The sequence below is a fragment of the Miniopterus natalensis genome, chromosome 12 (assembly GCF_054644295.1).
Source record: "Miniopterus natalensis isolate mMinNat1 chromosome 12, mMinNat1.hap1, whole genome shotgun sequence".
Taxonomy (NCBI): Eukaryota; Metazoa; Chordata; class Mammalia; order Chiroptera; family Miniopteridae; genus Miniopterus; species Miniopterus natalensis.
Window position 1 is genome coordinate 60,229,415 of NC_142092.1, and position 72,089 is coordinate 60,301,503.

The window sequence follows — 72,089 nt, forward strand, 5'->3', positions numbered from 1 at the left end:
GCTCCATGCTGAGAACTTAAACCTTCACAAAAATCCATGGTCAGTATTATTATTCCCATTGGCAGACAAGCAGACTGTACCCTTCAAGAGAGGAATGTAAGAAAGCCTCCTGAGGACAGGCGGCAAATAAATGGGAAAGTTGGGATTTGAGCACAAATCTGTCTGGGGCTCAAGTCTTTCCTTTTAGCCACTGTGTCCTTAACTAGTCACTTCCCCTCAGGGCCTCAGTTTCCTCATAGAGGAATAAAGAAGTTGAGCTGCATAGTCTTAATGTTTCTTACAAAACTTAAATGGACTTGAATTCAGAAGACCTGGTCTTGAGATCCAGAGTCCTTTATAGGTTTTGTAGCCTTAGGCAAGTCGTTCAATCCTTCTGAGCCTCAGTTTCTGTATCTATGAAATGGGGGTAAATTCCTTAACTAGAGCCCAAATTAAATAATGAAGATAAGAGCGTTGTGCATATGCATGGGATAATTTTTCTTTATTAAAGACGGATGCAAGAGGACCTAACCTGAAAAGATTATGATGATAATTATGTGGTAGCTAGCTTGAAAATATCTATCTTTCTACCTCTCTACCTACCTGCCTACCTGTCTTCTTCCATATATATCTAAGACACAGCCATTGGCAGAGGAGTATTGCAGAGCAATTAAAAGCAAAGGCTTTAAAATCAGACAGACCTATCTGTTCTGTCATGTACTAGTGACATCGTCTCAGGCAAGTGGCTAAACCTCTCTAAGGCTTGGTGTCCTCTGTGAATGCGAATCTTAGTGGGGCAGCCCCATGTGGTTGATGTGAGAATTATGTGTGATAATAATACCTGTAAGGCCTTCAGCCCAGTGCCTGGTACATAGTGTTGACACTCAGAGAAAACATCCAGGTTGATGGCCTATGGAGCAGCCTGCCCTGCAACTCAGAAAACCTGGCAGCTCTGCTCATTCTTTCGATGATTTTCTTTATGAAATTAAATAATCCATTTAGCCTTCCAGGGCCCTTTGATCTTGTGGGCCTATCCTCCCTGTCCCCGCAGCTGGCAGCAGTGTTAAACCTGTATGAGTTGAATCTTTCTGCAGGGAGCAAGCAGGACGGGACAGCTGGATTGGACAGATAGCAGGAATGATTTAAATTTCAAACTCAGAGATAATTCGTCACTAATTAATCCTTAGCTTCATCCAGTCCTATGCTCTATACCATGTTCTTTCAGGTGCATAATTTTGTTTGTCTGTAGAGAACCCTGTGAGTCACAGGACTGGCAGTCTGGACACCGTTTGAGAGGCCAGAAGGTGAGACTCAGGGGAGGAAGAATGACTTACCCAAGAGAACAGGTCATCAGTATTGGAACCAGGGTGAAAATCCAAGCATTCAACTGTGTGTATGTATGCACATGCATGTATATTTACACACACGTACAGAGTTATGTATTTATATACATAATTATATCTAGACATACAGTTATGTATGTGTATACACCCATATATGTATATATAATCCAAGTATTCAACTGCACACATATACATAAATATATGTGTATATAGGTAATATATGTGTATACGTGTATATATGATGTGCAAAAACATAATACATGTGTGTGTGAGTGTGTGTATATACAAAATTTCACTTTTCCCCTGTTTGCTTGCCATTGCATGATGTCCCCTCTCACTTTTAAAAGAGGGTTATTTGTCATTAGGGGACTACCATGTAAGAAATGCTTGGAACTTGTGAAAGAGACTCTCTGGAAAAGTACCTGGAATCTCTAGCACACAGAAGGTATACCACTAAAATACATACAGATGCTTTCCTTTCCATCTTTATTGTTTCCATTCTGTAGTGGGTAGAACAGTCGCCCTCCCCCTTAAAGTTGTCTGTGGAACGTGAGAATGTGTTGCCCTAGGTGGCCAAAGGATCTTTTCGGGTGTGATTAAGTTAAAGACCTTGAGATGGGAGATTACCCCGGATTCTCCATGTGGGCTCCGTGTATGACAAGTTCTTATAAGAGGGAGGTGGGTGGGCCAGAGTCTGAGAGAGACATAAAGATGCCGCACTACTGGCTTTGAGAATGGAGGAAGGGGCCATAAGCCAAGGACTGCAGGTGATCTCTAGAAACTGGAAAAGGGGAAGGAAATGGACTCTCTTCTAAAGCTTGCAGAAGGAATGCAGCCTGACTGATACCTTGATTTTAGCCAGTAAGACCTGTATTGGACTTCCGATAACCAGAGCTATAAGATGCAAATTTGTCTTGTTTTAAGCCACTAAGTTTGTGGTAATTTGTTGCAGCATCACTGGTAACTGACTAATACACCATCACCATCTCTTGTCCGGATCAAGAGACGCCTGGAATCCCTGCTTCCACTCTATGCAGCCCCCACCCACACAGGCGGTTCTCCATGCAGCAGCCAGAGGGATCTTTCAAACCTGGACCTGCTGATGTGCCTTGTGTGCTTAGAATCCTCAACAGCTTCCTGTCACATTTGGAATAAAATCCAGACCCTTTATCGTGGCCTCATTTTTCCAGCTGAATCCTGAAGGATAATAGCCTTGGCCAGTCAATCCTGGGAAGTGAGGGGGGAGAGCTGAGTTTAGAACGCCAAGATCTGGCCTAAGTTCTCCTAATCTGAGATACATAAGCACATTCTTTGATCTGGAACCATCTCCCCAAGAGGAAGGAAGAGCTTTACCAAAGAAATGTCAGGGCAGTTGCCACATTGTCTGAGGTTTTTAGAAGGAAGACTGGAAGAAACTGGAAAACATCTTTTGGAACCTTCTCCTTCCTGCTCTCAGAATTTCCTGCACTCAGAGGTACACAAAGTGCTGCAAAATCAATGACCTTGGGGAATTCTCCAGGAAAAACAAGTACCATTTTAACAAACTGCTTGCTCCCTAATGCATAAATAGTAAATAAATAATAACAGTAAACTATATAGTTATTTATATAGGGTTATAAATGCAAATGCATGCAGGACCAGACTGGAAACATATGGGCGGGAACTCAGGCCAAGTGTTGCTAGATCTTCTGATTTCAACAGAAAATAGAAATCTGGAATTTTATGTGAAAAATTCCCAGTTTTTTAAGTACATGAAGTGGATTACAACAGTTCTTTTAACCATGTGAAGACCAAACAGAACATTTCTGTGGGTTGGATAGGGCCCAGGGCTACCTGCCTGCGATGCCAGTGCATCTCCAAGTGCCAGTTGCCTCTCCTATACTGCAGTTGTGTGGTTGGATGTGGCCTCACTCCACTTCAGTGTCTTTCTGCCCTTTGTGCTTCAGTTGGAAAATGGGAATCGAGCAGAGCAGTCTAGAGTTGGGTGAGAGGGATGTGAGAACACAGCCTGGAAGGGACATGTCCCTGAGTCGGTTCATGTCTGAGGAATGTGTCACACCCATACTGGGTACCGAGAGGACAATGATGGTAAGAGCCATGCTCTTTCCTCCATTTAGTTCACTTTCTAAATTATCCGATGGGCCTTCTAATGCTCTAGGATCTAATAAGAGGCTCAGTTACCATGTTGAAAAGATAGGAGGTTTGCATGCAATGAATTCATGGTTGGGCTGCAGGGTGTTTGAGAGACCCACAGGTAACCTTTAGAATTTGGTCCTTGTTGACTCTAGGTTTATAAAAATTAAATAAATCTAAAAGTACGTAGCCCTACCTTAAAGGGCTGGTAATCCAGGTAGACTTCTTAGAGTAGGTGACTTGAGATGAGTCTTTAAAAAATTTTTTAAATTGAGAGATAATTGACATACATTATATTACTTTTAGGTACACAGCATAATGGTATGATATTTGCAGATATGTGATAGGAAATGGTAACTGCTATAAATCTAGTTAACATCCATGAGTCCTAAAAGATGATAGAGTGAGTTTTTTGCAAAGTAAAAGTGGATAAGTGTGTTCCACAAAGAGGGAGCCTCTTGAGCAAAGGCCTTTGCTCTAAGTACCATGGGTATGTAATCGAATTAGGAAGAATGAATGTACATTTGAGGAAATGATAAGATAAGAGAATAAGATATGTTGAAATAGACAAGATAAGATATGATGCCATCGGAGTAGGGCAGAGAAAATATACAAAAGATACAAGGTGGTGTTGCAAAATAAGGGGCCGCAGGCTAATTGTCTAGGCTTTGCGCTGATCTTGCTGAAAGTCTTTGGAAGTTCTCAAGAATTAGTAGGAAGCCAAATATGGGTTGACTGTAGGGGGTTATGTTGAGTAGATTAATTCACTTAACAAAAAGCTATTGAGAATCTTCCATGTACTATACATCATCCTATTTCTGGAGATCGGAGATGGATAAGACGTACTCATAGAGGATGTCTGACATTCAGAGGGCAGGTGGATTGTACGCTGCATGAAGGCAGACCTCAGACACACAAGGACTCAATCCATATGTTTAATTTTGTCAGTAATTTAATTATCAACAGCCTACTATGTGCAAACAGGAGCAAGTCACTTCATTTCTCTGACCGCTGCTTCATTGCCTGATAACAGGAAAATGTCCACAGCTCAGAGTTGACAAGAACATGTGACAAGATCCTATTTGGACAAAGATCCTATTTGGAACATTTTTGGTGGATAATACCTATTAATGCCCATCTCTCGGCTTTTAAAAATTCCCTGCTGGAGGATGGCGTGTCCACTGAAACTAATGACCCCCCCTGCCCCGCTTTCCTCTGGGATCCTGACCATTTTACTCCAAACCCTTTTGAGTTTCATGCAGTCTTTCTGCAGAGGGGCAGCTGGATGGAAATACCTCCTCGCCTCCTGCGGGTGATTGGTTTACACCAAATCACAAAATCTGATTGTAAGTTTGTAAATGTCTTTGCTTGCAGAAAGAGACCCATATTATTAATGGTCTTAAAATTAAATAACCTGGTGCACTTCTATTCTGAGGGAAGAACACATCCACGTTCACCAGTCAGCCTGTAGAACGCAGACGTATAAACAGAAACGGGGGGAGAACCCCCACCATGTTATTTATTCAGTTCCAAAACATTTGCCACACACCATATGGCAGGATTTTTTTTTTTCCCTTCTCAAGCCTTTTTCGCAGATGTAATTATAATTCTTTTCACCTTCCCCAGAGAGATCATCTTGCGTATTGTAAAGAATGTGTGAAACCTGAGACCTTACAGGGAACTTTATCCCTGTGGCTCGCAGTCTCCCTCTCCTTTGCCAAGTTCAGTCCCTGGCTCAGGGACAGGTGCTCTGCAGAGCAGTGGCCCGAGGTTTCCCCGGGGGACTGTCAGTGATGGGTGAAGGTTAACCGTGATCACCATTTTCGCCCGCACATCACCTTCTTGCGGGGAGGGATGCAGTTCAGCTGGACCAGGGGGCTACAGTATCAGCCTTCAGCTGGCCCAGTGCTCGCATCCCCTGGCTCTGTCATCACCTTGGAGGCATCTTCCATTTCACTGGAATGCAGACCTTAGCGACATTCCCACACAGCATTCTTAGCATGAGGGACCTTGGTATCTATGTCTCGTTTATGTCACACGTAACCAAGCAAGGGATTGAATGTGAGCCAGGCATCTGCTAAACACTTAACTTTAATTTTCCTGGATAGAGGAGTATTAATAAGGCCAGGCCAGAAACTCTATGCAGGTATGGCCTGGCATTCCTGAGACAGCAAGGACCGCCCCTCCCCTATTTATGAAACACTCACACCGTGTTAGCCTTTGGACTAAGTGCATTCTGCACATGCTCTCATTCATGTTTATAATAACCCCTTGAGGTAGAGATTCTCGTATTTTTGCAGAGATGAAAACTGAGGCTCTGCATCCTTAAGTGCCGAGGTCAAGGTCATATGTGTTTTCTCCACCACGTTATAAGAATAACAATAGCCACAGCGACCTAGTGTCACATTCTCTTTATGTACACATATCCCCTCACAATGACCCCCAAAACTCCTACCAAAAAGTCATTCTTAGGGTCCCCCCCTTTTAAAATGAGGAGCTGGGGCTCAGGAAGCATAAGGAATTTATGCGTCAGTCCTCACCACTAGCAAATGTGCCCTCACCTAGTTCTTACCCCGTTCATGATGCAAAATACAGTGTGTCACACACCCTCTGAGTTTTAAAACATGAAAAACTAACCTCCATTTATATCCTTGTTTCTGTGGGGCGATGCATCGCAAACTCCGAACATCTGAGTTAGGAAGGAGCTTTTGGCAGTGGAGCCTGTTTATGTGTCGAAGGCTGTCTGTATCTCCCATATTGATAGGGCGCGTCTGGCAAGAACAAAAATCGTCTTGTGATTTACCAGATGGCAATTCCGTTTTCCAGCTGGATTGGGAATCCCAGAGGACCCAGCTCTTCCTGCAGGATTCCAGCAGCACCACCTCTGTGCTGTGGCTTCAACCATGAGACACAGGTCATCCTGGATCCCTGCTGGGGTCGCATGGCTCCAACTGAACAAAGAGGTAACCCAGGTTTGTAAGGTACTGCACTGGACGTGCTCCCCAGGAATCGCCTACATGGGCATTCTCTGCATCAGAATATCAGGGCTGCCCGGTCAGGCGTGGCTCAGCGGTTAGCGTTGTCCTGGGATCCAGGCGATCGGGGTTCGATTCCCGGTCAGGGCACATGCCCAGGTTGTGGGCTCGATCAATGACTCTCTCATCATTGATGTTTCTATCTCTCTCTCTCCCTCTCCTTTCCTCTCTCTGAAATCAATAAAGATATATTTTTAAAAAATTAAAAAAATAAACACTTCATTAAAAAAAAGAATATCAGGGCTACATGCATCTTCCCATAGGTGTAGGGTGGGCAACCAGGCCAGCTCTCCAGCCCCATCGTGCCTTGTGATTCCAGTGTTTTCCCATCTCCTTGCCTTTGCTCAGGCGGTTCTTCCCACCCAGCACACCATCCCTTCTTTTTCCAATATTGAACTCCTTCCCATCCTAATGTCTTTCTGTGATGCCTACGAGGATCCCAGTAGCAGATACTTCATGGTACCTGGCATCTCTTGGGGGGGGGGGGGCATTTGTCACTCTCTACCTGTGTCAGAGATTAGTATGTAAAAATCATTCTCTCCTTCTAATATGTAAGCTCCTTAAGGGTCAGAAGCCGAGTCTGAGTTATCTTTGTGTCTTTCTGGGCATAGCAGAGTGTTCTGCTTGTGCGTATAAGGCACCAAAATGTGTGTCGAGTGAATAGATGAGTGAAAACATAGATGAGCGTGTGTGTGGGTGAATGTTATGAGACTGCTTAGTATCACCAGGATAAATCACTGAGGATGTATTTACAAGCATGAGTGTGTATGATTGGGTGCTCATGATTATTTCCTGGGGAGTGTATGCCAACTACTGAGGTCCCGCCACTAGAAATACTGTGTAAATTGGTCTGGGCTGGGACCTGAGGGATGCACACATGTACCATTGTCTCTCAGTGATTCTAGTGGCAGCCATGGTTCAGGGCCACTGCCGTTAGCTTCTTGATTAACAGGGAGACGGTACCTGAAAGTGCTTAGTAGAGTAGCTGGCCCTGGGTGGTGCTCTTAAGTACATATAAACACTCTCTCCTCCTTCCTCTTGAGGGTTGGGACTTTATATTATGCCTCTTTCCACTGCACAGGGAGCTGGCTCCAAGGGACGAGTTAAAGGGAGGGCAGCAGGTGTTTCAGGGGGAGTTCGGTCTGGTCTCCAGGGAGCCAGTCCAGGGAGCGAGCATGCTGAGCGCTCGCAGAACCCGGGCAGGATCGGAGACTTGGACATTCGGGAGAAACTTCGTGAACAGGGTTAGCTTGGAGTCAGGCGTCAGTGAGTGGGAAACTCGGGCAAGTTGGCAGAAAGCAAGCTGGAGAACATTCTAGAAAAGGAACACAGCACTATCAAAGACAGGAAGATGGGGAAGACTCTTATGTGCCGGGCACGGTGCCCTATACTTTATGTGCATGGCTTATTTAAGGCTCACAGGAACTATTACCGTCCCCACTTTCCACATGAAGGAAGAAGATTGTGAGAGGGCAGGCAATGAGCCCGAGGTCACATAGATAGTAAGGGGTGGTGCTGAGATTTAAAAGGGGTTTGTCTGGGATATTGCAGGCTGAAAAGTGGTGGGGGAGCCCCTTGTGCAGGCAAGCCTACCCGAGTCGGTGGACTTGGAGAGGGAGGAAGAGGCAGCTAGGTGAGAAAGACATGTCTGGGCTAGAGTGTGGACCCCAGTGTACCTCCAGGGTTTGAACTTTACCTTGGGCGCTACGGGGAGATGTAGATTTTTGAGTGACACAATGAATATAAAAGCACAGAGAATCAAGAGTTAGCGGGGTTGACAGGAGCCTTGGGGTAAGTTATTTAATCCACACTGGCCTAATGAGAAAATTGATTTTACCTTCCCTAAATTATTCTTGCTGGGGGATCAAACGCAACAATTCAACCCTTCCTAGAAAAAGAGATTTGTAAGCATCGGCATGAGCCGGTTTAGCAATCTCATTTCAGTGTTTTTCTTTAGGGGGCATCCAGCACAGACTTTTTTACTGAACACCTACTACGTCCCAGACTCCGTGCTGTGAGCCGTAGACACAGCGCTAAAACAGACTCAGTCCCTTCCCCTTTCCCTCCCATTGGTGATGCCCTCGGGGACCAAGCTGAATTGACTCATCAGATGCTTTCCATTATCTCTCAGCCATCTTTTCACTGAGCTGAAAATGTACAAGAATTACCTTAACATTCCCAACTGAGCCTTATTTTCCAAGCCGCTTTCATCTGTTGTCTTGCTTTCCTTTGAACTACATCCAATTTATTACTTCTTTTTTTCTTTCTGGAAACATGATGCTCAGAATTGAACACAGCCGTCCAATTAAGTCTTAACCACAGACAACTAGGGCATAGTAATTGTCTAGCTTGTTTTACATGGTGAAATCTTATTAATAGGTAGCCGAGGAGGGGCCGCGGGCGTCCTGGGGCCCCTGGGGCGTGTTCAGCAGCGCAGGAGGAACTGGACGGTGGAAACTAAGACGCTGGCCGCTGCCTTACAACAAAACTCTTAATTTTTTCGGCGTGTTTTATTTGGGAGGGTTTTATATTCACTTATTCGATTACCTTGATATTTTTTATAACCCGGGTAACAATTTTTTTTTTTTTTTTTAATAAGTTAAGCTTTTACTTAGGTACAGTGGGAAGCTGTTCTCGAGACGAAAGCTGTTATCTGATTCAGAGCTTAATGTTGAAAAGTTCTCAAGCTGGTGAATCTAAAGACATTTCCTGCATAATTGTGTACTTAGAATTCAGTGGCAGCGCAACAGAGAGAGCGCTTCATGTTCTGTCTGGAATTACGAAAAAAGACAATTTATTTTTAAGTGAACTGGGGGTGCGGGGGGAAGGCTGGGGTGGAAGATGTTTAGCTGAGTTACTGCAATACCATCTGGAGGCTTGGCCGGGAAGAGAAGTGGCCGTGAAAAGGGACACCCAAGCAAGCCGAGGGGGACAACCGGGGATGTGAAATCGTACAGTGGGGTCGGGGACGGGGAGCCCGTTTGCCCCTTGGATGCGACGGCAACAATTATTTAAATTAAAAAAAAATCATGGTATAGTATAAGTAACAAAATTTGCCATCTTAACCATCATAAGGGTACAGTTCGGTGGCATTAAGTACATTTGCATCACGTAACCAGCACAACATCCACCTCCAGGGCTTCCTTCATCCTCCCGACTGAAGCTCTGCACCCATCAAACAGCAGCTCCTGTCATCCCTCTTGCTGGTCCCTGGCAGCTGCACGCTGCAGAAGGCGTGTAGGTTATCAAAGTATAGTTTACGTACAGTGGCATTGTTGTTGTTGGGTTTTTTTTAAGGAAAAGTAGGTTCTTTTGGGCCTCGATTAATCACACCAATTTTATGAAGCATTCTCAGACGGCTCCAGCTTCACCACTTCTCTCCAGCCTCGGTCGCGTCCTGTCTCTACGGTGGCTGCACTTCACAGCCCTGTCCTGTGTGTCCACCCGACGGTGACTCCAGGAGGGCAGAAGCCCCAGGGGCACCGCCCTCTGCAGCGCTCAGGGCCGGGTGAGCCCAGGGCCGGGCGGTAACGGCTCAGTACGGTTTGCCGTCTGCCTGGCACCGTGACCGATACTTTCTGTCTTTGCCTCTCAGATCCTCACAGCAATCCTGCAGAGGAGATCATGCTAAACCCGTCTCAACAGATGAAGAGACCGAGCCCAGGGCAGTTTAAGTAATTTGTTTTCAAGGGCAAGTGGAAGAAACAGGGTTTCAGTATAAGCCAGTCTCTTTACCGTTTTCCAATACTTTTTCTTCCCCAAAGTGGTCTTCATCAGCATCTTCTACGGGAAGAGGGGACTTTCAGACACAGGTGCCCCTGGGTAGTAGAAATCCATTTCCTTGTCTAACGTGGGCTGACCTGCTTCCCTCGCTCTCTCTGCGTCTTGTCCAGTGAGCTGGGTGTGGAGCGATGAGGCTTTGGGGGGATGTTTAACGCTTCTATCAGTTGCATTTCTGCTTGGTCCAGGTCGAAGCAGTCTGACCTGAAAGCCCACCGCTGCGGCTGATGCTCAGGAAATTACCAGAAAGGAATCCAAGCTATGTATTTGAAGGTATTCTAGAACACTGTCTTCCAGGACACTAGTTATATAGGATGGCATGGTAGTATTTCTTAAAACTGAACAAAGTTGGGGAAGGGGTGGCGCTGTTTCTGTATGCTCTAAGTTCGATTCAAACAGTTTAACAGAACTTTCCTCATAGAACTTCTCTGAGGCTTTATTATTCATACAGTTTGCAAACTAAATTTTCCTCTTTTTATGACAACTTTGTGAATCTGGTGCTCTATCAGAAAACAATGGCAAATGCCAGGGGTGACATTCAAAATATGTAACGCCTCTTACAGCGTGGACATTGGCCAATCGGACTGGATAGTGGCCCAAATAGAAAGAACAGGAGCCAGTGCCTATGTGCCCTGACGGGACGCGCTGTCTGCAGGCCATCAGGACTCACCCCAACCAGTCAAGGCCCTTGGAAGGCGGGCAGTTCTGGGAGTGAGCAACCAAGCAGGCCAACTGTCTGGGGAAAGAAGCAGGCCCGCTTCCCGGGGAATGCTTCTTGGAGGCGTCCAGGATGCTCGGATTGGGCTTCTGCCTGTCTGATGTACCCACTGCCTAAACCTGCAAGTGCGAAGTTGGGAGTCCTCGAGCCTCCCAGCGATGGCCGTCTGCTAGGCTCCATTTTATTTTGAGTGGAGGAGCACTGGGTAGGAGCCCGAGGCGCTGGGCTCTGCCTGATGCCTAGAGGCCAGTTTGCAGTCCCTGAGGGGCCTCAGCTGCCTGCCTTTGTAGTGCGGAGAGTGGGCCAGGTTATCAAATTCTCTTCCTGCTCTAACATCTTACAACTCCATCTTCTGGGCAGCTCTTAGATTTGCTGATTTTCATTTTTAGTAAGTAACTATATTCCCCCCCCCCCCCCGCCCCCTGCATCGAGTAAAGACAATAGATGTTTTCTTGTTACCTGTCGGATGCTGCTACTATAAAGATTTGCCCCTGACTTCCAAATTCTATGTCTGTCTGATTCTCCCCCACGCTTGGTGCACCGCCAGGAGTGGAGAGGGGAATGCATCTTTAATATTTATTAAAGGGCTCCAGATCTCTGTAATCTTCCCTCTTTGATCCTGTTAAATATTCTACACTCCTTTTTTATTTAAACATGTTTGACTGGTCTAACCGTGGGCTGACCTGCTTCCCTCGCTCTCTCTGCGTCTTGTCCAGTGAGCTGGGTGTGGAGCGATGAGGCTTTGGGGGGATGTTTAACGCTCCTGTCAGTTGCATTTCTGCTTGGTCCAGGCCGAAGCAGTCTGACCTGAAAGCCTACCGCTGCGGCTGATGCTCAGGAAATTACCACAAAGGAACCCAAGCTATTTATTTGAAGGTATTCGTTGCCATGTTATTTATAAGGGTGCAACAGCAGAGATACACTTACTATGTAACACAAAGAACATGTTTTAGTTATACTAGAATGAGCATCTTATGCAAGTATTGAAACTTTAGTTCTGACCATGACATAGAATTTAAGGGAAACTCTACGGCTATATTTACATAAATCCCTAGCTGCCCAGGCACAGGATTGACGGGGAATTGTGGACAGGCAAGCACGGCTGGTTTGCTAGGGTAGTGGGATTATGGGATTATGGACCACATTGGTTTTTTTATCTGTCAGTTTTGATTATTTAGTTGCAACATTGTTTATACAATATAGAAGGCATGGGAGATCGTGTTATATGTAGTGGAATAAGCATTTATAATCGGACAAATCCATAGTCAGATCCAGAGTTTTGTTACTTCTCTATGTAGGATTTTTTTTGGCCAGATCTCTTCTTCTCACAAGGGCTGATGTGTGGAAAGCAAGTTCTTTCCTTCTTCTAAAGTCAAATCAAATCAAATTAAATGAAGCGACTATATTATTGTAAAAACATTTAGTGTTATAATAAGCCCCAGAATCTGACCTTTGCACTTTCCTGACGATCTATACAGGTTGAGGCAAAAGTAGGTTTACAATTGTGAGTATGTGAAACAGTCTTGTGTTAGTATTTATCAATTATCGTATTCTTTTTCCTATGAACAACTGTAAGCCTACTTTTGCCTCCCCCTGCATTTTAAATTTATCATGTTCTAGAATAGTTAAAAAATACTAGAGCATCCTAGTTGTAGGTTGGAACCCCAGCTCCTCCATGTCTGACCTCTGTGACCTTGGGCGAGGGACCTGTCTGAGCTCCAGTTTTCTCTCCTGTTTGGGTTTGACCTGATTAGTATGCAACATTCCTCTTTTTTGCCTGAGTTCAGAACCTACTAAGAGACACCTGAGTCAGAAAGATTGGGATCAGAATACTGCCTTCATTTCTTTAAAGCCGTTTGGAGAATGTGACAAGGCTGCAGAGCAACAATGGGCTCCCTAATCCAGATTTTCTCTGCTCAGCAGGACGCAGCCCTGCACAGCCTGGAGTTCCTGCCGCGGGAGAGCAGAAGGAGCCTCCCTGCAATGGCGAACACAAAGAAATGGGGCCTGCAGGGCTAGTTCCCGCTTCCAAACACATCCTTGAAAATTCAGCGGGACTGTGCGTGTTCTTTATTTATATTTTTAATTTAAGTGTAGTTGGTATACAATATTATATTAGTTTTAGTTTCAGGTATACAATATAGTGATATGACATTTTTATACCTTACAGTGTGATCGGCACACTAAGATAGGGGGATGAGTGAAAAAGGTGAAAGGGAATATAGTCAATAATATTAAGATAAGTGCACATTATTTTTTAAACAGTAGCCAGCATATAATTAGGGCTCAATAAACAGGGACTGCTAGTGTCCACAGCTTCCCCAGGTAAAAGGCTCCTAGATGTCTTTGTGAATGAATTGCCAGACCAGCGGGGCCACAGGTAAGGAGGAACATGACATGGGTCAGGGGCATGGCTCTGGAACCAGGTGGTCTGGGTATGAGTCCGGCTTCACTGCTTCCTGCCTGCACGACCTTGGGCAATATACTTAACCTCTGTGTATCTTAGTTTCTCCATCTGTAAAATGGGAGTAGGAGCAGTAACTGCTCATAGATGTTCTGAGAATTAAACAAGCTAATACTTGTAAAGCACTTAGAGTAGTCCTGGTACATCATAAAAATGCTTGCTAAATATAAATAAGAAATGAAGACCTAGACTCTACGGCCTCCCCACGTCACAGCATCAGGGGATTTAGGGCACAGTGATAACATGCTGGACCTTCTATTAATGAGCATATTAGAGGGATTTCTCATCCTTCCTAAATCTTCCATCCCTTTACATTTTGTTGAGGAAAAAGATAACTCTGTGGCTGGCAACGGAAATGATTCTGAGTTAAACGGCCTTCATTAGTATGTGCAGAGCTTTAGACTTCCGGCCCACAGCCGCCTTCCTCCCTCCCACCACCCTAAATTTCTTGGTTAAATTCCCAGCAAGATGAGGATTATTTATAATTTGGCCCTAACTGCAGCCCAGCAGGAGAACATGTTAATGAGTTCATTAATTAATTAGCTCGCATTTGCATAGTACTTAAGCATTTGCAAAGCCCTTTCAGATTTATTATTTCATTTTATGATCACAATACCCCAGTGCAGAACAAGGCAGGGCTTATCCAGGTTTTCAGACAAGGAGACTGAAGTTCTGTGAGGTTAACTAGTTGGCCCTAGACAACTAGTTCAATGGCAGAGCTGGGATCAAACTCAGCTTTCTGTAAAACTGTGTAGTCTTTTTTTTTTTAAATCCTTACCATACGGTATTTTTTCCGTTGCTTTTCAGAGAGAGTGGAAGAGAGAGAGAGAAACATCAATGTGAGAGAGACATCGGTTGGTTGCCTCCCTCGAGTGCCCTGACCGGGGCCAGGGATGAAGCCTGCATCTGAGGTACGTGCCCTTGAACCTGGGACCCTTCAGTCCACTGGCCGACACTCTAACTACTGAGCCAGACAGGCTAGGGCAAGACTGTGCAGCCTTATAGACCCTCATTTAAATCCTAGCTCCAATTTCTATTACCTGTGTGATCACAATCAAGTTACTCAGCCTCTGTGACCATCAGTTTCCTCACCTGTAAAACACAGTTAAAAATAGGATCAGCCTCAGTAGAACTAACATGAAGATTAACCAAGATAATACACAGAAAGCACATACCGTAACTGCTTGGTCAGTGGTAAGGCTGTTATTATGAAAAATGACAATAAGAGCCCGCTAAATATAACAGGGTGTGCGCGGGCTAGGGAGGCCTCACATGCAAAGTGCGTTGGGAGAAGAAAGCAGAAGAAAACTGCACCCAGTTTTTCTCAGTGAGGAATGGGGAAAGCCGCCTCTGAGGCATGGGAGCTAAACCTTGACAGGTGAGTATAAATTGTTCCAGGAGGAGAAAGGTAAAAAAATGTCAGGGGACAAAACCAATTGACCCAAATCGCAGCGGGGTGGACCTATATGCTGCCTTTAGGGAAAGGGTGGCAGTCTGGTTGGCAGGGGCATCTAGTGGCGGAGATGAGGAGGAGCGTGTAGACACGGACATGTCTTAAGATACCTGGCGGTTGTGATTATACCTAGTGGTTGAGATGGTAGGAGTGAGGGCGTGGGGATAGATGGACTAGTGAGGAGATGACCAGCACGGCAAGGATTAAATTATGGAGGAATCCATGCAGTAGGTTAATACTTTTATGGGAGATCTTATGAATGATACTTACCTATTTTTATTGAGAAGAGGAAGTGATTTTATCTGATCCTTGTTTCCAAAAGATTGCACGGCATCTTCCCATCACCAGGGGGCTTAGATTCATAAATTCATAGAAATTGAGGCTAGTGTGGATCCTTAGAGACCTCTAATTACAAATTCTCATTGAACAACTTGGGTAACAGCAGTCTTTGCATATTTCCTCCAGCTTCTGACTCTGTGCACACAAATTGGAAGCTCTGTCATGTCTTGGGGTCATCCGGCTACTCAGGGATACATCACACTCATGGATCACTAAGTGTTAGATACATGAAGGGCGTTAGGGCCCGTATATCCCAATGTCCCCTATGCTATAAAGTAGCACCTGCTCAAAGTAAGTTTGGGGAATGCTATGTACTAAATCCCCACTTCTATTTCCCTCCCAACGCACATGCATGTGACACATTCACATTGGAATATTGACAGCTCTGCAAGAAAAGCAATAAAAACAGCAACAAAAACAGAAAGCACACACTGTAACTGCTTGATCAGTGGTAAGGCTTTTATTAAAAAAAAAAAAGATAATAAATGTCCACTAAATATAATGTGATATGGGCTGTGGAAGCATCATATGCAAAGTGCTTTAAGAGAAGGAAGCAGGAGTAGATTGGATCCATAGAGTGTCTAAAACTTAACTGACTATAGAAAGAACATCAGGTTTTTTGTGTGTTTTTTTTAACAGCATACCTGTTGCATCCCACTTTGGGACATTTTAATCAATCCAGTCTTCTAATAATCAGATCCATCAGTTTGCTAGAGCTACAGAAGTAGTTGCTGCTAGGGCTCTGACTAGAACCCAAGTTCAATGCCTGGCTATTCTCATTTTTGTAAAAATATTCCAAGTTCTCAGTCTCCTGGCCTGAGTTCCATTGTAAAGATATATTTGGGAGAGTATCAGGACACACAAGAGTATAGCTATCTATCAGTTATGACTCTATGAGTCGCTGGAGAGGTTTTTTCTCTCCAAGTAGACGATCTGCACTGGGACTCATATTAGAAAATGCCTGGAGGAGGGTGGATTTCATTCTTGTCTCACCTGTTTTTGCATTATAATCTCTGTTTTGTCTAAACAAATCATTCTTTCAGAGGATGGACTTGCTCTGATGGGTTTTTTTGGAGTTATATGCTATTTAATTGTGTTTTAATAAAGTCCAATGGGAGGAACTCAAAAAATAATTTACCGTTTATGAAAACTAAGGTATAATGGGAAAGTTAACACTTCTCTAATTTTGAGTATATTGCAATGGACACAACTTGGACATCAGTTGTTTGGCAGAGAGAGACTTGATGCTGACTAATCCCACTTCTTATTGGACACAGGGAAGACATTTCCCAACCTTCCTTGAAGTTAATTTGGGACCATGTGATTTGGCTTTGGCCAATAGGACATGCGGTTGAAGTGATTGTACTCAGCTTCCAGTTTAGATTCTAAAATCTCCTGTGCAATTTTCCTTTCTCTCTCTTCCTTCTGTTGGTGACCATCAGGTCTTGTGTTGAAGATGGGAATATTCCTGGGTGGAAATTTCTGAGCCATTACTGGAGGAGAGCCACTGAGGGCTGCTCGACCTGAACAAGAAATGGACATTTGCAGTGTGAATGCATTGAGATTCCAGGGTTTATTACTTATTTCAGCTTAGTCTAGCCTATTATGACTAATACTAATAGCATGTCACTGACTTTAATTTTCCCTGATATATTTGATACCCTAACAGTATTGCCCTTTGGAAAGATATATGTATTCCTTGAACTATAAGCATGTGTATAACAACTCACAGAGAGTCTCACTCTCTTCTCTCCTTTGAGCCTCCCAAAGGAAAATCAAGACAGCGTTTATGATGCCCAGTTTATAGGTGCAGCAGGAATGTTGCTAAAGATGATTGTCCAAAATAAGGCAGTCAATGTCTCATCTGAATTTCAAACTCAGGCTTCCTGTCTTCAATTCCAGGACTCACCATACACCTTCTGCCAACTGGAATGGAGTTAGCATGATGGCAGAGCCAGTCTGGGACATCCAAAATGGCTTATTTCAAATTATATGTATTATGACACTAGGAGGAATTTAATTAGCAAAACTTTAGAGTCTACAGCATTTCCAAGCTAAGAAAAACAAAATTATTCTAACCATTTTCTTATGTTATTTCACTTTTCCTTCTAGCTATACATTATTTTCCTATATTTTTGGTGTTACTCTAGAGATTATAGTAAGTATTTTAGTCTTATTTGAACAGTGATATATAAGTTTTTACCTTTTCATTTCCTGGAAAATTCAAGGACTTTACAACACTTTCCTTTCCTTTATGCACATCAGTCCTTTATGCTGTTTCACTGTGTGTTCTCATTATATAAATACTAAACCTAAAAAACTATTATTGTTGTTGTTATTGTTTTATGGAATCTGTATTTATATAGACTTACCCCATATATGCTTGCTTGCAAAGGTTCAATTGGTATACTTTTCTTTCAGCTTCGGGTATATCCTTTAGTATTTACTGTAGTGAAGACCTGCTGTTGATGAATTATTTAAGTTTTGTTTGTCTCTGCCTTTGTCTTTATTTTGCTTTCATTTTTTTCACTGGATATAGAATTTTAGAGTGATAATTATGTTCTTTTAGTTTGTGAAGATGTTCCATTTTCTTCTGGACTCAATTACTTCTGCTCAGAGGTCAGCTGTAATTCTTATTGATGTGCCTTTGAAGATATACGCATCTCCCCTCCCCGACTGCTTTTATCTTTTTTTCTTTTTTCTTTGGATTACTTGTCTATATGTGGTTTTCTTTGTGTTTATGCTGATGGGGTTGGCAAGGCTTTCTAGAATATGTGGCTTGATGTCGTTCATCAGTTTAGATAGTTCTTGGTCATTATTTCTTCAAATATTTTTGTTTACTCTCTCTTTCCTTTCCTTCTAGTACTCCAAATGTATGTAATTTTTCAGATCTTTTTAGGATGTCTCATTGTGCCTTACTCTCTTTTCTATTGTTTTGTCTCTTTGTGCTTTACGCTTGATATTTTCTTTTATCTTTCAGTTTAACAGTTCTCTGCTGTGCTCTAATATTCTGTTAACTCATCTATTGTGTTCTAATTGCAGTTATTGTGTTTTCCCATCCTGGAATTCTTATTTGATTCTATTTTATGGCTTTTGATTCTCTGCTGAACTTATTCATCCTGGCATCAAATTTGTTAAACATATTGATCCTCTAGAGAGGATTTACATTTGCTTCTGAAAGACAGATTAGGAGAAGAGCTAAAAATTAAATCAGAGATTGAGCTAATTTTAAGCTGGGTTTTAGTCTTTTTAAAGTGCTTTTTTTGTTTTTTAATGGTCACTTTTAGAGCAATATTAGGTTCATAGTAAAATTGAGAGTAAAGTGCAGAGATTTCCTATATACCTTCTGCCCCCTCTTCACATGCGTAGATTCTTCCATTATCAATATCCCCCACCAGAGTGCTACATTTGCTACAATTGATGACTCTATATTGACATATCATTGTCCACCAAAGATCATAGACTACATCAGAGTTCATTCTTGGTACTGTATATTTTATAGGTTTGGACAAATGTATAAGGACATGTGTCCACTGTAGTTTCATACAGAGTAGTTTCATTGCCTTTAAGGGCTTCTTTAGATCATTTTTATCCTTATTTTGGGATAGAGCCTTTCAAAAATCCCAAGAGAAAGCTCCTCCTTGGCAGGCCCTGAACTCCAATTTTAATTACTCCTGCCCCATAAGAAAACTCTGTTTAGCTTCTTGGCCTCTAAAACTCCACTTTATGATGAGCTTTCAGGCCACTCAGAAACCCCTTAAGAATCATCAAATGCCCGTAGGAGTAAAGCAGCACCAAGTGTTAGACTCACCTCTCTGGGCTCTCCTTCTCTTTGGAATCTCAGCCTTTCAAGTCTTGGTAGTTCCCAGATATCTTCGCAGTGATCATTGTTATTATATTTGATCTAATTGATATAATTTTTTAGTCATTCTCCATAGGATTATTGGTCTAAAAAAAAACTAATCTAAACCAGAGGCCAGGAGCCAAATTCTCTTTCTAAGCACTTTCTGGTAAGTCTTTAGGTTTCTTTCACTTAGTCATTTTTGTTTGCAAAGTCTCTGGTTGCATTTAAATGTAAATGCATATCTTTACACAGAATTGGGCAGTTATGGCCCCAGAATAGAATTTCTGAGTATTGGTGTAATTAAGGGAATATATCTGGCCCTTAAAACTACAAGAATGTAACATGGTTCAAAAAATGTTTCATATCTGGGAAAGTTAAAATGAATTTGGGAATAGGAGAGGGGGAATCATAAACTCAGTATTGGAGTCTTGTTCTAGCCCACATCTGCCAGGTGTTCTTCCACTGGCCCTTACAAAGCATCCCCCTACTTAGTCAAGGGGGGTCAGATGTGCCTTTTATTTGGTAATGGAGTTGGAAACATTTGTTAAATACATCACGCTAGAATTTAAAGGCATGCGTTTGGAATGATGGGAGGAGAAGCTTTGCCTTGGTTGCTACCTCCCAGACCCAGAAATTAGAGTGCTAATGATCCATTTTAGCACAAACAAATGGTAAGACCACTTTCATAACAGTTGCAAACACTAAGGAAATAAAGCCTAGTCTGCAGGATCTGTGAGAACATCACTTTTGGCTACAGTTTTCTCAATTTATATCCAGTGCTAGCATAGTACCTAACACATGGTAGATGCTCATCAAGTATCTTTTGCAAGGAACAGTGGTTGAAACTTAGAGCCCCATAGTGTTTATCCTTTCTAAAGCTGGAACTGGAAACGATACGTTACCGGTTTAGCTTATTTTACAAATGAAGAAACTGATTTATATTGGATTATTGCTGAAAGCGGATTATAATAGCAAACAACAAAACCTAAAGAAAGCCTTATGGCCGACTTTGTTACAAAGTTATAATTGTAAAAATAGGTGCACAATACAGCGGGGCATATAGATACAGCAGGTTTTGGAATGATGTTTCATTCAACCTCATTTTGTTACAACTTTGATGAGATGCTATAGGAACTTAACTCTTGTTTATGCCATTAGCCTGTGGTACAGTTGGTTTTGTTATATATCATTTCACTTAAAGTTGCAGAACCTACCAATGGTGTCGGTGAGGACTTAGTGCACCCAGAAAGGGAAGTACACGGCCATGCAGGTGATGTTACCTAAGCACCTGGCTGAAGGACACTTGGGAGTTATTGAAGGAAACTCTGAGTGACTCATTCAGGCAACAGAGTGAGCTACACTCCATAATGTGCTCTCTGGTCCTGGGAAGGTTATAAGAGCCAACACTTCCACTTTTTTTTTTTTGCAATGGGTTTGAGTATGTTGGCTAAAGTGATTTAGAACGGGCAAACCCCGTTGTATGGTTGCCTTTGATTATTTTGATAAAACTATCTCTATCTCTGCCTTTCAAGGGACAACCATCTGCTATCTATGTTTGGCTACTGCCATTTAAGCGCATAGAAACTTGGGCATAAAAGAGGACATTATATTTAAGTCAATGTCAGGTCTAATATTTTGAAACGAAATCCCTATTGCTGTCCGAGGTAATTGTCAAAATGTGGATGGGAGCAAAGTAATTTTATTTTGGCCAGTGCCCTGTAAGTTCAGATCAGGAAGGGGGTTAAGACTGACTTTTTCTTTTTCTCTGTTAGATTCTCTATGGAGAAAAAAATCAAAGTCCTCATTTTTAATATGTAGTAAATGATTCTTTGCACACATGTCATCTGCTGACATCGGTGCAGCACCCTGGCTAATTTGGATTAGAGTTGTTTTGCAACAGTTTAGGACACAGCTTGGGAATTAGCTATTCAGCAAGCCTACATTAAAATTAATTTGATAAAGTACGCATTAACATCCTAGATTCTTCTCTGAGCATAGACTTTAATAGATCAGTGCATGGGGGGGCTTGGCCAGTAAAATTAAAACTGCCCTCCATGAGACTGAGAGCGAAATTCGCCATCTCACCCTCCCACACTGCAGGACTAAACCCTTCAGCTATCTGCATAGTACATCAAATTTAAGAGTCTTTAAATATTAAATATCAGTGTGCACCATGGAATGTAATAAACCCACTTTTCAAATAATGTTTCATTCCCCGACATCAAAATGTGTGAGGAATTTTCTTTTAAATATACTGTAGGAGTTAATTAAGTTCACTGAAGTTTATTGCCGGGATTCACGGTGCCTACACTGGGATATTTACGACCCGCCCAGAATGCAACTCAGTGAAACTTTTGATATGTTGATAAGTGATAAGGATGTCATTTGCGGTTTATTTTTTAATAATAATTTAATTGTCATTGTAAAATGCCTCATAGTTAGGACAGATTAAATTGCCACTAAAACCATTTCTAAAATTCATAACCTCTATAAATGTAAAGTGTTTGCCTCTGTGTCATAAACAACAGCACTTGTTCCAGGAAAATTAGGTGCCTGAAATAAATTAAGAAAACCGAAACATACAAATGCATTAGATCACAACCCTTTCTGGTTGCTGATGGGAATTCAGTTGAGTGGGGAGGTGAATTCTTTTACTGAGCAAGGGTTACTTATGATGTCAATAAATCTAGGGTCCTGGAGGATTTCTACAGTGTTTTATTTTTATTTTTTAATTTTAATTTTTTAACCTTATTGGCACATTGAGAAGGGGCAGGAGGGGCAGGAGAATTTGGGAACTTTAGAAGAAATCGCATTACTAGCAAGGTGACCTTGACCCAGTTGCATGGTCTTCTTGAGTTTCATGTTTCTCATCTGCAAAATGGGGTCATGTTTCCTAATTGTTTTGTGGTCAGAGAGCCAAATTGGATTTTCTCATGGGGTCCTTTCTGTTCTAATATCCACTGGGCTTGTCTGAATAGTGGCCTTCCTCAGGGAGCATTTTCCGATTTCTCAAATAGGATTGGACCTTCTCTCTCTGTCATTCATCTAATGCCATTTAGTATGTGGCTGTTAGTCTGTGCTCAGAGATTGGTTTTCCTCATCAGGAAGGGCCCACTCAAGGTCAGAGTCTGTGCTGTTCGTCTTTGCATCCCCTGTACTCAGCATACTACCAGACATATAAGAGATGCCTAATAGATCTTAATGGGATAACTATATCAATAGATCACTTGGTATATTTGAAAAAGAATGTTTTCATATATGTAAGGGGAATACGCAACTTATATAAGAGAAACTCTTAAATTCTCGAATTTCACCTTTCGACACGTGGCTGCTCCGTGTCAGGGGCCCGGCTCGCTTGCTGTTGGAGTGGGTCGCTTGTAGGAATAGCTGGGTAGAAGTCAAGAAGAGGACAGGCTGGTTTTCCCAGAGAAGCGGCAGCTGTCTTAAACATATTGAGCTGGTGAGCAGTGCAGCTGCTGCGGAACTCACGCAGAGAAGTGAACACGGAGGCCGTATGTAATCCATTGGCTGCGTTAATTACAAATGGAAAAACCCCTAGAAGAAACAGAAAAGGTTTCGGGAAACTGGTCACATGTAGGCATGGATCAGTAGGTCGGTTTGCTACTCACTCTGGCCAAGATGCATGACCTGCTCCGATGCTCCAGGGCTGTACGTCATGGGATAAAAGAGCCAACACTGGGTTGAGAGGGAGAAAAGTTGGGATTTCAGTCCTGACTCAGCCACTTTTTTCCTGTGTGATCTTGAATAAATTACTTTCTCTCTCTGGGCCTCAGTTTCCTCACATGTAAAATGTAGGGGACTGCGATGATCCCTGTGTTTCTGCCCATCTCCCGTAGACCATGACTCACCCCTGGATGGTCAGGGGTGGCGCGCAGACATGGGGCAGCTGTCAGGTCAGAGACGTTGAAAGCTGCAGTGACCATTTCTGGGAAATGGAATGTGAGGTCATCGAAGCTGGGAGGTGGGTATCACCCAGCATTTCTGCTTCCTACAGCTGAGTTCTTATTGCTCTTTTGAAGTCAGAGCCACACTAGAGAATGATTAGAAACTTGCAAGACACTCAGGATAAAAGGAGACGGAGAAAGTTCAACTTCCTGGCCCTTACTGCCAATTACAGCATGTGCCCTCCCAGACCGGTGTCCCCACTGCGTTTAACAACCCAGCAGGAAACAGCCTTGAGGAGAATTCACAACTCCTCTGTCAGACATGAAATAAAACAAAAGATTCCTTATTAGCAGATTGAAAACCTAGGGACAGTTACCAGGAAAAAAAAAAAAGTTATAAAAGTTCTTTCCTTTTTAATAGAATTTTGTTAGTATTGCAAATTAATGTAAATGTCATTTTAAAAGAGACTACAGAATAAAATACTAATAAAGTTGGATAGCACCGCAGGGGTGGTGAGTAAACTGAGAGAATATCTGATTAGGTTTCTAATGCTGCTTTTTAATTTGTGGGCCTTTTCTTCCAGTTTATTAGATGTGCTGGTTCAGAGTGAGTTTCCCAGGCTAAAAGGGGTTGCATCTCACTCTTAATTCCATATTAACTAGTAGATCACAGAGATTCTGTTTAACATTTGTGTAGGTTCTGGTTTTGCAAGTTTTGACTCATTAGTGAAATCCTTCGAGAAAGTCAAGTAGAAGCTCTGGCCAAGAACCCGAAGTCTGGAGAGTGTAAGTGGGATCACACAACACACCCAAAGCCGGTCCAGTTCCCGGTTGTGTCCGTCTGTGCTGGTCCAGCTTCTGGAAGGCAGAGCTTGACGCTCACATACCCGACCAGGCTTATGTACGTGATGGCCATGAAATAAAAGCTGATTGAATTACAGGTCCTGCCAGCATCAGGTTATAGAAACATCTCTTACTGGGAGCTTTTTGATAGCAGAGAGGTCCACACATACCTTACCGCTGAGACTTTGCTAATCCCACACCCTTACATCTCATCAGGGCCTCCCAACAGCCAGGAGCCTTGGGGGGGAGCCTTTGCCATAATTAATGGGCAGTGCACCTGGCAGCCGAGCCGGGGCATTAAAGGCTGGTTCCGACTTAGCCCTGCACTAACTGGGTGGCCCTGGGCGAGCCCCTCCTTTGCCCAGACCCCTGCTTTCCTTTTATGGACGAGTGGGTTAGATTAGATCCAATGTATTCCCCCCAGCAGTGGCCTGTGAGATACTTCTTGATACAAGGGCTCTGTGGCTAAGTGTTTCAGACAGGAGTGAACCACTCACCTGTAAGAGATGCACAGCACACTCCAGTATGTTAAAGGCTCCGAAGAGGCCTGAAGTAAAGAAATCGGTTCAGCATCAAGCTGTTGCTACCAAAACGTGTAAGATTTCAGGACTCGGGTTCTGAGAAAAGCCCAGTCATATGCTTTAGATGGTTTTTGGAGCATTTCTTTGGCAGATGTCAGATCAGGTGATCTCAAAAAACTCTTCCAATTCTAATATTATTGTTTGTAAGTGACAATTTGTCTCTTACAGATGAGAAAATCTGAGACTCAGAGAGAACAAATAACCAAGCCACACACAAACAGGTAGTGAAACATGAGTCCCTTTCTTTTATCTTCCAAACGATGGGGAGATCACATGGCCTATCTATTCCTCGTGGCCACATTTAAGTTGGAAACCGTATTCTGGTGTCTAATAGGTCCAAGGCTTCCTCCAAGAGCCTTCAGTGAGGAAGGGCATCTTGGCAATGGGTAGCTGAGGGCAAGAATGACAGAGAGCCCTGTGTGCCAGAGCAGACCCCGCAGGGTGCGTGAGGCAGAGTTTTTGTACACATCTCTCTATTGTGACTCTACTTTATTTTCTTTTTAAATTATGTCATTTACATGCATATATTCTCCATGAGCCCCTTTAGAACTCAGTGTTCCTAGCACATGGTTTGCAGTCAGGATCATTTTAACACTAAATGAGTGAAAGGAGAGAGAGAGAGAGAGAGGGAGGGAGAGAGGGAAGAGAGAACGCTCTTTGAAACTCTAGGCATTTTAAAGCCACGTCTGTCTCCCTTGTCCCTGCTTCATGGGACAGGATTGAAGCAACCTTGTCAGAGAATCTGAGCCCAAGTTAACTCCTTTATCTCATTTGTCGTCCTCTGGATCCCATGGTCTTCTGTGATTTTTCAGGTTTGTTTTTAACATTACCTGCAACCATATTCTACCTTGGAGATCTTCTCTATTAACACATCGGTCCTAAGGGCAGACAAGGTCTTTCTTGGCTGTGTCTCCTTCCTTTTGAAGGAAAGATTTGTTTGTTTTTGTTTCTAAGTAATTGAAGCCACCCCCCTCCCCCCCCAAAAAATATATCTCTGGTGGGAGGACTTAGTGTCAGAGAAAGATACTAGGTGCTGGGAATGTGATGATCAGTGAAATAAGTCAAGGCAGGGGAAGCGCTGAAACTCAGTCTTGGATGGAGGTCAGGGAGGGATGGATGGAGGAAATGAGAGCTAAACTGAGATCTGAGGAATAAATAGAGTTAGCAGGAAAAAAGAGGGTAAGTGGAAGTGTTGCAGACAGAAGGAACAGCAGGTGAAAAAGCCTGGAAGTGAGAACAAACAAGCTACATTTAGGGAACGGAAAGGTGTTCTGCGCGGCTGGGGGAGAGCAGGTGAGGGAGGAGGTGGGAAGGGGGTGGCAGGAGCGGGGAGCGCGAGCGGGTCATAGAGCCCACGGATGAGCGTGTTTGGGGGCCAGGGGGGGCGCTGAGAGTCTCAGGGGGCCTATGACGAGAGCCGATCGGCCAGGTCCGCATTCTGGCTGCACAGGGAGAGTAGGTTGAGGCGAGAAAAAACTCAAGGAGCCTAATTAGGAGCTGGCTGCACGGAGTGTGTCATGGGCTAGGACAGTGACAGTGGGAAGAAAAAAACGTTTGGCTTTGAGGTTTTTTTATTTTAGGAAGCTGAATCAATGTGATGATTAATTAAATGTGAGAGATGAATTAAATATGAGTCCCAATTATGTGGCCTGACATCCGGGTGAGAATTAATTGATACCATTTATTGATAAAGGACAAACAAGAAGTAGGTTTTGAATGTTGGCGATTTCATGAGCTGGGATCTAAATCATATATTCTCTTCGTCTTCAAAACCATCTGAAGGGACTGCTATGCTACCACTTATTGTTCATTGAATTTGCCAGTCAGTATAGAAAGCACAATGTATAAAAATTTTTAGATTCCATATGTAGAAAAGAGTCTGTTTATCCAACTCTATAGCTAGTTGGGGTGGGGTGTGGGGGGGTGAAGCCTGGACAAGTCAAGTAAGAATCAGCAGTATTTTGATAGAACTAATGGTTCATCAGGTTTTATAAGTGAGGTCACTTGCCACTTCGGGCAGTGGAATAAAGAAAATAATAAAAATACTTTAGGAAGTGCTTGAGCTATTTGGGTTTTATGTATATTTGATGAGTTGGAAAAGCAGTGGAAAATTTACTGCTTCAGTATTTACCTCACAACTAAAGTACTGGTTTCAGGGAGGGACTCTTTTCCCAGGTGGGACTGGGTTATTTGAAATGCATCTGGACAAGTACGACCAGAAGGCTGAAGAAACTTAGGGGAGGTGATCTAAGGCACCAGCGGAGAAATGTGCAATATTTTCCCCTGGAAAAGGGAAGCTGCCGAGAGGGTAGGAATAAGTGTTCATAAACATACAAGTGACTCTTGTAGGGAAGGCACGGCTGAAGTTTGTAGATGGTAAAGGGGAAAGACCTGAGTTGTAGAGTTGGACATGGGTGGGCTCCTGGCTCAGACATTAAGTAATTGTGTGACCTTGGCAAGTCCCTCACTTACCCTGAGGCCAGTTTCTTCATCTATGAAATGGAAATAATAATTACCTCCATTGCGAAGCTGAATTGGGTCATAAGGAATATGTGATCACTTGTCACCTCTTCTAATTTTATACTTCTGCCTCATTAATCTCATTGATATCATCTCTCTTCCTCTTTTTGACCTCATTGCAAACATCCTTATGATATCTTATATTAGTGATTCAGTCCTACCCTAACTGAACTCTTGGCCTCTTGTCTTGCTCTCTCCAACCACCAACTACGTTGTTCACAGAATAGACTTTCTAAATTTCAAATATGATCATATTTTCCACTGGTTAAAACTCCTCCAGTAGCTCCCCTTTAGCTAGATAATAAAGCACAAACTCCTTAGTATATGTTCCAAGTCCCTGAATTATCTGGCCCCTCAACTCGTCACTCAAACCACCAACTTGGGCTTCTGCCATATCAACTTAGTTTCCCTAAATTTGACTAATTTTTTTCAGACTACTTTGCTTTTGCTCCAGTTGCTCCCTTTACTTGGCATTTCTGTAGCCGCTCCCTTTTCTACCTTCACACCAGTATCAAATACTGTGATAGAGAAAATGCAATGGTTCACTATACCCTTTCCATTTCACTCCTGGGAGACTACATTTCCCAGCCTCCTCTGCATTTAGGTGGGTTCATGTGATTGGATTCTAGCCAATAGAATGTAAATACAAATAATTTTACTATTAACATGCCAGGACCCTGAAGTCTTCTGTGCAAACCTTCACCAAATTTCTTTCTTCCTTTGTCCATGGACAGAATGCAGAGAATTTGGGAAAAATCTAAGGCATTAGAAGATGCTAGAGTCATTTATTGCAAGTGTCTTGGGTTCTTGAATGATTGTATGGAGCCCAGACCCTGGTCATCCATCAGTGAACTATAAAAGGAGTAGTAAACCTTTCTTATAGGAAGCCAATGAGATTTGAGAATAATTTGTACAGTTTTTAGCCAGCCTTAAATAATTATACCTATTCAGCTTTTAAGATTTTTTTTAAGGGCCACTGAGCACAAATTCCTGATCTAACACTTTTCCCTTCTGTGGCAAGTCACTCAGCCCCTCTACATCTTGCTTTCCCCATTTGCCGACTGGTGATAACAGTGTCCTTTAGTTTATGGTGTTGATTGAGAGTTAAATGAGATAATCTATGCAACATATCTGGACTACAGTGAATTTAGAGTTAATGCCAGCTTTCATTATGATCTCCAACTTTTACTATGTAATTAATGATTTTCAACTCAGAGCCAACAATCCTAAGAAATGGCCTTCACTGTTTTTCCTACAGTTCTGATGAAAAGGTTTTAAAATGTAGGCTATAAGAAATCCATAGAATGTTAGAGAATACAAAAATCACCTGGAATGCCTTTCAGAAAATCAACATGATGAAAAGGTAATTTTGGTTGAATGACCATCAGGGTGTGATCTTGGAGGGGAGAAGCTAAAGCAGCAGTTAGGAGGAGGAGTTGGGGCCTGAAGAAGACAAACATCATGGGACCAAGTTTTATTGTTATCCTCAGTCTCCTCAAAACTTTGTCAGTGAAATAACACAGACCACTAACCATCTGTTCCCTAAAAACCATGACTCATGCATTTTATGCTCTTCAAAGCCAGTGCTTAAAAAATCAAGTATGCAAAGTTGTTCCAAGAAATCCCCACCTACTAATTGTATTACTATGTGTTGGGTATTCTTTGAACACTTGTTGGGCTGTTTTGCTAGCTGTCCAACCAAGGTTGTAATTAACTCACTTTCCCTGGTGTCACGAAAAGGGCATGGCCTTTGGCATAAGACAGACTTGCTTGGAATCCTGGGTCTCTCCTTATTATCTATTTGAAACTGGGTCATTTACTTTACCTCACAGAGCCTCAGTGTTACTACCTACAAAATGGGGGTGATGACATATATCTTGCTATATGTTGGTAATAATTCAAGATAATTAATACAAAGTGATTGGCACATGACAGGCACCTAATCAATAGTGATATTATGATATATGTCTATGAATATATGTAGCTACCTACAGATGTATTTTTTATCTTCTACCATTTAGATTCTTTTGAGTGGAATGCTAAGATGGCTAAATATGATCAGGCTTATGTTATAAACAATTATGCAGAGTTTTGCCCACAATGTGTTCAAAATATTTCAAAGCAGTATTCTGTGTACTGAGTGCTTCAATATGGATATTAGGATATGCTCCCCTTTACATATCTCTACTTGCTTACTCCCCAAAGGAAACAGGTTAAGTTAGATAATGTATGAGTTAAGAATTGGGTTTAGCTATGAGTTGTAGAGATTCAAAAAGCAGTGATTTAAATTAAATTAATTATTTATTGTCTCATGTAAAAGAAGTCTGGGGATAGGTGGTTTTCACGGCTGGTACAATGGCTCCAAGGTGTGAGCAAAGATACAGGCTTCCATCCTTCCACTTTACCATCCTAGGGTATTAATTTCATCCTCAGGCAACTTCATGGTTCTATATGGTGTCTAGGTCTTCAAGAATTACATTTGTAATGCAAGTTGTAAAAACAAAAGTCAAACGGGTGGAAAGGGCAGCCTGCAAGATGAATCAGTTCTCCTTAAGCAGCTTCTCTGGAAGTTCCACATAGCACTCACATCTCATTGGGTAGAACTCGATGGTATGGCTACGACTAGCTACGAGGGAGTCTAAGAAACATAGATTTTCATTTCTGGGTGTCAGTGACCCAAACTAAAAAGTTGGTCTTCTATTACTAAAAAGAAATATTAGAAGGCACGTTGAGGGAAGATGGTGAACCAGACTGGAAGATACTAGAAGTATAACTCACCAGTTGTTGAGAGGTTTCAACCTAGAGGCTAACTTCAGTTGATTCATAAAGACTCCTCAGAGTGGAGGGTTGAGTGGGATGCTAGTCATGAATAAGGACCTGGGGAAAGATTTCTGTGACTGGTTGGGTGCCCCTATGGGTGCAGGTTGGAAAAGGGTGCCAACAGTCCCACTGTGAGTTTGCTGTCCTTGGCTTACTTAACCCAGAGGAGTCATGGGATTTCAGCTTGTATACTATTGGAAGAGCAAGTATTTTCACAGAATGATGGTGGATATTTGTGCTTTTAGCTACAGTTTGAAAAAAACGCTTCTCAAATAATTTTCTTATTTGATTCCCATCTTCCCAAAAATATGGAATAGGCAGAGATTATTATCATCTGCATTTGGCAGCTGAGCATAAACTCAGTTGGATGCAGCAGTATTCATAAGGTCACACAGCTATCAAGTGGCAGAGCTGGGATTTAAACTTCAGCCTCCAGACTGTAAGGATGGAGCCATTTATATTGGACTTGACAAGCACTTAGAAGCCCTGTGGCTTTGGGGTCAGACAAAAGTGGGTTTGATTCCATGTGGATCTTTTTGTTTTAAAATGCAATGGTAATCTTTTTTTTTTTTTTTTTTGTATACAGTTCTATGAGTGTTAAAGTGTGCATAGGTTCCTATAAACACTGCCACCAACACGATATAGTTCACATCAAAACATCTCAAATAACCCCCTTGTGTGGGCTGTTGGTAGGCTCTACTGTGAGACTAGTGGGCTGCTTCTCTGCCTGTGCTGCTGTTGATAGAGCTGAAAATAACAGTGAGGAACAAACTCACATGAGTCCATGATAGGTATGTTGGTTGGGAAGGTTTGGGTCTCAAGTGACAGAGTACAAATAAAGATGGCTTGAGGCCAAAGGATGCATCTTATCTCATATAACATGAAGTCCAAAGGTAGAATGGGTTGCAGGTGCTCCTGGACCACTTCTCTTTGATGTTCTTGGCCCCATGCATTGGCTTCATTCTCAGAAAGTTAACAAAATGCTATAGATGTTCCAGGTGTTACTTGCAGACACAACATATCCAGAGGCATAAAGGTGCCATCTTCTGCTCTTTCCTCCCTAGGAATAAGATGTCCTTGTCTAGAGGCCCCATGGCAGAGTGTCCCTCCCAAGTAACCATGACACGTTGAGTCACATGCCTATTGGTCAGCTAATCATGAATGATGGGAATAGGGTCCCCTGATTGGCTTATGCTAATATGAATACAGTGACTAGGGCTAAGATATTGCCAATTTCCCATGAAGCAGGTGATTGTATGGTGGGTTCTATTAGGATGTGGGAGGTGGTTTTATGAATAAAGAGTTGCAACAAACAGGAAATCTACAGGTGGATTTCTGCTGACAGCTCATGTCCCCTTGCCCTAGACCAATCAAATACCAGCCTTTTGGAGACTTTCAGTCCTGTTAGTGTGTGTGTGTGTGTGTGTGTGTGTGTGTGAGAGAGAGAGAGAGAGAGAGAGAGAGAGAGAGAGAGATGAGGAGAAAGAGAGAGAACAAAACAACCAACTATTGGAAATACAAGGAGCTAACATAAGTTATCCCTACATTGACTGCAGTATCTTGTGTTCTTATTGTAAATAAAATAAGAATTCCAACAGAAACAGATTAGTCACCAATCTCTGTACCTCTCCATTCTGTGTTTTCAGTAAGACAATGATTCCGAATCCAAGCAAGGTCAGAAAGAAGGAATTAGTTGATTTGGATAAAATAATGTAGTTTATTCAAGTATTTCCTGTTTACACCATGAGTTGCAGAAAAAAGTGGCTGTATAATTAGTGTACAAGTGACTCATCTGAGAGGTTGAATGTTGTTTTTCTTTCATTTTTTATTAGGACTTTCCAGAGGCTGGTTGGTAGGTGTGTTTCTAGTGGAATTCTTATTTTATTTACAATAAGAAAACAAGATACTGTTGTGAATGTCGGGCTAACTTATGTTAGCTCCTTGTATTTCCAGCAGTTGGTTGGTAGGAGGGAAACATTTTGAACAGGTTTTAAAATAATATTTTATCGGTTTTCATTTAGTGCTGACAAAGGATGGACACAAAGCAGTAGATGTCTTAACAGAGGTCAACTAGCAAATCAGTATCAGCTCTTGGACTGGGGCAGTTATCTTGATTTACAGCCCATTTAATCTAGTCCATTCTCTTGGTCACTTTTGAAGAGTGTCCATCAATATGTGGGCTCCTTGAGAGCAGAAGCCATGCCCTATTCATCTCGGTGTCCCCAAGCATTGCCACCATGGGCTCTGGTCCATAGTAAGTGCTCAGTGGACATCGGCTGAACTGAACTTGGAAATGTCAGTAGGTGTTCCTGGTACATAAGATTCTGTGTCTATCTTATCCTTAGTGTATCTTGGCATATATCAAAATACATTTATTTTCCACATCTGTTCTTTTCACTGGGCCTGCCTCAGGTAATATAGAAAGTTAAAGCAATGGGGGACCTTGCTATTTGATCTCAATGAATAGGGAAATAAATATATATATTTCATAGGGCAGGGTAACAAACAGGTTTTGGAAAGACCAACACTTACCAACCGTTTATACTGATAGGGTAACTGAATGATCTTGCACAAGACCACCAAGGACACGGCAGCCTCAGAATTTCAGTTAACTCAAGGAGGGTGTTCTGTGATCGGTGTTAGGTGGTGTGGTTTGAGATTCCAAGTCAAGTTCTCATCTGAAAGATACATCCTGCCTATTGAGGCTTGAAATTCCACCCTTAATATTTGGTCCCTTTGCACTGTTTCTAATGTGACATTATATTTGCATAATACTTTTTAGTTTACAAACTACTTTATACCTTATCTCATTTGATTCTTGAAGCAGCCAGGAGAAATAGGCAGAGCAGGCATAATTAACCCAGGCTTGGAGATTAGGAGACTAAAGCTCAGAAAGGTTAAATAACTTGGGAAGCCGAAGGGCATTGAAAACTTGAGTATGTTGGCTTCAAATTAATCAACCTTTTGTTCAGTGCCCCCAACAATCTACAAAGCTTTCCTATTTTCACTAGTTGAAATTAATTCTTCCATTATGTGTGTTTCAGTGCATCTGACAGATCCTGTTATTGCATTTGACTGGTTCTGCTTTGTTTTCATAGAATCCCAGTACTTCTAGGGAACTTGATGGTAGTCTGGTCCAAACAGACCTCTGATGTTTGGATTCCATCTGTATCATCCTTTACGAGGAGTCAGCTAGGCTCCTTGATTACTTCCACTGACAGGGATCTCACTGCCCATCAAGACAGCCTACTTCCCTTAGAAACCCTTTTATAAAATTCTCCATTTTAGATAGGTTTTTGCCTTCCTAGGAGAATGTGATCTCTGTACAGACAAAGCTGGGTGTTTTTATCATTCCTGTGTCTCATCCCTACCCTCCTGTTGTAGCAGAAGTTCAATAAAAGTTTGTTGAATGAATAAATCAGTGAATGAATGGTTGGCTGAGTTTCTAATAAAAGCTTCAAACAGCCCTGTCTAGTATCTTTCAGAAGCTACTGACCTGACACCCAAGGTGTTTTAGTTGCTGATTCATTTCCCTGTGGTTGGGGTTCTGGAGTTCCTAATGCAAATATTTTTGAAATACAAAGCACAAGTCATTGGCCTGGCCTCTCATAAACTGGCTGCATATTGTAACTGAGTGCAAGGAGATACGAGATATGAAAGTATAATAATATATGGAGCAGCCAGCAGCAGGGAGATATAAACTGATAACTGGCTGCAGGGAGATACCAGCTAAGTCAGGGGGAAATCAGGGATGTTGTTTCACACTGGAAAGAGCGATTAGTTGGAGGCAGCAGAACATGGTAGGACATCTAGTGGTTAAGCTCCTGCTCACTGGCAGAGACTGCATGCACTTGAACCCTGGCTCTCTTACTAGCTACATGACCCTGGGAAAGCCACACGACCCATTTCCCATACAGAAAAGAGACTAAATGAGCTAATGCACGAATGGTGCATAGGTTATCTTTATGATGGAATGGTGGTCAGGGGCCTGGGTTTGTTGCTAACTAGCTGTGTGAGTTGATCTCCATGCATGTTTTTCTTGGGGCATCAGTAATATGGGGATGAAAATGTACTGCATAGAGTGGTTATGGCGGTTAAATTAGATAAATACATTGTCCTGTCCATTAACTAGTTGTCAGCTGTTCTGAGAGTCAGGGGAGGCCCGTTGGAACCCTGCTCATTCTATACCCTGTGGATATCCAAAGCCTTTCCCAAGATACCAGGGGATTCTTGGAGTGTCTGCATCCCTTACACCATCTGGGACTCAAGCCCTGGACTTCTGAGAATCTTTGGCATCATGTCTACCCTGACACAAGACTGAGTCTCTTCTTCAGTTTTTATAATAATCACTTCTAGTTCTCACTTCAGGTACTTGTGAATTAGGTAGACAATAGCAGTGCCTTGAAGGGAGTGTGTGTGTGTGTGTGTGTGTGTGCATGCACGCATGTGCTGGGTTATGGGGAAGAGCCACATCCACGGCTCCCAGACTCCCATCATGAATACATGCCATAGGCCTTCCTACGGCCTTCTCTTCACCTCACACCCAGATTGTCAGCGAAATCCCAAATATTCTCTTTTATAAAGAGCAATTGACGTTTCCCTCAGGTGTTTTGGCACCAGCTGGTATTCAAGTCTGAGACCCCATCTTCCATTCTAAGCCTTTATTAAAAGGTATTCCCCAATAAAGACAGCCCCTTTCCCACTGTCCTCCAAGTTCACTGGTAAGTCTATAAAGTCCAACCAAGTTTTCAAAAACTGTACTCCCCCACATTCACTTTCAGTGTACTGACTCTTCCTCAGTCCCCTGCTTTCCCCGTCGCCTCCTAGATGCCACCACACCCCTGAGTTCTCCCTGAGGATGGAGATACATCATCCTAAACACCGAAATCACAGTTCAGCGGGTTCCCACAGGAAGCCAGGGTGAAAGACCTCCAGGTTTGTGGTAAATCCTGACTCGGGCCCAGCTGACACTGGTAACAAGGGGGCTTGCTCTGAACTGAGGATCTAAAAATGTTCAGGAACAAAGGAACCAATCAGGCAATAAACACATCAAGAGGAGTTATCCAAGCGCAGAGGAAAAAGGGAAGAAAAACCTGGTCTGAACATTTCTCTCCCAACTTCGATACCACCCCTCTCATCACGCTCTGATAATTCCCTAAAGGCCAACCTTCCCATCCATGCTGGGAAGAAAACAGAAGGCCAGTGTTTTGTCTTTTTTCTAAGAATAAAGTAAGATTTCTCCTAATCTGTTCTCCAGAAATTCTAGAAATTGATGAGCAGGTTAAAGAAATAATAAAAAGAGGTTTTAGACAGACAGTGCCCCTGTATCCACTGCTGAGCTGCCGCTGTCACTCCCAGAAAGCAGTTCTCCAAAACAGGTGAACTTTGATGCATTTAGCCACATGCAAGACACCGAACTAGGCTCCATGAGTCCTAAGGACAGAAACAGCCCCTGCCACAATGGTGCTTATACCTTAAGCAACTAAGTTTGTGAACTGTAGTTATTTTAGTGCACATCGTGAAGGAGAACCACAGGCTACCATCAAAGTACTATAGGAAGCATGGACCTGGTTTGAGCGGCCAGGGAGGTGTGCTTAAGAGAGGAAAATCTGAGTTGACATCTGTGATGGTTAAAGAGTCAGCTTCCTTAGGCTCTGGTAACCAGTTACTTAACCAAACAATAATTGAGGTGCTGCTGTGAGGGTATTTTGTAGGCCTGTTTAACATCTATCAGTTGAGTTTAGGGGATTACCCTTGAATAATGTGGGTGAGCCTCATCCAACCAGTTGAAGACCTTAAGTGCAAAAACTGAGATTTCCCAGAGAGGAAGAAATTCTGCTTTAAGATTACACCATCAACTCCTGCTTGAGTTTCCAGTTTGTCAGCCTGCCGTATGGATTTAAGGTTTGCCGGTCCCTCAACTGCATGAACCAATTCCGTGAAAGATTAGATAGATAGATAGATGATAGATAGATAGATAGATAGATAGATAGATGATAGATAGATAGATAGATAGATAGATAGATAGATAGATAGATAGATAGATGATAGATAGATGATAGATAGATAGATGATAGATGATAGATAGATAGATAGATAGATAGATAGATAGATAGATAGATAGATAGATAGATAGATAGATAGATAGATGAAAGAAAGTACACACACACACACAATCTCCCATTGGTTCTGTTTCTTTGGAGACCCCAGCTGATACATCTAGGTGATTCTTTGTATTTAGGCAGGTGAAGAGTGAAGAGAAGACGCTGGGGGAGTGTTCCAGGCAGAGGGAACAGCCTGTGTGAAGGCTCTGTTCAAAATTCCTCATTCCCTGCCTTTAATGCCTCCAATGGCTCCTTTCTCTGCCTTTTGGATTCCTCAGAGGATTTCCTCTACTTACCTTCCTTGCAGTTACCTTGATGTAGCTCTAGGCCCTGCAGGTGTGTGTCCCATCAACAGCTGAACCAGTGGGGATCCAGGGAGGCCCTGTGCAGGCAAAAGGCTCATGAGCTTGCGTTTGAACCCAGATCCCCGCTTCTACCCTGGGAATCCTTGGGCAGCTACCAAAGTCGCTCTGGGTCTCAGGGTTGTTTCTGCTGTTCTATAAAATTCGAGAGATAGTTAGTATTTATTGAGCTCTTAGTATATTCCATACACTGTTCTAAGCGAGTAAGTGTTAATCCAGCTAATCCCGTCAACAATCTCATGAAGTGGGAGCTATTATTGTCCACAGTTCACGGGTGAGGCGCTGAGTAGGTGAGGAGATGCTCAAGGCCACGGCTTGCAGGTCTCAGGTGCAGGTGTTGAGCCCGGGTGGCGTCCAGCTCCGCATCCTTCGCTCATAATTGTCACATGAACAGTGATCCCCGGGTTATTATACTATTTCCCTCTTCATCTTTGCAGGAGGCTCTGAGATGTTTTCCCAAATTGTTTTAAGTTTAGCCTTATTTTTATCGAGTGTTTACTTTCTGCAAGATCTCATTTAATCCTGGCATCGGTCCTTCCAAGAAGACCTTTAATCTTTGCTTTAGGGCGAGGGGCACTTGGCCAGGTAGGTAGCGTGAGGGGCCAGCTATGCGCCCAAGGTCACGCAGCTGCAGCGTGGACCCGGGTTCATCTGGGAGAACAGTCCGAGCTGATAACTAATAACTATGTTTCTGACACCCCGCCGGCCTCTCCGCCATTCACCCTTTGATGGGTCAGGCGGTGCCGGTCCCAGCCCTAAATATCTTCCTCCCTGGACTTTCCATTTTAAGGGAAGAACAGTTTCATCAGCTTTTAAAGAAATGGACATTAATCACTTTTGACCACGCGCTCTCCAAGTTATGATTTTGATTCATGAATCGGCGCTGCCTTCCCTTCTCAGCAACCTCTGCAGCTCGCTCAGAGGCCGCAGCGCAGGGAGCCCGGCCCTCCTCCCCCTCCCACCCCCGGCACAGCCTGGGGCCCCTTCCTTCACTTGTTTCCCCCTTTCCTGGGTCTGCGGCTTCCCCCTCCGCTCACGCCCCTGCTTGCCTCTTCTTCATCTTACAGCTAAAGCCCCGCTGCTGTGGGCGCTGAAGCAGTTTTGATGGTCTCCTGGCTGTGGAAATAAACTCTCCCGCACACGCTCACGCACAGCTTGCGTCCTGGTTCTGGTGCAAAAGGACCACGGGCTCCAGGAGAGACCCAGGCCGATGTTCCAACAGCAGAGGTGTTTTCCTGGAGAGGGCGTCCTGCAATTCATTTCAGTTTTGTTTTAACTCAGTACCAGTTGACTGCCTACTGTGTGCATAGATGACACTGATTTTTTTTTTTAAGCGTAAATATTGTGTAGCTTTCTCCATATGAGAATTTATAAGGATATGTGGGAAACGGTGAAGTGATCAGGGACAAGGAGAAGAGAGGTAAAGGAGATGGATTTTGCAGTGCGTTATGGAAAAAATAAAGGGAGCAGCGGCAGGGAACGCCCAGGCCGCGTCTGCAAGTGCCAGAGAGTGTGGGGTGGTCCCGGGGAAGTGCAAGGGTATGAAAGGGGGCTGGTGGAGAGGGAAGATCTGTTCAGGTTCATAAAACCCCACGTACTGGACAGGAGGATCGGAAATGAGAATAGGACGCTTTGATGGGGCTATTTGGATATTATGGCCTGAAACAGAATCCTTTAAACCTTCAGTTTTTATTTCTATTCTACAGTAACGTGAGCAGAAATTGTCCTTCGCCCCTCCCTTATCTTGTCCCTAAGCCTCGATCCCTGAAGGAGCTTTAGTACCTTTTTCATGGTGTCTGTAGGTCTCCCCACGTCCCTATGTTGTGGTTCACCCCTAAGCCTGTGGCTGCCACAACTGCACTTGCCTGTGCCCAAAGCTCCTGCGTAAGGAGTAAACCTGTGTGAACACAGACAGTTCTTTTATAGCCGTACAGAGACGGGTAAGGTAAATAAAAATTTCCCAAAGCTTCTGTGTACCCGAAGCAATTGAGTTTATCTGTACCTCCTAGCATACTGTGACTTGCAAGAAAGACACCAAGAGGAAGCTGGGACAGTTTTTGACTTAAAGTCTATTTTGTCTGATGCAAGTATAGCCACCCCTGCTCTTTTCTGTTTCCATTTGCATGAAATATCTTTTTCTTGTCCTTTTGCTTTCAGCCTGTGTGTACCCTTAAATCTCTTTTAAGCAGCATTTAAAAGTCTCTTATAAACAGCATTTAGTTGAATCTTGTGGGTTTTTAAAATCCATTCAGCCACTCTGTATTTTTCGATTGGGGAGTTTAACCCATTTACATTTAAAGTAATTATTGATAGGGAAGGACTTACTTTTGCCATTTTGTTAATTGTTTTCTGTCTGCCTTGCAGTTGGTTTTTCCTATTCTCTCTCGCTGTGTGCATTTGTGTTTTATTGATTTTTTTGAATAGATACGTTTTGATTCTTTCCTCTATTTCTTTTGTGTAGATTCTACAGATATTTTCTTTGTGGTTACCGTGGCACTAGTGTAAGACATGCTGTGGTTATAATAACCGATTTTAAGCTGATAACGACTTAAGTACACAGGAGGAAAAAAGGAACATTATGTAATGATAAAGGGTCAATTCACCAGGAATAGGTAGCAGTTATAAATATATACGCACCAACATCAGAGCACCAAGTATATAAAGCAAACATTGACAGAACGGAAAGGAGATATAGACAACATAATAGCACGAGGAGCCTTTAATAGCCCACTTTTAATAATGGATAGAACATCCAGAGAGAAAATTAATAGGGAAACAGTGGACTTGAATGTGGGCTGAGTGGACCTAAGAGACACATACGTCACGTTACTCACAACAGCAACAGAATAGATATTCTCCTCAAGTTCACGCGGAACCTTCTCCAGGATAGGTGACAGGTGAGGTGACAAAATGAGTCTTAACAAATTTAAGAAGATTGAAATCGTATCAAGTATTTGACCCAATGGGATAAGATTAGAATCAATAGCAGGCGGGAAACTGGAAAATCCACAGATATGTGGAAATTCAACAACACTGGTGCACAACCAGTGGGTCAAAGAAGGTATCAAGTGGGAAATTAGGAAACATCCTGAGACAAACAGAATGAAATCACAACACACCAAAGGCAATGGGATGAAGCGCAGCAGGATCGGAGCGTGGGGGCCTTTAGAGCGATAAATGCCCACGTTACAAAAGAGCCCCAATGAACACCTTGACTTTAACCTCAGAGCACTAGAAAGAATACAGACTGACCCCAGGTTGCAGAAGGGAGGAAATAATAAAAAGCAGAGCGGAAACAAATGAAATAAAGTATAAAACGCTGTAGAAAAATCAACGAAACAGAGTCAGTTGAAAATTATACAAGGAAATGCTACCACATGTGACTGCGTGGATTAACCTTGGCGACGTTGTGCTGAGTGAAATAAGGCAGACACAGAAGGCCAAATGCTGCATGATTTTACTTGTGTGAGGTATCTAAATTCCCCAGCTCGCCCTAGCCGGTTTGGCTCAGTGGTTAGAGCGTGGGTCTGCAGAACGACGGGTCCCAGGTTTGATTCGGGCCCAGGGCATGTACCTCGGTTTCAGGCTCGGTCCCCGGCCTCATGTCCGGGCACACGTGGGAGGCAACCGATCGATGTGTCTCTCTCACATCGATGTTTCTCTCTCTCCCCCCTTCCACTCTCTCTGAAAAGCAATGGAAAAAATATCCTCGGGTGAAGATTAAAAAAATAAAATAGTCCAACTCATGGAAGCAGAAAGTAGAATGGCGGCTGCCAAGGCTGGGGTGAGGGAAAATAGGGGTAAAAAGTTTCAGTTATGCAAAGTGAGCGAGTTTTAGAGATCTGCCATGCGGTACTGTGCATGTGGTTAACAGGGCTGTAGTGTACACTTAAAATTTTGTTGCGAGTAAATCTCACATTAAATGTTCTTGTCACAATAAAGGAAAATAAAACAAGTCACAAAAACAAGAAAGTCACATTGCAGTTGATTTGTTTCTGTTGGAGAAAGGCTGCTTGCTTGTCACAGTGCAAAGATCTCCAAAAAGGACTCAGGAGGTGTGGTTCCAAGTCTCATTTCTGTTTCTTGTTAGTTCTGAATCAGTCACTAGAAAAGTAATTTTGTCTTTGTGACCTTGGATTTCTTCCATCTGTAAAATGAGACTAAGGTTATCTGCATGACAAGATTATGACTAATCTAGTTTACTTTGTACATTTCATTTCAGGGTCTTTCCAAAGATTCACCTTAGAATTTGGTTCAGAAATTATTTTCTCACCTTCCTCATGAATATCCCAGGGTTCAGTGAGGCACAGTGCCTTGCTTATAATCACACAGTGAGCAAATAATGGAGCCGAAATTGGAATCCAGGTCTTCTGGCTGCTATATGGCTTCCACATTATATAATTTAAGGAAGGACATTGACCTCTTCAAAGATGTTTTCCTATTATCCTGCCATTATTTCTGAAATTTCTAAAATGAGTATTCAATCTAGCTCTGTTTTCTGGAGACGCGCTTTCTTACTGGGTTAAGGCATCTGAGAGAGGTTGGAAGTTGGGCGCTGGCTTAGTGAGGCCCCCATGTGTCTATGTGCACCCATGTGTGTAAAGATACTGTTCTTTTTAAAGGGGGGATACAAGAGAAGTGGGAGGGTCCCTCTCACCCCCAGTTTTCTTCAAGGAATGAACAAGATGATTGGGAAATAGTCCACATGTGATTGGCCACTTTTGCTTGGACATGGTCTTCTCAGTGGTTCTTACATCTGACACATGAGCCAAAAACTAGCCTACAGGCAGAGAGCCCACATGAAATGAGGGGACAAATGACATCTTCAGTGCAAACAAAGAAGCCTTCCTCGTAGAGACCCTTGAAATGGTTACCTTGGCCAGAACCCATGGGTCTATCTTTTAGATTTGCTTGTTCTAAAGAGCTCTCAGAAGTAGGGTCTTCTGTGCCCTGTCTGGGGATTTCAGTTGGTTAGAACATTGTCCCGATATGCGAAGGTTGTGGGCTTGATCCCTGGTCAGGACACATATAAGAATCAACCAATGAATCCATAAATAAGTGGAACTACAAATTGATGTTTCTTTCTCTCTCCTTCCCTCTCTCCTTCCCTTCCTCTCTAAAAAAATCAATAAATAAAAATTCAAAAAAAAAAACTCATATAAAAAAATGAGTAGGGTCTTCTTGGGCTAGGATCCAAAGCCTTGATGGTATAAAAAAGCACATCCCTACATAAAGATAACAAATCTTATCAGGGAAACAGTCCATTTATTCCATCCCTTCATCCTGGAAAATCACACAGAATTCATAACTTGGCATTTATAATGATCTCAAAAATATTCTTAACAATTTTGCCATCCGCTAGTCCTGCTGCAAGAGTCCCTTTGTTCCTAAGTGCGAACGTTCAGCTCCTGGGTTCATCCATAGTGTCTGAAGCTAGAGGGTAGGTGAGAATGGATGAAGAATTCATAAATTGTCCTAGAAAACTTGGAGCTAGTGGGACATCAAAAAGCTCTTAGAGGAAAGTTGACAGATGACTTTAGAATAAAAGTATCCCTTAAAACATCCCGGGTGTAAAATATTAATGCAACCAGGACTTGGCCCCAACAGCACATTTGAGAATTTTTATTGACACCAAAACATTTTAAAAATAGTTATGCAATGTTTAATGATCTAGAAAAGCTGAGTTTTCACCAGTCCTGTGTTATTTGTGCAGTGCTAGGAAGAGCCCCTCACAGAAAACATCTGCAGGGACTCCATCCAGGCAGGCCCCTCGGAGGTTCTCTGAGAGGGGTGGAAACAAAAAGCCGAGGAAGAGTCTCAGCAAGGAAGGGAAAAGGTGGAGGGAGTGTTTCCATATTGAATTGAATTGCATCAGTCACTCTCCTGGAAAAGGCTCCTGTGTTATCAGCAGAACAAAAGAAAAAAGTGTCTAAAATATAAAGATTACGGCCTGCGCTATAGCGATGACCACATGGAGAGAATTGCCCATCTGCTCTGATACAGAAACAACAGGGTGCAGTTTGGAGATACAGAGACCGGTAAAATCAAGGTCTACTGAATACCCCAGAATGATCAATGCAGCGACTGAGAAAGGGTGGGGCAAGGAAAGGGAGATGGGCTTCGAGAACCTTCTGTGGCCCAGGCACTGTGCTCGTTGTTTTCATACCTTTTTCATCTTACTATTAATTACTGTAAAACATTATTAATCTATTTTACAGATTAGAAAATTGAACATAATGATACTGAATAATTTGCACAAGACTACACAGCTAATAAATGGCAATACCTTAATTTGAACCCAGATCTGTTTTATGCCAAAGCCCGTGCTTAAAAAATCCAATTGCATGATGGATTCTTTTTTTTTTTCTGAAAATCTACACATTTTTCTAAGTTCAGGTCTTCTTATGTTGTGCCTGGTTTGGGTCTAGTTCCAGAGGGCATTCTTTTTCATACCTTCTATAGATACCAGAATATATAGAGTAAAAATATCCTCATATTGGAAATCTGTAGCACAGTTTAATTTTATTTATTTATTGGTAATACCGTTTCTAGAGTTGCAGATCTCTTACCTTTTCCTTAACTATTGTCTCTTTTTTTTTCCCAAGATAAAATAGAAACAACCTCTGGGATGAGATCCATCTGCTTTTAATTCTGATATTGGCTCAGCCATTTCTTGTTTCACAAGTATGGGTAGTTCACACAGCATTTCCTTGGTAGAATTTTATAAACTAAAATAAAATAACATTTGCTGTGACTTCATTATATAATTGTCATGAGGATCAAATAAGATACTGCAGAGTGACCCACCAATGTACGAAACGACTGTTGCGATTCATTTGGAAAGGTCCTTCTATTGTCTTTCAAATAGGGAAATTTGGATATATGCCTAAATAAATGTCACATTGAAAATTAAGAGTGATTAAAATCTTCATGACCTTCTGGAAATCTTCGTATCTCTATAGATAGTGTTAATCTGGAACTTGTTGGGGATTCTTTAGGGGACTCATGAACCCTTTGCTATTATATTAGAAATTTTATGAAAATACTGTTTCTGGGAAGAGAGGCCATAATAGTCATCAGTTGGCCACCATAAAAATGTTTAAAAAGTAGTTAGGGTCCGGTGTCCAATCCTACAGCCTTGGGTATTGGGCTCATGGTTTGAGAGGACAGATAATCCCATACACTTTACAAGTCAAGATCCAGACGGGAAAGCGGAAACCACACTATATAGTCGAACAAGGGTGATGTAACACGGGGCATTAGTTATACTGGTTTTAGAGAGCTGGAAGAAGAAAGAAAGGAAACATGAAGAATATTCCAGGCACAATAGATGCCAAGAGAAGCTCCTCCTCCTCGGGGTGGGGAGCCAAGGGAGAGAGGTTAGAGTGATCAGAATCTCGGGATCTTCCGAGGGGCCCATAGAGCTGGCGGTCAGGCCTCTGCGAGTGGACGTGGTGTACAGCTTTTGAAGAGGTGTGATAAGGATGCCTGGGGGTGAAGAAAGAAGCTTGACGCTGGAGGAAGCCACCACTGAGATGACTTCGACCACAGCACCGATGGGAAAGGGGTCACTTCCTCCTCATTTCTTCTCATCTCCCTCCAGATCCTATCCGGAAGCCAGAAAGTTGACAAAGGAGTTTAGGAAATGTAGTTTGAAGAGGCCCTCACTGCGACATCAGAGTATATAAAGGTAGATTTTTGGTAAATAGTTTCCGTACTGTGCCTTTTAGTGCTGTCCATAGGAGCACACAGCAGGAATTCCTTTATGTGTCTGAAAGGACCTACTCAATGTACTTGAACTAGTATATCAGTAACCCTGCTGTTTCAGAGAGTGGAAATCACACGCATCCAAACTTACTTACATTAAAGTCCTATGTATATTCCAGACGTCTCCCTGATGTTTTTTTAAGGATTCATGTCAGGACAAGAGTTACTGGTTAGGTAACCTGGTGGGATTTAGGGGTGGGGAGGCACGGCCATTACCCTGGTTGGCTTAACCAAAGATGGGAGTGTTGAGATTCAAGGACAAGAAGTAGTTCAGGTATCCATGTGGTCAGACCGAAGGTGGAAGAGTAAAATCTGAGTTTTAAAGAGGAATGGAGTAAAGAATATGGACATTCCTGACAAGACCAAAGAATAAGCAATTTTCAGTTTTCCTCTCAATCCACATACCAAAGACTTCAAGGACAGCAGTTAGACTAGTAATATATATGGCTAAACATCCAAATACCTGGTCTAAATAAATCACCAGACTGACTCAACCAGATCCTCAAAGGTTCCAGCTGGGCTTCGTAAACTTTGTATTCTTTCAGATAGACTTGACCTTCCACATATGCCATGGTAGTCCTTGTTGGATAAATCTCAGTTCCTGTTAAGGCGAGAAGAGTTAACCGAGTAGGCTGGTATGGGCTCGCTTAAGACAGAAGTCAGGAGAGGGATTCAGATGACCTGGAGAGCTGCAGCACCAACAGGAGCTCTTCATGGTTCTGCCATGAGTAGCACACTGAGTCTGTGTGCCCGTGGCTCTTACACGGCCTTGCTGATTTCTAGGTTCTACCTTAAACCGCCCTACTCTGGCAAACTCGCTGCTGCTATCTTCTCTGCATGCTTAGGTTTTATGTTGAACTTTATTAATAATAAAAACAAAAATTATATGGTGCTTACACTTCTTAAAAGGCCATTAATTTCTATTAGCATATTTAATCATCCCATTAAGCCAGTGAAATTGGAACTGATGATTTCACTTTCCTTTGTAGGTAAGAAAATTGAGGCTTCAAGGTTAAGTGACAAGTTTAAGGGCATGTATTTTAAAGGACTCATCGGGGTCTTGAACCCAGGCCTTCTAAACAAAAGCCCAGGATGTTACCATTTTATGTGGTTAATTTAAAGCCTAAAATACTTCAGTCATTATTATGAGTCATTGTAGTAGATACATACTGAAAAGATAGTCTGTGGTTCAAATAGATTTGGGAAACATTAAATACTATATCCCCATCTATTATGATTCATAATGATATTAGAATATTAAAGACTCTTAAAAGCCTTACAGGAAAAAAATTCTAATTTTTGTTTGAATTAGAATTTTCCCAATTTTTAGACCATAGATCATTTGTTAGTATGAAACATCCATTTATATCAAGTGCGATACCATTATTTCATAAGACACTGGGGAAATATTGCCTCATTCCATATTCTGACCCTTGACCTTTCAGAATCAAAATTTATCTTCTCCACAGACTGTCACTCAGCCACTGGGAGTATTCCGACAAGGCCAGTGGCTAGCCGGAGGGGTTTTCCAGTATTGGATACACGTTGCCACACCATAGCTATCCCATCACTAGGCATAGTGACTGAAGAAAATCATTTTAATATTCGCAAGAACTAGTGTGTAGAAAGATATCCAGGGCTGATGATCCAAGGTGATTCCATCTATCTTCTGGCCCATATTTTGTTTTTAAATTACAAGCTTCTAAATGCCTTGTGGTCCTTCATTATTTATCAAACTTCAGTGCGCTCAGTGGCTCTCTCCTGTGAAATGACCAGCTTTGAATCAAGTTATTTGTGGTATGGCGGTTATTAGTAGCTGCTCAGATTGAGGAATGTTAATAAGTTAATTTGGCAACACAGCTGGAAAGAAAACAGAAAAGTAGTCCTGGGCAATAAAGAAACATGGCACACATTTCACCCTGCAAGCGTGGCAAAATCTCCTTTCTGTGTTCTAAGCAACCTGTACTTTGACATTTTATCTCACAAAGAAATGCAGCAGACATTTATTGAACAGTCCAGGGCATGGTGCAGGAGACAGTGGAGGAGGCAGAGAAGGGTAAGATTAATTCCTCTCCTTAAGTTTCCTGTGCTCTAGTAACCTGGTGAGAGCCGTGTGCAGCTCGGCCTGTCCACTCTGCAAACAGTGGAAACTGAGGCATGAGCCAGAAGAGGGCGAGGGAGTTCTCATGGGGTGGTAGCCTGGTAAAGCATCACCGAGGAAGTAACATTCAAATTGCGTTGATTTTTCTTGTTTTTAATATATCTTTATTGATTCAGAGAGAGGAAGGGAGAGGGAGAGAGAGATAGAAACATCAATGATGAGAGGGTCATCGATCGGCTGCCTCCTGTACGCCCCCGACTGGGGATAGAGCCCGCAACCCGGGCATGTGCCCTGACCGGGAATCGAACCCCGATCTCCTGGATCCTAGGCCAACACTCAATCGCTGAGCCACGCCCGCCGGGCCAAATTGCGTTTTGAAGGAGAACAGGAAATCCGCGCCCCGCCTGCACCCCTCAGTGTGTTCCTCTGCCTCTCTGCCCTCTGCCCGCCACTTTCCAGCCTCAGTGGCCTTTTCACTGGCTCAGTCCTTGGGCCTTTGCACGTGCTGTTTCTTCTGCTTGAAATCCTTGCCGCCTTCTCCTTTCACTTGTCTAACTCCGCCTGCCTTTCAAGTCTCAGCTTGAATGTTACTGCCCAGAGAGGCTTTTCCTGATCACCCCACCCCGCATCCATGGCATCTCCCGTGTTTTCCTCGCGACGTTCTGATCATTTCATTTATAGCCAATATCATACTTTTTACTTCTGTATTTTGCACATGTTTGTTTTCCTTTGTTCTAAACTGTTTTGTAACCTCTATGAGATAACTGGTCTATGTTGTTTAGTGCCGAATCTCCACATCTCTTTCAGTGCCTTGCATCCAATAGTGTGTTCGGTAATCTCTGTCCAGTGAATGAATGCAGTTTCTAGGATCAGATTTTGAATTTAATGCTGAGTTCCCTAGTAGCTAGGGGGAAAAGGGAAATATGGTATAAAATATACTCCACATTTCATGACTGAAAAATAATTTATCTCAAGCAAAGTTTTGTCATGGCAAGGAGTTCAATGAGGAATTTACATAAGACTGCTTGAAGTAAAATATGTTAATTCCTCCCCCCACTGCTTTCTCCTAAAACAAATTTGTTTGAGGAATTTTTGTTTTGTTTTTCAGTGCTTTAATTCTGTGGTCAGAGCAGGGGTACAGAATTATTGAGTTACGGTCGGAGGCCCAGCAGGCAGCAGCAGCATGGACTGATTGTTAACATAATCAGCTTCAGAAGGGAGGGGCTCGCTTTTTTACCAGAACAACAGAGATGATGATGATGATGATGGTGATGGTGATGGTGATGGTGATGGTGATGGTGATGGTGATGGTGATGTGTGATGCCACCTACCTCACAGGGCTATTGTGGGCATTACAGGAGATAATGAATAAAACTGTTCAGCACAGCAGCTTCCACACAACAAATGACCAGTAAGTGACAGCCCCAAGTTGGAGGAAGTCTGACCGCATGCTTATGACACGGGCCCCAGAATATTGTTCTCAAGAGCCCTTTTCCATTTACCTCGCCTCCCTTCCCTTCTCTGTTTCCGTCCTATTAAATGTGAGTAGCCCTGCTGGCAATGAATGACTAGTCCTGGTCTGGTCCTTTGTTCTTTGTCCCGTTGTTTTCCTCTTGGGTCCCCTCTTCCAAGTGCAAAAAGACTGTGACTGTAGAAGTTCCAAGTGCCCATGAAGCTCAGACACATGTGCTATCACCCATTTTCCATTGCGTGGCATTGTGCCTCTTTTAATTTGAGTACATCGTAGGACCTCATCGAGACTGCAGGTTTTCCAGGGAAACTCTACTGCCCAACTCAATTTATTCAGCGCCCATGTCCGGAGCAACCTGGTATGCTCCAGGCACTGAGACAGAGCTGGGAATAGACAATCGGGTGTCTGCCCTCACAAAGCTTAACTTTCAGAGGGAGAGGCAGATGAAAAAAGTAACCGAATGCGTAAACACGATAGGTTCAGATAATAAATGTCACACAGCAAATGGAAAAGGGCCAGGTGACAGAAAATGACTGGACAGGTTATTGACTTGGGCATCAGAGGAAGATGTTGAGGGAGGCAGTAATTGCACCAGGCTCTAAATGGTGTGAAGGAGCCAGAATGCCATGATCTGGGGGAAGGTGTTCTTGACAGGGGGAGAAGAGCAAGTGCAAAGGCCCTGAGGTAGAGCGAGCTGGAAGTGGTCAGAGAGCAGGAAGAAGGCCATGTGACTGGTGCATGGCTAGGGAGACGAGGAGTGAGATGGGCAGAGGCCAGAACCCAGAGCTGACTGTGAAAGGAACGCTACAGGCGTCAACAAAGGGATGAGTGGTTACAGGTTCTCGGGGCAGAGTGAAGTTTTAATCTGCATGGTGCCTCCCGCACTTTTTATATCCAGAGTTCCCTACATTCTGCTGCCATTAAAGTCTTGAAAGATACAACTCTCAATGCAGAGATTTCAGAATCATCTAACTTGGTCTTCAAATTAACCTCAGGAGGCAACTTATTGGCATTCTAGCTAAATGAGTGGTGGATCTTCAATTTAGAGAACTTAATAGAAGTCTTGTAACTTTTGGGATCTGAATATTCTAATTTCAGGTCTGTGTTGCTACCACTAAACTGAATCTGCCTTTCCATTATTCTGTGCCCCTTTTCCCATCATTTTTAAACCAATTGTATAAATGGGTCTACAGAGACATAGGGTTAGGTATCAATGCTTTGAATCAATTCAGTGAGTATACACTGTGATCACCACCATCATCATCATCATTACTATCAAAACAGTACTAAAAACAATTATAATTTATTTAGCACTTAGTATATCCCAGAGACATGCTATGCATTTAGCATACACCATTAGATTTCCTTTTCCCAATAATCCTAAGAGATAGTCGTAATTCTCTGCTTGGAAAGTTTAATTAACTTCCCCAAGGTCACACAACAGTAGAGCTGAAATTGAACTCAGGCTCAGGGTTGAATAGACTCAGAACAACTATAATGTTCACCTCCAACTGCATGAACCGGAGACTAAGTCAGCTGCTGGGGGCCACATGATAGAATATGATTTATTAGTTCATGACCTTGGGAAGGTCAAGGTGTAAAAGGGGACTCCCTCTTAAGAGAGCATAGGATTTTTTCACCCGCCCAGCCCTCCCAGGCAAAGTGCGAACAGAGCGGTTCTGTTGGACAACTCGGGGAGCTGGCGTCTGGCCGTGAAGGCGGGAGTGCGGGAGGAGCAGGGCAGAAGGAAGCCAGCCAGCTACAGCTCAGCACCAGCACCTTGCGAGGCAGGGGGTGAGTCCTGTGAGCAGTTAAGAGGGTTCTTCACCTTGGCATGGGAGATAAGTGGGAATTCTGATTTCCCTAGACCAGACTATTGAACCACAATCCAGGCTGTGGTTATTTATAGTCCCCTAACAGCCTTGTTTACACAACCTGCCTGGATGCAAATCAGGTATGGAAGCGGTGGAGGCAGCGAGGTGTGCCGCCCGAGGGGCCTGGGGATTGGATTTACTCGTGTAGTGTTAGCACAGCTACACATGGCTGCCCACACTCCTGCAGCTGAGGGAGAGAAGGAGAACTGCAGTCCCCAGGACACTTGCCCAGTCTTTCTGCCTGAGTGAGAGGTGACAAAAGGAGTGGCGTGGACTTAGATTATTCCAATCCCTTCCTTCACCATCTGCCCCATGCTTTCTTCTCCAGCCCCATCACCCACTATATCTCCCACCCTCCCCTGCAGGAACCCTCCCCTTCCAGTCTCTCTCGGCTCTAAATACAGCATGCTCTTTCATGCTTCTGTGCTCTAGCTCGGGCAGTTGCTTCTGCTCAGAATACCTCTCTCTCTCTCTTTACAAAGTACGTTGCATGTATGACTGATGGGGCACCAGATGGCTTTAGGTGGTACACAGAGAATTCTTACTTTATGCAAATATTTATTGTCTCAGACCTGAGTCAATTGGAACAAAGAAACTGAATATGCAATAGAAGAGGTAGAAAATAAATGTAGGATACATACTTTGATGATTATGTAAGGACAACTGTCATTTGGGAAACACTGCCCTTATTTATCTGACATGGTCCACTCCTTGTAATGTGGGAGGCGGCCTTAGAATTCTCTTCCTCTCTAAGGCACCTTCTCCGGCCTATGAAGGTCACACCGTCTGGTCACATGACCTTCCTTCACTCTCCAGGATGCCGTCTGTTATCCTCTAGTCCGGCATGCCCCATGGTCCCTGAAGCTCAAACCCTGACATCACCAGTAGATGAGATCCTGACATCACCGTGGATCAGATCCTCACATCACCAGTGGATCAGATCCTCACATCACCAGTGGATCATACCATCTCCAATGAAAACCCTTCAAAAGACCCACCCTGCCCCTTTGTCCGCCATCTCTCTCTCATTCCCGCCCCTCTCTCTGTTCTTGGTAAGCCTTCATCTAGTCTCCATTGCCATCATTTTGTCAGTTAGTGTTGTATAAATAGAGTCATGCAGTATGTAATCTTGAAAGGTTGGCTTCTTTTCATGCCAGAATCCCCTGGAGATCTCTCCAAGCTGTTGTGTGCACTAAGAGTTTGTTCCTTTCTATTGCCGAATAGTATTCCGTGGTTTGGCTAAACCAGTTTTCTTAATCATTCACCCATTGAAGGACATTTGGGTGGTTTCCAGGTTTGGACTCTTATGAATATAGAATATTATGAATAAAGCTGCTTACGCATTTATGGTTTTTGTGTAAACTTAAGTTTTCATTTCTCTGAGATAAATGTTCAGTTGGTGGGTTGTTTGGTGAGTGCCCGGTTAACTTTATAGAAAATGCCCGTGTCATTTGCAGAGCGGCCGCGCAGTTGTTCTCGCCGTCGCGGCACACAGCTGGCCTCGTTCTCCACATCCTTGCTGGCACTTGGAGTTCTCACTGATTTTTATTTCAGCCGCTCTGAGTGCGTAGGGGTGTCTCACCGTGGCTTTAGCTTACATTTCCCTAACGGTTAGTGATGCCGAACAGTGCTTCATGTGTTGATTTGTGCTCCTTGGTGAAAAGTCTGTGTCTTTTGCCTGTTTTTTAATTGAGTTGTTTTGTATTGTTTCAACGGTTGTATTTTAAGGGTTCCTCGTCTATTCTAGATACGAGTCCATTGGCTATGAGGCTTGTGACTATTTTCTTCCATTCTGTACCTTTTGCTTCCATCTTCTTCATTTTCTTTGGAGCAGTTGTAAATAGTATTGTTTTTTATTTCTGTTTCCATGTGTTTATTATTAGTATATAGAAATTGGAATGATTTTTGTGTGTTGGTCTTTTCTCCTGTAATTTACTGAGTTCATTTCTTTTTTCTAGTGTTTTGTAGATTTCCTTGAGATTTTCTATGTAGAGCGTCATGCCATTTGCAAATAGGGACAGTTTTATCGACCCCTTTCCAATCTGCACGCCTTCCCTTATGGCACTGGCTAGAACTTTCCGTGCTATTTTGCAAAAGGCTGGTGAAAGTGGACCACATCTCCTTGTTCCAGTCTTAGGGGGAAAGCATTCAGTGTTTCACTATTAAGTACAATGTTAGCTGCAAGTTTTTGCAGATGTTCTTTCTCAACTTGGGAGCATTCCCCTCTATTCTTAGTTCCCCTAGAGCTTTTATCATGTGCGGGTGCTGGATTTGTGTGTGTAATGTTTTTCTGCATCTGATCACATGATATTTCTTCTTTAGCCTGTTGGTGTATGATTGTGTGTGTGTGTGTATACCATAAATGCCTTTCTTGACCCTTTAGAATAGAGGCCAGATGATGAATTCAGGGCCCCCCCCGTCGGCATGGGGTTTTAGAACTGAAAGCACGGTAATGAGGCATGTACCATTGCGTTCACTTCTCCCACCTGCTTCTCCATCCCCCCTTCCTTCTCTCCCCTCTTTCCCAAATAGAAGAACTGTGATTTTACGCTGGGCAGTCAGATGTGTGGCCAAGATCTATTCACAGTTCCTGAGTCCCATCATTGCCCACAGGCGCCGTGGTCCACAGGGAATGTCAGCCACTGACCCTGAGTTCTCTGACCCAGGTTCAGTCCCTCCACTGAACCAGAGCAGGGCCTTAGCATTGCCTCTGAGGCCCAACCTGGCATTCCCTCCACTGTTAAGAGCCACCATTGTTCCCGAATTCCAAATTCAATGCACTCCTTTCCCCTTCCCAGCCAACCTAGGTTTCCCAAAGAAAAATAACGCAGAGCGGTACAAATTTACAAGAGTGGCACAGCATAATGAATTGGGAATACGGTGACATACAAGCAGCGAGGTTTGCTATATAGTCTTCATTTTAGCCAGCAGGTTTTCTATACTGTGATTCACAGGCAGCTACTCTTGACATTCCCCACTGTTTACCCCGAGCCCTCTTTAGCATAAAGCATCTCACCGCTTACCTGTGATTCAATAAATAAGCATGAAAAGGGTCTGTCTTATTCAGCAAACCTATTCTCTGAGGTGTGTTTTTTCCCCCCATAGAAAATAAAATGTGCCTTGTTGCATAGGAGTAAATTGGAGCAGAAACCTTTCAGCATGTTGCTGGTTTTGAGTGTGCCTTATGAACATTCATGTGTTTCTCTCTAAGCTAGCCTCATGCACGTTGTGCTGTGTTAGCTAAATGTTAAAGTCGACCCCCAGTCACCCCAACAGGAGTGGTGTTTTTGAGGCAGCGTGAACTTAGCATAAGCTTTATATATACAACCAATTCTAAGGAGGCAGAGGCAGATCCCTGCTTCTTGCCGAAGCGAGGAGAGGGGGTTTAGTAGAGCAGCTCAACTTGCGAGAAGCTGCCACTCCTATCCTGTGTCCACTCTCCCCTGGGACTGACTTAACCCAGCAGGAGTTGATATGTGGTTCATAGGGGTAGTGGAGCTCTGAAAAAATAGTGGACTCAGAATACCCATCTGTTTGTAGAAACTAGAAATTGAGGCCCAGAGAATGAAATGACTTCCCCAAAGGTCACACAGCTTCCCTCGAATGAGCCCTTAAAGGGAAGGGCCTGGCATGTGAGCTCTGCCTTCCTCCAGGTGCGTGTGAAAGTCTGACTCAGTGTCCCCACTCACAAAGGGGCCAGAGACAATCCAGCATCCTAAACGAGTGGCGTTGATCGCAGATAAACGCGAAACTGGTATTAGATCTGAACTTGGGAAAACACCCATTTTCAAAAAGATACTGTAAAAATCCTTGAGCGCACCCGTGTGCCTGCGGCGGCACTGCGGTGGACGTCGCTGGGTCACAGCAGGGTCCTCCATGTCAACGACAGCCAACTTGGAGGATCAGGAGCTCGAAGGTGCAGCGCTGAGTCCTGTTCCCACCAGAACAGAGAGTGCCCCGGGCTCCCGGGATGGTGAGGAGGAGGAGGGATGCCCATGCCTTTTGCCACTTGGCTCACTTGGAGAGGGACACTGCTGTTGCATGAATAAAAAGACATTCAAAGACAGAGGCTTTGCTGGGGAGCAGGTTGAAAGAGCAGGGAGCAGGAGAACACGCTTGGTGGAGAAGCTCTCTATTCCAGGTGTGTTTGTTGAGAAAATGTCACAGTACCGGGTCATGGAACTCATGAATAAAAACCCTCTCCTTAGTTTGACTCAAAAGGAATAAAGATTTATTACCGTCCTAATGAGGGAACCAGTATTGACCCGTTGGCTATTTGAGATTTTTAGCATTGTGGGGAAGGATATTTATTGCTTTTAATTACCATAAATAAGCAAGGACCTTGTTTTTAACAGATCTTCTCCCATTCCCCTGATCTTGGTTTGCAATTCTAGGTGCAGGGAAAAAATGCTGTATCAATATTAAGTAAAAATTCTCCGACAAAGATGATAAATTAAAAATGACCAAGGCTTGTTTTCAATCTCTATTTTCTCCCCAATCCCTGAAAATTGAAATAAGATTGTTTATGTGGCGGTGAACTGGCCCTGGCTTGTTATATGGCCTTCAGCAACCGTTACCTTCCCTGAATCCCGACTCGAGACTGAAATAAGGGCAAGAACAGAGGTTACAAGGGTCATCTCATCTCCCAACCTGAAGAGGAGGCTCCCTGATGGAGGCCTCTGGGGCAGGAAAGAAGAGCTGCAGGACAGGTCGCCCGGGGACCCACGGATTACCTGTCTGGCCTGCGGAGAGTTCCTTCGCCTCTATAAGCCTCAGTTTTATCATTTGTAAAATGGGGGCAGTAAGGCTTCCTTGACAGGGTCGTCATGATAAAGGGTGATCAGGGATTAAAAATTCCTATAATTCAGTAATTGATAGTTGTTTTTAAAATAGGACACCTGGATGCTAATACTCTGTGCATTCTCTCTCTCTGCGCGTGCGAGCTCACACGAGTGCACAAAAGTGAAAAGAAAACGATTAGGTCTCCAGGCCAACATTGCTGGGTTGTGTGCGATTTCCAAGAGCTCGATGGCCCAGTCGCCCAAGATCTGTATGTCTGAACCCACTGTGGGTGTTCTGTGGTGAAAGGAAGGAACTTGCAGCAGTTGCAGACCCTATGTTAACAGCTAACACTCCGTATTAGTGTGGGATAAGATAAGCTCTCTTTCCAATATGTTCTCAGTGAAAAACCTGAATCCTGGAAAGACTAATTGGCGCCACGTAAGAGAAGAACACAGTTAAGTTGTATAGCCCCAAGCTTGGGTTTAGGATTCACAGGGAGGGCATTAGATTCAGCTTAAACCCTGCTCCCGGTGAGCTCGGTCCCACCTGCAGGGGTGACCATCTTTTTGCTTTGTCAGCTCCCAGTTGTTTGACCCAGGGCAAGTCTCTAACCTCCTCAACTCTTAGCTTTCTCATCTGTAAAATGGGGATGAGAAGTGTATCTATCATGGGATAACTGGGAGGGTTATAAGATCATCGGTATGAGGCTTACCTATTGATGTCTAACCCAGAGAGAATCAGTGAGTAGGAGCTGTCATATAAGAGCTCCAGAGCATCACTTGCCTTTTCTGTTGGTGGATTCTGGAGAGAAAATGCCACCAAACTGATTTCCTGGAAAAAAATTAGCAAATTCACATATGCGTTTGCAGGCCATTGACCACAATTAAAGCAGTAATTGTAGATCAGGTTCATATTTCCTAGTTGGAAAAAGCCTGATCTTCCCCTCCTACCTTAGGAGTCCCATGTGGCCATATTTTGGGGTGCATCTGCATCCACAAAGTGTCTATGTACACAGGGAGAGGGAGAGGGAAGATGCTCGTGAGTTCTCATGGAATAGAAAGCCCTCCGGGGCTACAAAGGGTGCTGGTTAAAGCACCAGCAGTAAAGGAAGTACTTTCTATCAAAGTACCATATTGACTCACTGATCGAAGGCCCTGATAAGTCCTGGGTTCAGGTCACTGAAGAAATGCAGCAGTGCAACAGATAGCAGTAGTCACATTTGAGGCATGGAGAGGGGACAAGACAGTGGCAGAGAGAATGAGGGGCTGAGGTGTGGGAAACAGAAGAGAAGAGGGGTGCAGATTCAGGGAGAGGAGGGGGGCCAGGGGGAAGGGGCAGAGGAGGCCGCAGGGAGGCGGGGACAGAAGGGAGAGAGGGGAGCAGGAGGAGAGAAGACAGCAGAGCAGCTGAGCAGAGAACCTGGCAAGGAGGCGGCAGGGCAGGGACTGACGGGGAAGCTGCTGGGGAGGGGCAGGGAGGGCAGGGGAGGGCAAGGGGAGGGCAGGGGAGGGCAAGGGGAGGGCAAGGGGAGGGCAGGCCTGCACTTGCTCCAGACTGACTCCTGTCCGCAGTTTGCCTGCTCCGCCTGACTGATGACTTCAGTAACGATTCGTTTTTACTTTTTATTGAATTTATTGGGGCGACATTGGTTGATAAAATTACATAGGTTTCAGGTGTACAGTTCCTTAATATATCATCTGTATATTGTATGTGGTCACCACCCTAAGTCAAGCCTCCTTCCACCCCCATGTACCCCCACCCCCTTTCCCTCTGCTAGGCACCATGCTGTCCTCTGAGTCTGTGAGGGTTTGTTTTGTTTTTGTTTGTCCTGCTTTTTGCTTTGTCCCTTCACCTTTCTCCCAGCCCCGCAACCCTCCTCCCGTCTGACAGCTGTCAGTCTGTCCTCTATTTATGCCGAGTGAAGGAAGCCAGGCCGAGAAAGACAAGTGCCATGTGACTTCACTCACATGTGGACTCCGATGAACAAAATAAACTAACAAACAGACTAGACACAGGCTCACAGATAGAATAACGATTTTTGGAAGCAAGGGGGCCCAGCTGTGCCCTGCCCGCCCGCCCGCGTCCCCGTGTACCTGCTGGGAAGACAGCAAAGCCTCTGCGGGCTGAAACAGGCGACGGGCACCTCTTTCGTCCTTGCCGAACAGCTGGCCCCTGGAGATACTGCTCCTTGGTCTTGCCTTTCAATTCTTTGAGAAGAAAGAAAATAGTAAGGGGTAAGATGAATGGAGAGTCTTTTCTTTTTTTACCGAAAATGACCACGGACAGGAAACTTTTCCAAGTCAATGGCTCTCTGGGGGAGCTTCACAATCCCTGTGCACCAGCACCCCCCCTCCTTTATCTCAGGGACCCCTTCGGAGCTTGGCGTGGTGCTTTTTTGCAGTGGCGACAAACAGGTATGTGTTCAATGAATGGGACCGCGTGCCTGCTACCTTTTCAGGCCAAGTAGAGACCAGCACAGTAAGCCAGTACTTTTTGTGGAACCTTGGCTTGCACAGACCTGAGCAAGCCTTTAACCCAATGAAAGATGAAAGGAGCAAGGTTCAGAGAAGCAAAGTGATTTGCTCCAGGTCACATTGTTGGTTGGGAAAAGTACCAAGGTGCCCTCTCGCCCAGGGGATCTTTCTCTGGCATAACCCTGTCCTGGGAACCCTGCTGGTCAGTCTGTATAACCAAGGAAAACAAAAATCCCTTTCCTTAGTGTGGTTATATCTCACTGATAAATTGGATATTTTTCCTGAGTTAAATGTTTTTAAAATTTATTTCATAATACTTAAATGTAACTCTTCTTCCTCTAAAAGCCATTACTTATGTTACTTAATGACCATTATAAAAAGCCTTTCAAGAGATTTTTATCAATTATCCTCAAAATGTACACACAAGCATGATTTCTATGTCAATCTTTTTCTTAGTGAGGGGTGTCCACAAATATTGTAGAATGAGAACAATGATTATTGAAGGCCCTGGTTCTAGGTGCACTCATGGTCGCACCCTTATTTTTACAATACCCACCTAAGAAATGACGAATCTGAGATGCAGGGCTTTTTAGGCTTAGCCAAGAATGGAAAGGTCTGTTAAAACTGGCCTTAGAGTTAAAAGACCAGAGGGTGCATGACTGTTGATTTGGAAGCTGTTCAAATTACTGGGGTTTTGGCCCTCGCCGATTTCGCTCAGTGGTTAGATTATCTACCCACGGACTGAAGGGTCTCGGGTTTGATTCCAGCCAAGGGCACGAACCTTGGTTGCCGGCTCAATCCCCGACCCCAGTCAGGGCGAGTGCGGGAGGCAACCAATCCATGTGTCTCTCTCACATCGATATTTCTCTCTCTCTCTCCCTTCCACTCTCTCTGAAAAATATCCTCCTCAGGTGAGGATTAAAAACAAAACAAAACTGGGCTTTTGGAAACCTGACTGACCTGGTTGCAGATCCTCCCCTGGCATCCATTAACTTTGTGACTATGGGCAAATTTCTGAGCCTTAGTTTTCTTCCCTGTGAAATGGGGATAATAGGGACACGGACATCATAGAGTTATTGTGTTGCATGGATTAAAGATCCTGTAGACAGTTCGTAGCACACAGTAGGTGCTCAACATCTTAGCTGTTATTACTTGGTACAACCTCCCCGCCCCACTCAATTACTGCCAGATTCTCTGTGCTTCTCCATTTCATCTCAGATGCTCAGGCAAGATGCCATTTCTGCACTTGCAGGGGAAGTGTGTCCCTACATCTGACAACAGCTTACCTGCCATTTCGTTCCTCTTCTCAGTTCAAACACATTCACTGCTGATTCATGCCTTTGCCTCATCACTTGTTTAATCCCATTTCCTCTTCAAGGGAATGCGCTTTCTGCCAGATAGTCTTCTTTATAATAGCTGTTATATTTGTGGGTTTTTAATTTTTATGTTTCAGCAACTTGGGCTCTCTCTTTTAAAGAAATATAAAACATCAGCATCTCTACTTTATCCTGAGGGCAATTGGGGCACCAAAAATAGTCAAAGAATAAGCTGAAGTTCTGACTTTCCTGGGGATGAAAGCAGACGGAGGCTTCTCTCGGGTTCTTGAGACCTCAGAGCATCAGGAAAGTTGTTTGGTCAGGAAGACTCCTGCCAGACTGGATTTCAAGAGACTGGATGTTCAGACTGGGCTGGGTCCCCAGTTTAGCATTCAACCTTGGAGGGAGGGAAAGGCCTTCCTGTAGGGCCACAGTTTGCTCACCTATAAAGTAAGGAAGTGAATCGAATGATCTCTGAGGTCCTTGCAGCTCTTGCATTTTATTGCTTCTATCACTGACATCCTGTCAAGGCCCAAAGGAATTAATTTTAATAATTAAATTCCAGGCACTGTACAGCTATGGGGGGGATAATTGGCGAACATGGCCAGTGTCTTTCAAATCTGTCCACATAGTGACCCCCCCTTTTCTTAATTTTCAAGAAAGGCCTTCCACCAATCTTTGAAAGACTGAGTCATAAATTAGACATGCCCGTACCTAGAGGTGCATATTAAGCAGAGAAGTTTTACAGAACATAGTAATTGCAGGTGCATAATACAGTAAAAGCTAGTTCACCTGTACTCCATAACTGAAACCCTTTATTACCTAACAGGAATGCATTTTTTCCTGTCTACTTTCTGCTTTTATACCAGAATGGGGGAAAAAAAAAAAGGTTACAAAAGGTTACAAGTCAACAGACTGATAACTTGGATTTATCTTGAGAAAATAGATGCTGTGATTTGCCCTGGGGTCAGTGTGGGCATAACTCAGTTCCACACACCTGTAGCCACGTCTACAGAGCAGCGGTGCTGTAGCATGAGACCAAAGGAACCGCAAAATTCTGGAGTGCTTCGTTATTTGCTTAAAAGAAGTGAGGGAGCTCAACTCTAGCATTTACCTTTAAAATAATAACAATACTAATAAGGATGGATCATACATAATTTCTTTAAGAATTATAAACACTTCACATGCATTCACTCTTGGGGCCTTTACAACTCCTTGAAGTAGGAAAAGTATTAGTTTTCTCAGCATACAGTTACCTTCTGTTGTCTGTAGCTTTCATCATGACTGTAATTATTTTATTGTGTGTTTAGTTATTTAATTTCCATGTTCTCCACTAAACTTTAAGCTGTAGGAGAACAGGGGCCACAGCTGTCTTCCTCAGCTAAATATCCTTCACGTCGGGCACCGGGCTTAGTGTACACTAGCTGGTGGATGATACGCTATTTATCTGTTGGTGGATAAATAGCGTTCAGGGTCCTGCAGCTCTCCCTCCCCTTGGTCAGCTCCACCCCAGACCATGGATCTTTTGACCTTCCGCCATCACCCATCTTCCCCCACCATAATATACACGAACTTGGTTCTAAGGCCCTAGAGATTTGGTCCTAGTTTTAGCGATTCTAAAGGTTGCAATGCAAAAATAAAATCACATTTATTATTTCATCCACTTATTTCCCTTCCCTCTTCCCAGCCCACAATTTTTTTCTTTGCTCAGTCATTATTAACACAGTGTATCTCTGACACAGGATAAAAATATATAATTACAAAGAGCAGTCCTGCTAGTCAGTATTTGGACAGTCGGGTTAATTTATGCCCAGGCAGTGAGTAACCAGACGGGTCATGTCTGCAGAGAAGCGCTGCATTTGGAGGCGGTGCAGGCATTTCCAGAAACCTCCAAAAGATGGACTATTCCCTGATTGAATAGCTGCTTTACTTTTTCTCTCTCTCTCTCTTTTTTCCCTTTGCAAAGAAAAATGTTTTCAAAACATTTTTACCTGCCTAACAGCCAAAAGGTTGTTAAGCGGCTTCACACAGTTTTCCCTCTGGGGTGTTTATATCCACCAAAGTTAATGGATGGAAAATTAATGTTTCTCTCCAAATGTTCCCACAATCACAAAGCAAATAGTTGATTCTGCCAATATGAGAGTGTAAATCTGCCCTCAGGAAAAGGCTTCCGTCACCATTACCCACATCATTTAGCCTAAGTCCAGAGACTGGCCTAATTATCATGATAATTAAGGAAACGTGGATTTAGGCACCTCTAAGGCCGAACCAAGTATCTAACTGACTGCACCCTCTGATCAGTTGCCTACCCCTCTGCTCTTTTTATATCAATAGGCTTAGTTTTCTTGCCTTCAGCACAATTTGTTTTCTAAGTGATACTTTCCAAATATTGTGACACAAGTCAACACAAGGCAAAATATTTTCTAGGCAAGTAAAATGGTTTAATTATGAAACACTTTCCAAGAAATAGATGGCAACGAACGCCCATATGTCCACAGAATGGATGGACTGTTACCAATTTATGCCCCAGGGTTCCGGTTTATGCGTCTGTGCTCAAGGACCATCATTTAATTGGTGTGGATGACCAGAGAGAGAACTTCAGCATGTCTCTTGAGTAAAATGTGTGATATGCAGAGTCAAACATTTGTAAATAAGTTTTGAATTAATGAACCTGTGGAAAGTCATCCTCACACAGAGTTTAGTAAGGATAATGTAATAAGAATTTCTGCTGGAGGATTGTTTTGCACCCTGGTCCTGCTGAACTCCAACCAAGTGCTGTCAATAAGCAAGGCAAGAACTAATAAAAGCAAATGTTTAATAGAACTCACTAAGGACCAGACACTGTTTCAAATGATTTACATGAATTAGCTTATTTAATCCCCACAACAGCTCACAGAAGCAGGTTGCTGTTGTTATTTTCAGGTTACAGCTGAAGAAACTGAAGCACAGAGAGGTCCAATGACCTGACCAAGGCCACACAGCTGACTAGTGGCAGATTCAGGATTCAAACCATAGCAGGCTATCCTTTAACCATTAGGCTACCCTGTTAGGCCAGTTCCAGAGAAACGAAACATTTAATAGTCTTCGTTGGAGGATCTGCTTTGAATTCTTTCTTTCCTGGGAGCAAGCCTGGGCCACATAGGAAGAGCCTAAAGGCATGCTCTCCCAATCTTTGGCCCCCAGTAAGCCCAGCATATAGGCCCCTGTCTCCTCTAACCATTGTCTCTGCCTACCCCTGAGTTAAATGCGCCTCCTAAAGAGACAGTACTTCTGGGGCCAAAATTAGGCAGCACAAAGAAAAAGAAAGGCCTGTCCAGGGATTTTTAGGACCCATGGACTGTCTGCTGAAAATGTCTCAACAAGTGTCTCAGAACTTCTCATGTACTTCTGGGTTTATCATGCTTCAGGCACCTGCCAGCAGACCCTGCCTCTCGGTCTTTGTGGTCTGTACCAGAGTAGGGAAGAGAGAAGGCTGGCTAAGTCTTCACCCAAGGGAGGGGTACCGCTCACCTTCTCCTGTTCTCTTCCTCCTTCTCAAACTGCAAATATTGTCTGGTACTTACTTGATGGTTACGTCTATCTATCCTGATACAGCAACTAGGGCCCTCTTCCCTATGGCTGTGGACCTTTGGAAATCGAGGGCTTACTTGCAAAATATGGACCAAATGTAATCCTACGGGATTATATTGGTTACAGAAAATCCCTCACTGTAGAGGCAGAATGAGTCCCAGCTTAAGTTTGTCTCAAGAGACATTCTTTTTACCAAGATTTCATAAATCAAACTTACCTAGGCTCCTTGCACAATTCAGTCTCACAAAATACTATCACCATCCTTAATGACAGGACAGGAATGGAGAAGGGAAGGTTATTAAGAGAGCTGGGGTGACGAGTTTAGTAACTTGGTACTTTTTCTCTAGAGCTTTTGGCTTCTATTAGGTCCAAAGACATTTCAAAACTAAAGGCAATGATAAGACTCCCCATGCTAAGCGAAGCAATTCATTACTTATGTAAATTTCATTCCCCGGATGGGAAAGCAAACATGCCTCCCTTTACCACATTCTTAGTGTCCACTGGGTTTGTATCTGGCTTCAAGGTTGGGGAACATGTCTACTTAACAGAAAAAGTCTAATTCTGTTCACTGGGAAGGGAAGGAGCAGGGGGATGGTCTTATGTACTTGTGCTACCAGTCCAAGCCAGAGCCATCTGGACTTGAGAAGGACAACAGCTGAGACTTTATTCCTCGGGCTATTAGACCTCCTCTAACTAACATGGGTCTTCATAGTGTTGCTAATGTTATGCCTCTGATGCTTCATTGTCTGGACCCTTTCTTGATTGCAAGGGTTTCTCATTAATGAGATGATACGAATAGATATAAAGATAACTGACAGTATTTATGTTAGACCAAATACTTATTGAGCACTTGTGATGCAAAAGGCATTATGTTCAGTACTCTGGGTAACGTGGAGATGGTTATCACATGCTTCCTGTATTTAAAGGACATACAGGCCTGTAGGTATATAAAATAACTATCATAAATATGAGGACAATGAAGTAAAACAGAATCAATAGCATGGAAAAGCATATTTAAATCATTGCAGAAAGTTTGACTTAAAGGACATCTTATTTAGCTAAGGAATCCTGATATAATAATGAAGGGGGTAGATTTTGAGTTGGGACTTAAAACATGGATTTGGAGGTGTGAAGGGCATTTCTGGTTTTAAGCAAACAAACAAATGAAAACATCATGAACAGGCCTGATGTTAGGAAATGCGAGGTTTAGGGTAGTATTCTTTGTAGTTTCAATGAAGTAGAATGGAAAATTAAATTGGAAGTGTAGACTGGGACCAGTTAACTGAAAGCTTTGAATGCTGGGTTAAGGACTTTGAATGTTATTTTGTAGTCAGTGGGACCATAATAGAACGATTGGAAGAGCAGTATGGAAAGATCCATTTGGCAGTACTGCTTGGTATGGATTAGAATGGAAACACTGGAAACAGAGATCCAGGTTAAGATGGGAAAGGAAAGGAAACTAATATTTGAAGAAGTCTTACTATGTGCTAGAGTCTTGGCTAATCACTTTGCTATGCCAACTCCTTTCTCATGACAAATCTGTGATGATTTTAGTCTCATTCCCATTTCTATACCTGGGACAACTTGGATGCCATCAGAATTCACACAGAGGTAGGTAGTGTGAGAGGCAATATTAAAACTCACGTTTTTAATGTGAGGTTTTCTTGGCTTGACTTCCTTCAGCTACACTGACTTAGTGCAAGAGACAGGCAAGAGGAACTGAGCCCTAAAATAGGGTAGAAGCATTGAAATGAAATGGGCAAATGGAACTTCTGTGAAATAGAGATGTTCCCTGACCTCAGAGCCAGGTGCACCCCCCAGTGAACAATACAACGTGGTAAAGAGGACCCCTGTTTGCTTTCCCCCGTGGGGACTGAAATCTAGGTGAGTAATGGATTGTTTTGGTTAGCGTAGGCAGTCTTATCAATGAGTCACATGAAATAACTTGACACTTGTTTAGATGTGAGAGAAGGGAGTAAAGAATAGCTTTTAGGCACTAAAGCTGGTTTATTAAAGGAGGGAAACACGGGGGGGGGGGGGGCCATAAATGGGAAACAGGGAAAGATATGCAGGTTTTTGAAGGGAAAATAAGTTTCATTTTAGAGATACTGAGGCATCAGCCATACCCAGGTGAAAAGATGCAGCATGGTGTTGGAACTGCGGCAACGCACTTGGGAGGGTGACCAGAGGAAGAAAAGGAGATGTCAGAATCATCTGTGTAGAGGGAAGGGTGGAAATGTGGGACTGGAAGAGATTTCCAAAGAAAAGAGCACTTGAGTGAGGAAAATAATGAAAGTGACTTACTTTGGGGAAGACAAATGCGTCTAGGAGATGAAATAAGTAAAAAGAGGTTAAAGATGAGGCAGAGGCTGCAGACTCACAGCGGTGTATTATGGCTGTGGGGGAAATAAGTTAAAGGGAAAAAAATTCCCCTATAAGGGACATAATCGTTAGTGCCAAAATTTCAGAGCTCACAAAATTTGAAGACTGGGAAAATGATTTTTGATGTTGCAATTGGATGACTCTTGAAGGAGCTATTCCAGTGTTCATAGGCGTCATGCAGCAATCCAGCTTCCTCGAGAATACACATAATAAAATACTTTAAAAGCTTCTTATTAAAAAATCACTAATTGCTGAGCACAGATATGAGGAGTATGACATGCAGTGGACTTCAAACACTAGCCAAATTTCTATTGGAAAAGCATTGCATTGCGTTCATTTTAGACATTCCTGATGGAAGGCCAGCTGTTGTCCATGGTGCTAAAAGAGTCATCTGGCCTGGTAATGTTGCAGCTATATGACCAGTATAGTTGGAGAGAATTAGGTATTTCATCACATGCCTCTATTTGGGGGATTTATTTTTCACTGAGAGATTTCTCATATATATTTCCCATCTGGAAGGTTTTTTTTTGTTTGTTTGTTTTTTTCAAACTCCTCAATGGTTAACGTGTAGAAAGCAATTTTTAAAAAAGAAATCCCTTGAAAAATGAGTATAAGAAATCGAGGTGAGGGAAAAACAGAAAGTGGAAGACATGTTGAAAAGATTATACAGTTTTTTTTCTTCTTTCAAAATATCTGAAACCATAAACTGTCTACTCAATTCTATCCCTCCCAGTTGCTCTCTCAAAGTAAAATAAAATAAAATAAAAATAAAGTATGTGGAATTTAGGCATTCTACTGAAGATCACAATTAAAAAGTGAAATAGAAAAATATTAATTTTTTATGGATAGTCATAAACTATTAAAGTTGTGAATGGGGCCATAGCCATATTTCCTGCATGTTCCTCCATAAAACATTTTCGAGTTCCTAAGAAAATGAGCCACACAGTAATAACATTCCCATGGCATTCCTGATAAAGTTGGCATAGCTGCTACTCAAGGTCCATCACATGGGCAGAGCGGCCAAGGAACTTGTGAGTCTGGGTTGAGTAAATTGCCAAAATATTTTTTTCAGATAAAAATTTTGACTGACTGGGAGACCAGGTTAAGTGGGAAATGAAAGATCCGACTCTCATCATGAAGTTGTTAACAAAAGGTAATCAGCAAGTCTGCAATGTGTTCGTGATGGAAAAAAGGTAAGCAGAACCCCCTGTGAACAGCTGAAGGATGTGTACTTGGTTTATCCGGGAGAGAAGACTGACAGGGAGTATTGCGTTAAGTGTAAAGCTCCTAATCGTTAACATGGGCTACAAGCCCGGGAGGCTGTGGTCTCTTCCTCACTGTCAGCCTCAGCTTGTGCCTCTCTGCACCCAGCACAGGCTTTTATTGCTGTGCAGACTTTTTGAATAGCAGAACCCTGGGATCTGCATCTTTGCAGATGAGTCACTTAACTCAAAGGGCAAGGTGATGGCCCTTTTTGGTGCTGAAAGCATCATTCCGTTGCACCATTTTCAGCTCTCTTTCTGTTGAAGCCAGAGCAGTTGTTCATTTGGATTTGCTAAACACAACCCCAAGTGTCTGCAGCATCAGAATCAGAATCAGCTGAGCACGTCCCTCGGCATTTCAAATCTTTCTCGAGTCGCCCAGGAATAGTTCATCATTTTCTTGCTCTCGGTTGAGCATTGCTTTGAAAGCATCTGCTCTGAGTCCAAATTCCTAGGGAAATAGGATTTAAGACAGCATTGTGTCTCTATCTCTGTGTTTACCTCATTTCCTCTCCGAAGACCTTTTCCCTTGCGTTCCCACAAAGCTAAGAACATTCTGCAAAGCCTTATCTGGGAGTTGGTTGCGGAACTTCACGGGAGAATTCTCCTGTCTGGGGCCTTGAAAGTTTGGCCCTATCCCAAATACTTATGCCTGCTCTGGAAGAAATAGGAGATGCATTCTGGATCTCTCTGGTCTAATCTGAAGAAAGAAAGTCAGGGAGTAAATTGAGCAATTAGTTGCTGAATAGAAATGTCTGTTCAGGTTTTTCAGTCTCTAATTCCTTTTTCAGCCAAATACAAATGTAATATGGACAAAGAGCAGGCACGGTGCTTTTGACTCTCCATGAGGGCACCGGGGAAGGATTTGCCAAGGAAATGCCATTTGCAATAGACCTTGAAGGATAAGGAGTTTGTCAGATGATGAAGGGAAAAGGAATTCTCAAAGCCACATCTTTATGGTCAATTATTATTATTATTTAAATATATCTTTATTGGCCTCAGGGAGAAGAAGGGAGAGAGAGGTGGAAACATCAATGACGAGAGAGTCATTGATCGGCTGCCTCCTGCACGCCCCCAACAGGGGATCGAGCCCACAATCTGGGCATGTGCCCTGACCGGGAATCTAGCTGCGATCTCCTGGATCGTAGGTCAATGCTCAACCGCTGAGCCACATGGCCGGGCTATGGTCAATCATTTTTAACAAAGAAGGCAAGAACATACAATAGGGGAAAGATAGTCTATTCAATAAATTGTGTTGGGAAAATTGGACAGATACGTACCAAAAAACAACAACAACTAGAGCACCTCACACCACACACAAGAATAAACTCAAAATAGATTAAAAACTTAAAATGTTAGACTCAAAAACCATAAAAACCCTAGAAGAAAACACAGGCCGTGAAATTTCGGACATCTCCGGGAAGCAGTATTTTTTTCTGACATATCTCCTCAGGTAAGGGAAACAAAAGACAAAAGTAAACAAATGGGACCAAATCAAACTTAAAAGGTTTTGCACAGCAAAGGAAACCATCAAATGAAAAGACAACCCACTGAATGGGATTACATATTTCCCTATGATACATCTGATAAGGGGATAATATCCAAAATTTATAAAGAACTTGTAAAACTCAACACCAAGAAAACAAACAATCCAATTAAAAAATTGGCAAAGGACCTGAATAGACACTTCTCCAAAGAGGACATGCAGATGGCCAAGAGACATATGAGAAAATGCTCAGTCACTAATTATCAGAGAGATGCTAATTAAAACCACCTCACCCCTGAGATATCACCTCACCCCTGTCAGAATGGCTCCATCAACAAGGCAACAAAGGACATGTGCTGGCGAGGGTGTGGAGAAAGGGGAAGCCTCGTGCACTGCTGGTGGGAAGGTAGACTGGGGCAGCCACTGTGGAAAACAGTGTGGAGGTTCCTCAAAAAATTAAAAATGGAGCTGTCTTATGACCCAGCGGTTCCACTTCTGGGAATTTATCTGAAGAAACCCGAAACACTAATTTGAAAGAATATATGCCCCCGTGTGTTCACTGAAGCGTTATCTACAACAGCCAAGATTTGGAAGCAGCCCAAGTGCCCATCAGTAGATGAGTGGACAAAAAAGCTGTGGGACATTTACACGGTGGAATACTACTCAGTCATAATAAGGAAAGAAACCTTACCCTTTGTGATTACATGGATGGACCCGGACAGTATTACACTGAGTGAAATAAGCCAGTCAGAGAAAGACAAGCACCATATGACCTCACTCACATGTGGAATCTAATGAACAAAATAAACTAAAAACAAAACAAACAAAAAAAAAACAGACTCAAGATACAGAGAATAGGCTGACAGCTGTCGGTGGTGGGAGAGGCTGGGTGAAAAATGTGAAGGGATTAAGAAAAAAAGAAAGGAAATTTATAGACACAAACAACAGCATGGTGATTAGCAGAGGGCAAGAGGGGTGGGGGAGGTAGAACAGGGTAAAGGGGGGGTAAATGGTGATGGAAGGAGGCTTGATGTGGGGTGGTGAACACACAATACAACATACAGATGATGTGTTATAGAATGGTACACCTGAAGCCTATATAATTTTATTAGCCAATGGCACTCCAATAAATTCAATAATAATAATAATGATAATAATAATAAAGCTCTCCAGATGCATACACAGTGATGAGTTAAGAACCACTGATTTAGACTTCAATATAGAATTAATCACATTTTATGGCAATGTAGAATTAATCATATTTTAAAGCCTTTAGGCATTTTAATCAATAACATGATGTGATCCTTAAAAATTTAAAAACAACAACAACAGATATTCCCGTCAGAGGAAACAAATCACGGAAAACTGAAGGACATGGGGCGTGACAAGGTGGATAGGGTAAGGTTCGGGGACAGGGAAAAGCAGTGACCTAAGACATGTGCATTTCCTGTTATGATCCCTGCCCTGGGGACGGTGAGGACAATTTCCAGTCACTGACATGCTCACTGGCCTTGTGAGTTTAGCCGGCCTATAAACAGCCTCAGAACCGAAACACAATCTGAGACAACCCGGACCTCCCTTTTCTCTCTCTCCTGTGTAAACATGGAGCACCCCACTTTGGAGCATAGTCCTTCCTGTGTCCTCACTTCCAAGTTTAACGCATTCTCTGATTACTTCCAATCAGATTCTTCCAGCACCTTCCCAGCATGGACAGGTCGATGTCTCTTCTTTTGTTCTTTCTGTTATGTGATTGCATTGATTATTGCAAGTGTAAAGAAATACAACGGATCCTTTTATGTTGATGTTGCACCGAGAAATCTTGCTGGGCTCTCTTGTTATTAGTTCTAGAGAGCAGGCTGTTGAGTCTTTTGGATTTTTCATGTGAATTATGAATATTATCATATTGTCTGATTAATAGCAAGCACTTATGCAGAACTTGCATGTTTGAAGCATTTTATAGATGTTAACTCATTTCATGTGCACACTTAATTTTATGAGTGGGTCCTATTATTATCATCAAAATCTTAATTTCATAGGTGGAGCAATTAAGGCATAGAGGATAAGGAACTGCCCAGGGTTTTTCAGACAGTAAGTGGGCGAGCGGAGGTTTAAATCCAGGTGAGGCCTCGTCAGCCACTCTCTCTACCAATAGGCCACCTGGCCTCTCTGTTATTATTTTGTTTCCTCCTTTCCAACATTAGACGTATTTATTTTTCTCATATTATTGCATTGGTTAATATCTTTTAGGATAATGTTGAATATTAGGGGTGCACCTAACTTTGAGGATAATTCTTGTAAAGTTTCATCATTAAGTACGACATATGCTACCCAGTAGGACCTGAGTGCATACTAAGACTTTCAAAACAGAGTATTTTCAGTCTGGTCACTACAAGATCAGCCACACGGAAGAACTGCCATGGTTAAATCCACTCCTTACATGTCTTGTGTTTTTCTGTTCCTCTGTCTCTTTTACAGTTTTCTATTTACTAAGTGAATACTCTCTAGTGTAACATTTTGAATTTTAAAATATTTTTTGCTAATTTTTTTTTTCCCCCCTAATTTTCTTAGTGTTTGCTCTGGGCCATACCATATACATCTTGTAGATGACATCTTTTTAAAGCCCCTTCTTGGTTTAACATTCTCTTACTTTAAGACTAACTCAGTTCTGAAGCAGCATGTCTGCTGTGTTCAAAATCACAAGAGCTTAAGGTTAACTGAGGTTTGCTCTATGTGTGAAGTTCACCCTGATTTTCACTAAGAAAGTAGTCCCGGGCATTGATGAGGTATCAAGTTCCACCTTTTGGGTTGGACCTTTAGGTCTCACACACAATCCTGAACTTGGACAGGGCATCCAACACTAGTGTTGCAGCAAGCCTACAGTGGATACGACAAAAGGTCCTCATTTTCACTTTGGTAGCTCAGGGTTTGTAATTTCTTTTCACTCTCTAGGGGTCAAAGGATTTGCTAAGCAAATGTGTCAAGTCAGCAGCAAGGGAGACAGTTTACCTACTTATATAAACCAATAGCTTTTAAGAAACTAATTACGTAATTAAAAAGTAAATTGATGCTCTTCATTAAAAATGAGCCTTTTCTATTCAGTAAAGCAGGCTTTGTGGGGGGACTATCTTCTTGAGTAATTTTTCAAGGACCTTCTGCAAGGCCACTTCCTCTAAAATCCGCCACTATTATTAGCATTATTAGGGTGGAGAAAAGAACATAGAATCTGGAGTCAGGGAGACCTGGGTTCAAATCTTGTCCACTCCTTGGTAGTTAGTGAGTTTGGGTAAGTCACTTAAGCCATTGCTGCTCAAAATGTGGTCCTCAGATCAGCAGCATCAGCGTGACCTGGGAGTTTATTAGAGATTTTGAGCCTCAGGTCCTGCCCAGACCTACTATATTTTAAGAAGATCTCCAAGTGATCCATTAACATTGAAGTTTGAGAGGCACTGACTTAAGCTCTCCAATTCTTAGTTCTCCTACGGTTGTTGGGAAGATTAAATGGTGCAACTATGTATAGCACCTATAACAGGCTGGTGCAGAGAGGGCTCTCTGAAAATGGTGATTACAGCTAGCGTTACTGTTAATGTTTCTGTTGTGGTCATTGCTCAGTCCTGGTCCTCCCCAGCTCATCACCTGGAGGCATGCTCAAGGAGATTGGAGCCTTGCCCAAGCCATGGCCAGGGGACTTACAACCTTCTCTGAGCCTACTTTCTAGTCTGTAAAATGGGATGATGGTCCCCACTGAGAGGGGTGCTGTGAGGATTAAATAAAGTCACGCACCACCTCATTGCTAGAGGCCAGGTGCTATGCTCAGCTTACATTCATTTTCTCACTGAATCATCCTTTCACTCCCTCGCAGTGGAAGATGTTCAGAGAGGTGATGGTATGTGCTCAAGGACACACAGCTAGTGCTCAAATCTGGAGCAAGTCTGAATCCAAAGCCTCTAACTGCTTCATTCTGGGCATCTCCTGAGCATGAAAATTGTGCTACCATCATCCAGAGGTCTTATCAGTCATCGGGTATCCCCTGCCATGAGGCATGATCAGCAATAACTGAATGGTGGGCTTTGACTCACTGTGCTGTTGTGCTGACCCCAGCTGGAGGCAGCGGCTTTGCTTCCCTGCCCACTTGGCCATACTCTAATCAACCCAATCCCCTCCATCATTCCTCCTGCCTTTTTAAATTTTTCTCCCCTCCAAGGCACTCTGATGGTCAGATTCAGAGTCTGTTGCCTCAGAGAGTCAGGTGGTGACCACTCTTGTTAGGGAGCCAGAGGCTGAGCTACTTATACTAATTAAAGCTTCCTATTTACATAACACGTCTCAGACAGAAGCAGCACAGAGCTCCTTTCCAGGGTCATGCAGAAGAAGCTGTCCAGTCCCCACACTGCTGTGCTGCTGCTTTCCTGGAGACCTGGAGCAAGGCCTGGGAGTAACATATGTCCCTGTCACACTGGGACATCTCAGATGCAGGGAGTGAGGAAGCATCAGCCTGGCCTCCAAAGAACCTAGAAGCTGGGTTCCTTCTATGGCCCAACAAATCCACAGCCTGAAGCTCCCCACTACCCTGTTGTTCAGCCGCCCTTGAATAATGCACGTCTAACACTACAATGACAACCAGTATCTAGTGTGCTAATATTGCCGTGTATGTATCTTACATCCATAATCTTTAACTCTTAGGAGAGTCAGACTAGGTGATGCTATTGTGTCCATTTTACAGGAAAATGAGGCTCAGAAAAGTTAAATAATTAATCACACAGCTAGAGAGTGGTGTAGTTGACTTTCCACAAAAGTATGTAGAATTGCAAAACCCATGAGCAGTCCACCAAATCTCAGTGCCTCTCTCAAGAACTTTACCAGTTCCCTAGCACTTTTACTGTTACCTACTCTTTATAACCTTATGATGTGGGCGGACGTTGTCTCTATTTTTGCAGATTAACTATGTATGAGTGTGCACACCCCCCCCAGATTCAGAGAGGTCTCGTATCCTTTCCCTGGCCTACCTGTAGAAAGTTTCAGACGCTGCTTCCCCATCTGGCTTGCTGCTTCCTTTGGTCTAACTTTTTATTCAATCGGTATGGTCTTTTTTTTTTAAAAAAAATCAATAAATGGTTAGTGATGCCTTTAATAGATATTGAATGAACACAGATTTGGTGTTATTTATCACAGAAGTGATGCTTTAATTATTTATTCCCTTCAGAGTAATACTGGCTTATATCCAGCATGCTTGAGTTTTGTAAGTGGAACCCCATTACTTGTTTCTGGGGGTAGAGGCCAGCCCACCTTAATTTCTAACTCACCGGGGAAGTAGTTTTCAGTCTGTCATCAGTGGATCTCTACAGCTTAAAATAAACCGATTTGTTCAGAATCACATAGCTAGC